Source organism: Xiphias gladius, chromosome 19 (genome assembly GCF_016859285.1).
Source record: "Xiphias gladius isolate SHS-SW01 ecotype Sanya breed wild chromosome 19, ASM1685928v1, whole genome shotgun sequence".
NCBI lineage: Eukaryota > Metazoa > Chordata > Actinopteri > Istiophoriformes > Xiphiidae > Xiphias > Xiphias gladius.
The window spans coordinates 17373770-17445858 of NC_053418.1; the positions used below are offsets into that span (position 1 = coordinate 17373770).

The 72089-nt window shown below is 40.5% G+C and overlaps 2 protein-coding genes and 1 long non-coding RNA gene across 3 annotated transcripts; 2 read left to right on the top strand and 1 right to left on the bottom strand.

Moving 5' to 3' along the window:
- The first annotated feature begins 17112 nt into the window (after window positions 1-17112).
- LOC120805764 lies at window positions 17113-20330 on the top strand. The gene is made up of 4 exons (XR_005709599.1): window positions 17113-17218; window positions 17590-17675; window positions 18399-18525; window positions 20075-20330. It is a non-coding gene; the product is annotated as an uncharacterized LOC120805764 (long non-coding RNA).
- Window positions 20331-26739: 6409 nt separating this feature from the next.
- Window positions 26740-53567, top strand: rasa1a (RAS p21 protein activator (GTPase activating protein) 1a). Its single transcript, XM_040154974.1, has 25 exons — window positions 26740-28027; window positions 40988-41140; window positions 43100-43235; window positions 44290-44360; window positions 45112-45229; window positions 45530-45561; window positions 46274-46326; window positions 46507-46657; window positions 46828-46906; window positions 47309-47432; window positions 47589-47745; window positions 47915-48002; window positions 48409-48489; window positions 49201-49358; window positions 49528-49604; window positions 49747-49919; window positions 50020-50179; window positions 50370-50512; window positions 51129-51244; window positions 51391-51477; window positions 51641-51708; window positions 51804-51892; window positions 52014-52091; window positions 52535-52669; window positions 52765-53567. The coding sequence occupies exons 1-25, from the start codon at window positions 27483-27485 to the stop codon at window positions 52846-52848; spliced, it is 3156 nt and encodes a 1051-aa protein (XP_040010908.1). The 5' UTR covers window positions 26740-27482; the 3' UTR covers window positions 52849-53567.
- A 342-nt stretch (window positions 53568-53909) lies between these two features.
- Window positions 53910-59767, bottom strand: ccnh (cyclin H). The gene is made up of 10 exons (XM_040154975.1): window positions 59637-59767; window positions 59391-59515; window positions 59175-59297; window positions 59022-59095; window positions 58184-58397; window positions 57879-58042; window positions 56774-56844; window positions 56548-56653; window positions 54237-54300; window positions 53910-54140 (listed from the first exon to the last, which is right to left on the bottom strand). The coding sequence occupies exons 2-10, from the start codon at window positions 59505-59507 to the stop codon at window positions 54114-54116; spliced, it is 960 nt and encodes a 319-aa protein (XP_040010909.1). The 5' UTR covers window positions 59508-59515; window positions 59637-59767; the 3' UTR covers window positions 53910-54113.
- Window positions 59768-72089: the final 12322 nt, after the last annotated feature.

Here is a 72089-nt window from a genome sequence, read left to right on the forward strand (position 1 = left end):
TTTGTGCCTCCACAGATCCTATCCGTGAGTGCTGCAGGCAGTTCCTTCCACCTCATGGCTTGGTTTTTGCTCTGAAATGCATTGTCAGCTGTGAGACCTTATATAGTCCCAAATTATTTCCAATCAATTGAATTTACCACAGGTGGACTCCAATCAAGGTGTAGAACAATCTCAGAGATGATCAAGAGAAATAGGAGGCAACTAAGCAAAATTTTAAGTGTCATAGCAAGGGGTCTGAATATTTGTGTCAATGGGATATTTCAGTTTTTCCTTTTTAATCAATTTGCAAAAAATTCTAAAATTCTGTTTTTGCTTTGTCATTACAGGGTATTGATTTATGGGGAAAAAAATTAACCTAATTATTTTAGCACAAGGCAGCAACATAGCAAAATGTGAAAAAAATGAAGGGGTATGAATACTTTCTGAATGCACTGTATTTAGTCAGCCTGTTGTTATAAAAATATTGTTAAAGTTAATGGTGAACCTATAACTTATCGAATAATAAAATAATAATAATAAATAAGTTTAAACCCTTTTGCCAGCACCTGAAGCCACAATGAATAAAGTGAAAATTGAAAATCGGTGTGAAAGGGCTTGTATTGAAGAATCCAGTCCTGCTCTTTCAACGCTTCTGAGAGGTATTGTTCACCCACTCTACCTCAGCTCTCCAGCTGAAATCTACTGAATAACCTTTTCAGTTCAATTAACCCTATGCTTCTGGCTATAATTATCCACAGACAAAGTATTAAAAAGGGAGGTGTGGCTGCACAGTTGGTGAAGAAGGGTAAGGTAGAAGTTAAGAGGTTTTCCATGCACCTCTATTCAAGTCTACCTTATGCCTGAAGACATTTTTAGAAGTGTGATAAGGTTAGTTTTTCATTTGCTTGTGCTATATAGCAAAGAGGTGCCTGGGTTGGCCCAGAGACATAAGGAGAGATGTGGGGACAAGCTGTAAACATGAGAAACAACCTGGCGGATACCCTTTGTAACCCCTCTCCCTGATTTTCGAACACACGCACACACACACACACACACACACAACAACTCTCAGCGACTTGTAAACCTGTCATGGTTTTGTGTCCTCTCGCCTTTGCAATGATGTCATACGGTCTGGGCCTCTGGGCTTCCTGGATGGAGGAGCATTCAGGTCGCGCAGCTCTTGCTGGGTGGTGATAAAGTTATCAGACATTTAATGGGGTCAACAACTGGAAGCCTATTTCATAGGTGTGTTGTTATTGTCAGCACTTAGAATAGGTTGACCTTTGTTAGCAGCTCAAGGGTAGAGAGAGAGGCTTTTCTGGTGAAAAACACTACTCAACACATATTTATGAAACCCCACATTATCACAGATTACTAAACTTTACAGGTCAGTTCTCTACATACATCGTGTGTTTTTAAATCTCCAAACACAATTAACACCTGCACAGACACAAACCTACATCACAGACTAATACAGAAGTCTCATCAGCACCTAACTTCTGTTCACATGCACCTCGAGGTGATAATGCAGGAGGTCAGGTGGAGCGTTTTTTTTAAAGAAAGTAATATGGGGAATGGGAAATCTTCCAACACTGCATAATGCATGTGATCGTCATCCTGCTCAGTGGTATCTCAATATTTTTTTCTGTTAACCAAGGAAAGTGCTCCGCCCACCTCAGCCTCAAACAATAATTCTTTCTCAGAATACTCCTTATCAGTACATAAACCATCACGATGAAATGTGCAGACCTGCATTAGCTGAAGCCCTCCAGCTCCTGACACCAGCCATACTTCATGTTGACTCTTTTTTGAGTGTATCTCAAAGATCACTCTGCTCCATTTGCAGAGGAAGAAAGCGCTCTCAAGTGCCATTAGACACAAATAAGCCTCACTGAAGTGATACTCCACCCAAAGTCTTTTGAGTATCAAACTCTTGCCCCCGGCTTTAAAGGTGGCTGTGAAAAGTTAACTTCATCATTCCTTGCATCCGGCTTGCCAATTAAAAGACTGCAGCATGTTATCTTTGTTATTTTCCTCCTTAGAAAGCAGATCATTCTGTCCAGTAGGTTACTTTGATTACGCTTTTTTATGGCAATAAACGTTTGAAAGCCCGGAACTCTGACCGTATGGCCCTGATTGAACAGAACTGCCAGCAGCTACTTTAGATTTTCACTTGGTTGCTACAATAAGCTCAAGCACTCAGAGTGCTAATTTAGGAATGTCCCCAGCATTTGCAGTCTTTTGTGAAGAAAAAAAAAGAGATTATAAAAAGACATGCATTTGCTCCCCCTGAGAGTACGAATTTAGACTGGCATTGACACTTTGAGAGATCAGGTCTCTGTCACATTATCTGGGCATCCAAGAGTAAAAAACATGCACTAAGCAGCGGGTACTTTTTTTTGGTCATAAATGTTTGATCTATTCTTTGCCATTATGCACTCTAACTGCGGGGCTTTTAAGAATCCTAGTTGATGCCAAGCTCCAGCAGTGAGGACCAATTAGACACAATGGTGTTATCTGGACAAGGACCAAGCTGCAGTGCAGGACTGGCGACTTATGAAAAGTACATAAGGGTGTGCTGGCGCAGGGCATGTTGCAGGAGGGTTGCTATGGTGCCCACAGTAGTCTACATCACACAGTTTAGGCGGGCTTGCCATATCTCCACTGCGTGGCACTTTGAGCAGTTGCAGGAACGAAGCAGAGGGGGAGACAGAAAAAGAATTCATTACAGGAGGATTACGCTCCCAGCATGCCAAGTCTCTTGCAGGAATGTGTCATGCTGCATTTAGTATGTAAGTGTGTGTGTGTGTGTGTGTGTGGGGGGGTGAAAGAGAGAGGGAGTGCTATTTTGCGTGTCCATGGTTTTTGTGTGCTTTGCCAGAGTTTACACCTTCATTATAGCCAATATCTGGTAAATTCATTGTTATAATTGTCTTCCCAAATGCTTTACATTCCCTGGCGTACAGGCACTAATTAAAACAAAGTGTAGTCATTAAAGATCAATTGCATACCAGCTTATCACCATTCAGTGATTGTTTAACTGCATGCAGATGCATGCTAATAAAATGAATAGCTTACCTACAATTACTGCATTGCACACAGCCACAAAGGTGAAAGCCTTTACTGTATAATAATATCACAGGTACAGTATTTTTATTTTCCCTTTCATCCAACAACTATAACAGTCTCATATGTTCTTGCAGATGGGTACATGACCTTATTTGCAGTATCTGTGGCCCTTCATTGCAGCCTCTGTAGGCTGTTCAATAATAGACTTTTCTGCATCTCACGTGTGGAATCTAATTATAGACTAATTTGCACTTCACAGGAGAAGATAGTGGGCTTAGCTTGGTGTAGAGCATGCACAGCCATCTAATAAAAAGACTTTGTGTTTTATTGAATCCCCTCAGTAAGAAGCACATTTCACATCCAGCCACAGGATTGTAGCCAAACAATTATGTCAGTAACATTTAGTTGGTGAGAGCAGACTCAATAGTGATTGATGGCTGTATAAACATTTGCTTATTTGAATAAGAGTGGGTTCCTGACAAATACGCTACAGACTAAATTACCCCCTGAGTTGGATGAGCTCTAATAAGCACTTGGTTGTAATCATCTCACAAAGCAGCGTTTCATTGTACCACAGAATCGATGTATTGCATCCAATACATGGAGAAGCTCTCGATGTGGCCTACCCATCATATCTGCATGATGACAGTAAGAGGTGAAAGCAGCTGTCTCCAGGCACTGAGCAGCACCCTGACACTGCACTGTCAGTCAATAAAGTTTCAAGGACACGCTAAACTCCCAAGTTTTCTGCTAAGCCCGTCCTCTTTCCCTACCTTCTCTGTTTACCACGCTTTACCTCAAAGATGCTGACTTGTGGAGAAGTGTGGAACTGTCAGTTCAGGAAGATGAAGTGTACGTGCACCTCCCACTATCTCAGAGTAGGGCTCTACTGCCTCCGCCAGGAACTCTACACAATTAGTCCAGAACCTCCAGGGGGTGGCTGTTCATGGGAGATGAATGCTTGCAGGATACCAACTCGACTCATGTGTGTGCATGTGTGCGTTTCTGTCTGTCGTGGGGGGCAAAAAGAAGTGCGAGAGAGACTTTAACACTTGACGGCACTGAACCAACAGTTTCCGATAACATTAAGAGAGAAAAAAATTCAACTGTGTCACCCATTCTAAGAAAACTGAGTATATAATAAGGCCACAGTGTCAGAAGCACACATTATTACAGGACATATTGCACTCTGCAGCTTTTATAATTCATTAATGTTGGAAGATCTTTGTTTAGAGAAAAATACATGCACTCAACCACCTTAAGGAGACTCGCCCCCTTTTTTCACCCGTGGCAGATCACAAAGAGGTTGTGAAGCCAGAGGAGAAAAAAACCGTCATGTGTCACTGATGGGTTTTTTTTGCACGTTCAGTTTTTTTCTGAAACTGGCATAAACTCAACATCCCCTTCGGCCCACTTTAGACCCCAGAACAGTCTTCAGTTCAATAATGTAACACTACTCACTGCCAGAGTTAATAGTAGCAAGTTTCAGGGTGAAGAAGTTTTCATTTTAAATAATTATGTCCACTTCGGTCCGCGCTCACCCACTTCAGGCCTTATGTTAATGCCTCTGAAAGATCGGACATGGTTGCATGTGCGTTTTTCTCTCTTTCTTCATACAATATACAGTACATTTTGAAATTAGCTCTGATCCCTCTCGGTGAAAAACGTATATTTTTATCTTCCTTTCTACCAGCTATCTGTTATAAAATACCTCTTCACATATAAAATATCCATCGAAATCAAGAGGTTTTGAGATCATTTGTCTCTGAGTGTATATTGTGTCCTTGTGACTGATTGTGACTGAACACCAAGTGATTTGGATTAGATTTTTGTGAAAGTCCCTTCATTTTCTGTTCATATGAAAGTTATTATATCCTGCATAGTTCACTTAATAGGAACTAAAACCGGCTACTATAAGGTCAACGATTTTAATTTACCATACAAAATTTTATTTTCTGTCTGGTAGTTCACAAAAACAAAGTCAGTGTTGTTTATGTTTGTATTTGCTGTTGCATTTGTTTTTATGACCAAAAAGCAGTACATAGCATCCACATAGATGCTACATACAAATGTAATGTGGGCTTATTCACTGTAAAGAAAACCCTCTCAGTTTCACTAGGATTGGGTTGATTGGGTTCCATGTGATCTACATAGAGAGAAAAACTAACAGTGAAAGATATCTTTTTCTCTAATGAAACACCTCCAGAGATGTTTTCAGCTACTAAAGCTCATTGCAGATCTTGTGTGGGAATAAGGTCTGACAATGTGAGACTACTAGAGATGGAAAGTGAGAGAGATGGCAGAAAAAAATGTGGGTGCAGGTGATCATTTGTTGTTGTTTTTTCTGTCATGGCTTTCTTTCCACCCACAGATAGAGAGAAACTATTTGAACCTTTTCTGGGCCAGAAACTGTGTCTGCTGCTCTCCAGTGGTCTCTCTCCCTTGTTACTTTCACTGGAGAGATTCAACCCACGGCATTTCCCACACTGAGACGCATCTGCCACAAACCTGTGAATTTACACACACATAAGCCCCAAGACAGATGCACAAACATTGTTCCCAGTACATCCACAGGAACAAAAAATATGTCATATTTCTGTTAGAACTACAGTCAAACTCAATTTCTTAAAGTGCATCTGACTTTTTTTAAAGTCGCATACACTGAGAGAGAAAACTAAGCAGACTAAATGCCACTGTTGTGAAATCAGCTGCTCTCCCTGAAATGGTGCCACATATGCAGGATAGAAATGTCTGCAAAGTCTTACATCTTCATTCTACACACACATATGTATGCACGATAGAAAGAGTGGGGGGGTTAATTGAATTTATCTTACATTTGTACTCACTCTACAGACAGCTGGGTTGGAAACAGACAACAGAGAGATACCAATGGATATACAGTACAGAATTGGGCCGAGAAGCTGCACAGGTATAGGAACCCTATCTCTACAGTTGATCTCCATTGGGAACAAACACTGCTCTGAAGTCTGAGAGTCAGCAGTTTCATAGTTTTTTGCAGCTCTGTTTACCATATTTGCAAGATTTCTTATGTAGATCGGCTTTAGTCTCCCAGGACAGAGACGCAAAGGTACCGAGGTAGTGAAGCTGTGCAGTGGTGCACTGTTCTGGTGCTGCTGGGTAGCCTTATAGCTCCCCCAGCTGGACAAAGACAAACAATCAGGCTGTAACATGTAATGAATTCTGGCAGACTTTAAATACTTGTCAGTGCCAAGGTTACACCTATTGCATTATGACAAAATTGCTCTGCTGGAATCAACGCTTTTATTTAAACAGCTTTCCAGTTGTTTCCCTCTGTCATACTCATGTCCTTTGACTGTCAAATAATCATATCAATGATAATTACTCAGGGCAGGTGAAACTTTGACAAACTCATTATATAAATCTCAGAGCAGCCTGGTAAGATTCCATAGAACACAATTTCAACTCACATAGGTTTTTAGTGTTTTGAGTGTTTGCTCGGGGTGCAGGATGCACCATTAATCGTTTCCTTTGAACCCGGGAACAGAGCAACAACAGAGATACAATACAAGTCACAAAGGCAGAACTGATTGTGCAGGGGAAATGTAAATGAAAGGCTTGTGTCTTGCAGAGGCAGGGAGGGAGAACTGGGGCAGAGGAAGGCACAGGGTGCTCAGAATGGTTTGTTTCTCTGCAGACCAGTCTCTTCCAGGATGTTCTTTTGACATCACAGATGTTTGGATGAAACGAGCAGGCACAATTCGGGTTGGCCTGAGTTCAGCTGGGTCTGTGAATGGTGCCTTTCAAAGCTCCGCTGAACCACATGACGCCCAGGACCTCAGTGACAAAGCATCACTAGACTAACTCAAAATTGCAAACATAAAAGGATCCTAAAACGCACAAATACCGTTTTTGTTGCTCATATGAGATGATATTTTAAATGCACCGCTGCATGACACGTAATCCCTCTGGTATTTTCAGAATGAAATAACACAGCGAATAGAAATCTTTTAGAACATCCTTCAGATCTGCTGTCAGTGATGAACCATTTAAAGCTATGTGTGGTGAAGAGCGAAATTTTATTTTTACAGCAATTTCTCAAAGTGATATTGATTTAATTACCTTTCACTATTTCATCTGGGTATAGACCACATCTGAGTTTTCTAATTTGTTCATCTCATTAGATCTTTCATCTTTTATCATTCAGGCTAAGTGAGAATTACTCAGTTACATAGTCCTCTTTGCATTTATGAAGACATGAGATACAGAATAAAAAGCCTCTTCGCTGATGAAATAGTTACCTGCGATTTGAGCAGGTGTGTGGAGGCCTGCACAAACAAAACTATCCCCCTGCTCCATAGCTTTTTCACTCTGACTGAAGAGGCCAAGATATCCAATTAATAATACAGGTTAAAGTTGACTTTCCACTGGCTGGTCCAATCACAGTAGGTGCGGCCGCTAATTTGGTGAACAGAGTCATGGCAGGAGGGGGTTGGCCACTTGGGGAAAAGCGAGGCAAAGGAGAAGGGATGAATCAGAGGAAGCATAAGGACTGAGGGAAAGATTGAAGCACCCCGACAGCTCAGCTTGCATGGCAAATGAGGAAGCTGACTGAACAAAAACATCTGCTGAATCTGTAATGGGAATGATCAGACCACTTCGGGAGAAAACCATGTACTACAGCAAAAAACAAAAAACAAACTTTTTTGACAACTGGAGTTAAATAAGTCTCTCTTTCCCTATTGATATCCCAAAAATGTCTCTTAAAGTTAAGGTGAATGGCCTGCCTTATAGAGCAAGAAAAGATGGCGCGTTGTTGAAATGAGTCTTTGTTCATAAAATCTGCACATACATGTCATTCCGCATTCCCATTTTTGACAAAAATCATAGTTCAGCCTTGTGTTTGCTACACAACAAACTACTCTCTACTCAGTCCAAGGCAGTAGGACATGAGGGGAATGGCTTTCTGACGGGACATGTGGCTCTTTCTATTTCAGAGCACCCACATGGATACTCAATCAAAAGCAGCACTCTTGACTTTATGCAGGAAGCCAGTGACTCTGCACTCTGCAAAGGAAATGTCTGAGCTTGCAAAAAAAGATATTGCCAAAATGTAGTGTATATATACACACCTCATGGGGACTGCAAAGTAGTCTCAAGTCTGACAAGCAGCCACGGACGATGCTCAAGCACATCCACTGTTCCTAAATTCATACACAGAAACTGACGGCAGTGTTGCCTCAGCAAGCTAAGAAATATTCCCGCCTGCTTTCTTTTTGTTCTCGATCACCCTACATCCCGCTATCTCCATCACATCTTTCACACTTTGGTTTATGAATCCAAACTGATGGCAGGCAGGCTTCTTTTCAAACTTTGAGAAAAGTGACTCTGAATAGTACATGTAGCCCTTTCGGCTCCTGGGGGCTTTAACACTCCAGAGCTTTCTTGAATGGCGCATTTCAAAAGTGGAGAAATGAAAAATATTCCAAACAAAGAAGGTGGGGAAGCAAAAAAAAAAAAAAGTATTTCCAAGAATTCAAGTAATGATAACCTTAGAAAGTACAGGTAATAAAGTGATTTACGAAAGTTGGAGATACTATTTGTTTTATAAAAAAATAACTTTAGCCACACATTACCAGAATTTCACTGTTGTTTCATCATTTCCAGTGGAGATCTAACCTATCGTTATAAGCTCTTAAAGAAGGCATTCTCAGCAGTATTATCTTGACGCAATGTCATCATATCATAGAGTGCCCTTATTCTGAATGAATGTTTTCATCTATTCTTGAAAAGCTTCCCCCATGGCTATATCATAATATTTCATTACTTTGCTGTAATTTTCACAGGAATAAATTGCTCAAAGTATGCTGGCTTAATTCGATGCAGCTATGGTGCTTTAGAGTTTGAAATTGAATTTCACCTACCTTCAAAGTCTGGTAACACAATTAAACTTTGTTCTTTGACTTTAAATGTGATTTTATTCTGAAGTGTCTTTGTTCTGAATGTCTTTTCTTAGAAGTTAATTGCATTTTCAGCTGGTATTGTTCAGCAGTATAAAATTGGCATTTATGACATCTAGCTTATATCTCTACTCACAGGCTGCCCTGTTGTCAAATACCTCACTGCAAGGTGAAATTAACACTTTTGTATTTTTAATTTAATGGAATCTGGGTTATAGCAGAAGTCTACACAATGAAAGTTTCTATTTTTTTATTTTTATTTTATTTCTTCTTTTCCTTTCTTTGTTTTGTTACTTAATGGGTCTTATGTTCTCACTGAATTTCACACGAAAGAACCCCTCTTTTAGTGGCAGAAAATTTCAATGGTTCATTAATTTGCTTTCCCTATTGATATCCCAAAAATGTCTCTGAAAGTTTAGTGAATGGCCTGCCTTATAGAGCAAGAAAAGATGGTCTCATTTAACGATGTCATTGCCGCTCTAGTTAACCTCTGGCTTCTTTTTTAATGGGTTACTCACATGGAACAGGTTTGATTTATATTCCACTTATTCGTGGACATAAATGTGAAAAATATGGGTCAGCCCACCACAAAAGCCTCAGTCTTAACCTGGGATTATCACCTTAAGGCAATTACAGTTTGCAGAATGGAGAGTTAAATATTTGTTAAACACTCCATAATTATAAGAACCACAGTCTAACACTTTTTCCTCTAAAGTCATGCTCACAACAAGTACATGGATAAAAGGTCCTGCACATCTTCAGAGAGTGAATGACTCTTAAGCCCAGGGTGAGAAAAGGGACAAACACAAGAGCAGAACAAGCAAAACAATAGACGGTCCGCTGGGTTTTTTAAATACATATTACAGCTGAGTATCCAGCCAATCAGTTCATACAAGTCCAGTTCCCCTGGAACCTCCACAGCAGCCATCTGTGAGCGAAGCAAAGAGAATAAGCAACAGGGAGTTCGGGTACTCTGGAAGTGCTGAATCAAATCTGCACCACCAGCTGCAAGAGGAGCACAGGAAGATGTGGTGGCCCGGGAGCAAAAGAAATATAAGAATAAGTAGAGGAGAAGATCTGCTTTCGATATAATTAGAAAATAATGCATACATGTTAGCTTGCCAAGGTTTCTCGGTGGAGGAGAGGATTTCATTGGCTTGGCATTAGTAAAATAAATAAAAAAGGTTCAAATACTTGCTTAAAATGTATTCTCCTTTCCATCACAATGCTAAGCTGTATTAGAAAACATGCATAAATTATCATGAGAGAAACGCAGCAACTGAAACTCTATGAAATTATACCACCCAATGCTTTTAGGGACAACTGTGCCCTCCTCTAAAAAAGGGGACCAAATATTTGATTGAGTGACTTGATAATGAGGGCTTGACTACAGAGAAGTACCTTTCCAGAATACTGCTGATGAAGATGAGATTGGAAGGGTAGAGGCAGCACTCCTGTGCAGTTCTGTACTTGTACATGCTCTCGGTGTTTGATCTTTCGGCCTTAGAGCTCGGCTAATTATGTGAGAATTCATTTATCTCACAGTTTAAAAATAACCAGAATGTCACAGTGCACTCCGAATCCCTAGATCTGTTTAGATTGGTTCCAGCTGGATCAAAATCTTCCTTCCAGTGCTTTTGGATGAATTTTTCCTCCCAGCTTGCAGTTCACTGGGGTCCTGAACACTGAGATTTCCATTTTATGGGCCTTCATTAAATTCTAACTAGTGCTATAACTCCCTTTGATTCAAAAGCTCTTCACTGCACTTTTGGCCGCACACGTACATGTGGGATATGTCCTGCAGTGATGTACAAGCAGCATTGCAGCATTATAGGCCCTTAACTTTTGAATCTTCGGCAGTAAAGAGGTTAGCACAGTGGACTAGTTACTGGTGGTGCCTGTCACTGTAGTGTGCACTGCACTCTGATCTACATCGTTCTGGGCTTTAAGTACTACTTCATGCCCTGAACAATTATGGGCTGCTTCAATACAGTCTGCCGGAGAGAAAACTGAAGATGTATTGGTGCGAACAGTACAGTTTCTACTAGTGAATTATTCATCTGTAACATTACTGGAGAAATGATTTAGATCTTTCTCTGGATTGCTTAATTCACTTTCATCTGTAATTTCTAACACCCAGCTCTGTCACGAGTGCTTCTATAGGAGCTTTTTCTTATGCTGCGTTTCCACCTTAGAGCACAACATTGAACAATTGTTGCATTATTATATGCAGGTAACTGCCAGTATTTTCTGATGACACTCCTGTCCTTCTTTCTCCCCCAGTCAAACACTAAACAATTTTTGCCTTTTCATCGTCATTCATTCTTTTCCCACTTTTCTTTTTCACTCGCCTCCCAACTTGGCTTAGAGATGCTTTGATGAATGGATGCAGTCTGCTTTAAAGAGTTCATCCACTTCTACCAAAACCTGCAGCCCCCTCATCTGTTTGCTCCTAATGCATCATCTCTAATCATCATCCCTGCCAAGCACATCCATTCAGTATGTCGGGAATCCCTATCAGCTACAAACTGAATGTAGATCTAATGGTCCACAGTTGACTGGGCAGGAGGCGGCCTGCTATTAAGGCACGTACAGGGGGATCATGTCTTAATGCATGTTCCACTGAATCCAGCAGGAGCAGGCACAGTTGATCCAGTGGCACCTTATCACATAAACACATTAATAACTGCCACAAAGACACAGATGACTTATGGGGTGGTGAAAAAGCATCATCCTCCGCAAACGGTGTGCTGTACAACATAATCAATTCCAGGACAGTACAAATACATGCCACTTTATTATTACAAATAATAAATTAACATTGGGCAGCTGGTAATGCAACCAATTTGTCTTTCTGAGGGTTGCTAATGGCACAAAACACTCTGCGTGAACTCACGAAACAGAACGTTGGATATTCTGGCACTTTCCATTAAAAATTGAAATGCAATCAGTGCTGTAATCTTCGGCTTGCAGCTCTGGCTGAAGTCAGTGGAGCTGAAACAACAGCCAACCAGTCAATCATATACATGGACGCTTTATATTCTACATTGTGACAAATCTGAACTGATGGAGGACTGACTAAATGTCCCCCAGAGCCTGCCTTTGCATTGTGTTTTTTACACACAGCTATGAACTCCATTTGACCTTCCATAAATATCTTAAGTATACAGAATTTTTCCATATTCTTTAAACTGGGGTTGTCCATTTGCTGCCTTTGCTCACTAAGTATCCTCTCATCAGGTCGCTGGGTCACAGACACTGGGTTGAGCGGCCTGAGTTGTCTGCGGTGTGGAATACCACTGAAGCCCCCCCCCCCCAACACCCATACACACACACACACACACACACACACACACACACAGACTCAGCCGTAATGAATTAAAAGATGAATTATGTGTCCTGAATTTCACAGAAAGTGACGTTAGCAAGAGCCACTATAAAGCTGTACCTCATATACACACTGAGAGGGGGAGGGAGAAGGAGAGGGCATTAGTCTTTGTGTTCTGCATACACTATGTGGTATAGTTAGTGTGTGTGTGTTTGTGTGTGTGTGTGTGTGTGTGTGTGTGTGTGTGTGTGTGTGTGTGTGTGTGTGTGCGCACGTGTGTCTGAAAAAGGGAAAGCACGTAAAAGTTGGTGCGTAGAGGGCGTGGGAGTGTAGGAAAACAGAGAAACTATACAAAACACACAAACACAAACACACATACAGCAGGCCTCCTTCCCACAATTCAGTGGCTCAGTAAAGCTCAGACGTCGTAAACAGGATTTATGTCATTTAATTACGCTTCTGTACAATTACCTTTATTTACAGCTGCATGAGGCAGACAATGGGGAACTCATGGCAGAGTGAACCAAACAGAGAGGTCGTGATTTCTGTCCTTTACTTCTCATTGTTTCCAAGATATGAGAACACTCCTCAGTATGTAAGCTCCATGTTTTGCTTTGGTGGAGCTGCATATTTACATTTATTGCAAATTGGTTCTTCTTGTGTTGGAATATTAATTGTAGTTGGTTTGTAAGTCACTTTTGGTTTATGTCATAACCTTAGGTTTGGAAAATGGATGGCCAGTGTGTTTTCTATTTAAAGATGTTCAATTCAAAATTTCAAAACACATGTAAATGTAGAGCTCAGCATCCCTAGCCTGCTAGAAATGTATCCTGAGATTGTGCATTTCCTTCTGTTATGATCTCCTCTTTATGCACATCTTTCATTCCCACCAATCTATTCCCTAATTTGAGAGGAAATGTGAGTCTGACCTCCCCCACAATGGTGATGTATTTTCCTGCCTCTTTCCTTAAACAATATTAGGACACCTCTCTCAGATTTGATGTTACAGTGCCATCTACTGGCCAGTCCAAACATGTTCCAGGTTTTTCCTGGTTGCTGGCAAAGAAAATAAATCAAAAAATGTGATTCTGTGTGCCATGCCTGTTTTCTTTGACAACAACAGAGGTCCTTTCTGACAACTGTTCCCATCTCTGTGTCAAACCATCACACAGACACATAGCAGTGTCTGTGTGTGCTGGCTCCCTGCCATGTGGCAGACTCACAGGGTTGCACTGTGACTGTTGGCATTGTTGTCACTTCAGGAAGACGTTGAGTTTCATCAGCATGGGCATTGTGGAGCAAGAGTCACACATTATATCGTTGTAGATTTACAATGAGGCATTTTAAAAAAGAATCACATTACATCTCCAGGAAGATATATGACAAAAGAAGGTTTTATGTGCATTATCTGTCGTTAGCTATTTATGAATATTTGCAGTTGGATTTTTGCAGATGAATGGTACATTGTGTCCTTTTTTTCTCAGTCTTATTCAGACAAAACATCTCTTGTTTTAGGGTTGCAAAATCTGGCCAGGAGAGGGGGCTTTACCCACACTTTTCCTCTGACTGTAGTTATTGGCATTATTTGAAGATATTGGGTCAGGCACGGCATGGAGACCAACGAGTCACAATACCTATCTGTCAGATTTCTTGAAATTGATACCTCAGATAAACTCATATGATACATATCTAACTGAAACCAATCAACATCGCCTTTTTTGGAAAGTGCTTCTATGTCAGGCATCTTGTAAAGACCTTTAAAGTTGTGGATCTACTTATTACTAACTACTTTTCCTTATAGCATCTACTTATAACTAATATTGTTCGTGAACAGCAGAATCTGAATCTGTTTCTCTTCACATCACAGGCTTTGCACTGGCCTCGTAAGAATAGCCTGTTTTTTTTGCATTTTTGTTTGTGCATCATGCCCTTTCGTCAACCCTTCTGAATGGGATGGGACATGAAACCAAGCTCAGAAATGCAACATGGCCCGAGGCACTGTGACTGAATGCAGAGCTTTACTTCTCATTATGGTACTCATAAAGAGGCTTTTGGATGCCGCTGGCCTGGGGAGGTCCGTGGAGAAAAGTTAAGAAAAAAAAAAAGAAAAGAAAGAAAGAAAGAAAGAAAAAGAGAGAGGCAGATAGAGGAAAGAGCAGAACAAGACTAGCAAGTCTGGATTTGCCAGTCACAAGACAAACATGGCACAAAGATAAAGGACTAGCTTTCACACATTGAAATTCAGAAATCTATCTATCTATCTATCTTTCTAATTTTCTATGTGATGCCATAATCGCAGCAAACGTCTGAAAGAAAAGTGCAACATTAGTTTACGCTCTGTACTGCCACATACAGTGTGTATGTATTCACCCAGCCCTTGATTATGAAATCATAATCCGCCATTGTTGTGGAAAGTGAGACAGGATGAACAGCAAAACCATCTCACTCACTGCACTGTTGCAGTCAGTGTCTTGAGGCATTTTTACAGTGTTTTTGAAGTCAGTGACGAAAAGGACAGATAGAAATAGTTCCTTTCTGACCAGTAATGATAAAACCATACCTGCTGATCTGGAAACTAACTACTGGGAAGACATCAAACTCTCCTAGCCTATTCAATAATGCACCAAAACACACCACTAAAGTCTACAGGCTTCTTCAAGACTTAAATCAAGAGTGCTGGGACAACTACTATATCCTGATTACAGTTGCTGAGGGGACACAGCAGCTCGGCAGCTGGAGGACAGAGGATGTGAGTGCGTGTTTATGTGTGGGTCTTTGTGAGGGGTGGTAGGAACATTAGCTAGTAAAAGCAGGGGATAAAATACTCTTTAATTAATTGCAGAGCAAGTTTTGCCCTCTAGCAAAAAAGTTTGCCTGCTGTTAACAAGAGACCCTGAGAAGACTGCTGCTGGTAAAAATGCAAGCTCCTTGCTGCAGGGCCTTTTCCACTCAAACTGAAATCTGTCCAAACATTGGCATCAAGATCATTACAGCGAGTGCCAGAGAGGCCACAGGTTCAGTCCATGGTTCAGTTACTGAAATGTACTATATATACTGTAGTACATTTATATATAGTGTATAAATAAGTAAATAATCTTCTATTATTTGGGGCAGCGAAGCTTACATTGGCAATCAGCAAGATGAACAGTATAGCAGTAGAAGCTGCTTTATATTAAATAAAGGCGACATTTTGTGCCTATTTCTGCTGGAACAAATGGGTTAAGCACATAGGATGAATATCTTTCCTCTTCTTATGGCTTCTCCTAGATTTTCCCCACCTGCAGTGCCCTTATTTTTCACAGTGGTGTCTAATCCAGCATCGCTCTTCCACTTAGCACAAAACAGAGCTTCCCACAGTGTTACCCTAGGAAGCCTATGGGAGCTGCTCTGCTGAGACCCAACTTCATCGCATTGTAAGTAAAACACTTTTTATGATACCCATTCCAGGGAGAGGATTATGCCAAATAGATAGCAGGCATTCACCTCTTGCCTCTAAGCACTGCTGATTTATAATGCAATCTATTTAAATTTGTTTTGCATTATTCATGTGTGAATATACTTTTTTTCACAAGGATAATTTGCTTGTTATCGAGCCACTGAATGATATAAAAAAGCTTTGTAAGAAAGTGGAGTAGTATATAGCCATTTAGATTTTTGATATAGGCCGCCACTGCTGAAGTGATCAAAGAAAATGTTGCTGCCACATTGGATAGTCGGTGTGTAAGTTATTAACAGCCGCCGTCATAATGTCACAACCAGCTGTATAAACTGCGTCTCTTGGCATGCAGAGGTCCTTTGATCTTACAGTGCCCTCCTCCTATTTCCTGCCACTGCTGCTTTGGTAAATGTGAGACAGCAATGCTAAGAATGAGCCATATTTCAGGGGGAAAATGTTTATTTTTATTTCCACGTCATACATTATCTTGTTGCCATCCTTATAAAGCCAAATAATTTAACCCTCGTGTTTTGTTGCCACGTTGACATTTACTTCATCATTATTTGGGGTACCACAGACCCCAATGCTGCATGTGTAAAAATCACAAAAAATATCGCAATTTTTTTTTTTTTTTTTTTGACCTTAGTAAAACCCAATATGCAGAAAAGTATTAAAGAGGTAACCATTACCTTTACCACAGACTGAGCTGGCACATTTAATGAAGGGCATAAAACATGGAAATGAATTAAAAGGATCAGGAAATGCTAATTTTAAATATGTTAAATGGGCCAATAAACTGTTAGCTGAAAAAAAGCAGAAATCCAGATAGACATATATGGGGTTTGGGAGCAGTACTGCTGTGTAAAAAGTACTGTCAGAATCAATCACAGATAAAGAGCACATGAACATCCTTTGTATTTACCCATATTTTACAGCTGGAGTCTCTAAGACCCCAAAAGTAATGAGTCAGTAGCAGACTTCTGAAACATGACATCAGTTTAAAATTATGTTTTAAGCTGTTCTTATTTAAAAAGTCATTAAGTATCAAGGTGAATGAACAATGTTAAGTATGCTGTTTGAGTTGTTAACATAAAGAGGGCCTTGGGGACACCAAACAGAACACTAGTTGTGATTTTGGTTTAGTCTCTTTGTTCCTTTATCATCCATCTATCTGTCAATTATCTACACACTTCTGAGTGAGAGCAGGGTACACCTTTGAAAGGTTACTATCACTGCCCATGTTTACCGAAATTACCAGTTCAAAGTTCTCAGTAAAGCTCCACATTTGTCTCAAAATGTAGTAGTCTGCATGTCATCATGATATTGTTAAAATAGCCCAAATCATGTTTGGGCTATTTTAACTAGTAGACTAGATCTTCTTTGTGTACCATGGGAAGCATCAAATATGAAGGAAGGAAATCAACTAGAGCATAAGCTGTGTCATTGTTGCTATGCTGAAGAATGAGTGTATGTTTACACACACACACACACACACACACACATTCCACTATGTACATACCAAATGGGCTGCACCAACAGCCACGGGGAGCCAGATCAAGCATAAGACATACACCTCAGTGTTGAACGGTGGGGGGGTTACACAGGTGATTGTAAAACACATTCAGCCAAAGTAGTAGATTTGCTGAACATAGCACAGATCAATAAGGACATGGTATGCAGCCGGGTTGTTACCCCCATGAGATTTCCTTTGCTGATCTGAACAAACTGCCTCGACATTTACATCTCTGTCTCACTCTCTACTTGACACATATGGAGACACATATACATACATGTGCATAAAAAATATGACACTAAATTCTGATATGTACTCATTTCAGCTCTGTGCGGATATATTACTGTGTGGAAGCTGTCATTGAATTTATTACCTCAGACTGTGTCAAACTCTGCTCTGCATGGATTTATGGTATAATATAACGGCCTCACTGGGTAAATATGACTAAAGCCCACTGTAAACCTGCATACACACACACACACACACACACACACACACACACACACACACACACACACACACACACACACACGTCTCTCCAAATCTGTTTTTAAGTATGAAACACTCCCCCCCTGCAGATATGAAAAGTGGTAGTAAAAAGTTTTTAGTTTGATCCATCACAGAGGGGGGAAAAAAAAAAGGCTGTGGTCAGCTTGGATTCAAGACAGATTCAGTCTATATTTATTCCACAGCTGACTCAGTTTCTATCTGTACATCAAAGTATTGAACCCCCTTTCTATTAATGGCTTGTTTGTCCTACTTATAGTAAGTCATAAACAGGCCTCATGCCTAGAAAATTGATAATGGAGAAATCCTGCAGGGCGAGTGAGATATTGCAAAGAAAAGACGGCAAATTTCAAGGGCACTATGTTTGGCATCTGGAGCTTTACTATCCTATGTAAGCTCAGTCAACTGCATTGATCCATTCTTTATTGATGTACACAGAACAATTATCCTAAAGGTAGATACAGTATTTGAGTTGGACAAAGAGATCTTTCTTGTGTTTGAGGAATTTTTCACTTATGTTTAACAAGCAGATCATTTTAATGACCTGCCTCTAAAGACTGCCCTGTGAGAATTAAGTGAGGGCCCCGCCTCCTTACCCCTGCCGTGATTTCTCATTTTGTCTCACAGCAATATTGATCTGTGCATCCTGCTACGGGGTTTAAAGAAGGATTCCACCGAGGATCGTTGACGGGATGTTGCTTCATAACACCTCTGCTCTGAATAATGCCAATAAAACGCCCAGAGGTGATCAATGGTAAAGATTCTAGCAGTGGGAGAAAATTATTTATACAAGGGAATATAGTATATAGCACACTGAAATAAAACAAGTTTAGTGTGAATAAACAAAAAGTAAATGTTATTTATTATTTTGCAATGTTGATACCTGTGTATAAACCTGTAGATGAATTACACTGATTTCTTTACCTTTTTTATTTGTTAGAATATTTATTTATGTATATTGTCCAAAGTACAACATGTCTGAGAATGGAATATGCCAGTCGCACTACTGTAACCAAACTTTCTGTTCACCATATGTGTAAAAATAATGTTATGAGTATGACATATGTGTTAGAGAGGCGCAGAAACACAGACTTTCCATGGGAGCACATAGTACGCTGCTGTCACAGTCAGCACTGAACATGTCTTTGGGGATGCTCCATTATTTACACTGTGCCTTCACATGGCCCCAATGAGACATGACAGGAGCCACAGGAAGCTCATGAATTAAACAGAGGGGCCTAAAAGCACAAGGGGAGGGTACAGGGGGATGGGGAGGCCCTAATGAGACAGCAGAGCACTAGGGCTGCAGATTGCATCGCACATGTCGCTGCGGCCTGAGGGAATTCAGAGAGGTGAGGCAGGGAGGAAGGGACATGCAGGAAAAGAGGGAGATGAGAAATCAGAGGAAAAAAAGATTTTGTTGAAGCAGTAAAACGAAGCGCAACAGAGAAAGAGATATAGACAAGAGTAGACAACAGCAAACGGGAGTGACAGAAATTCTCTCCGGAGGTTGTAATGAGACCGTCGGAGACTGGAGGAATAGCTTAAAGAGCAACAGCAGTCTTAATTTAGCCAGCGAGTCATCAATCCCTTACTGATACATATAAAAGACAGGAGTGAGGATGATGTCATGCATTCAGCGGACAGTTAGTGAGGTGTGTGATGTCTCAGCTGTTGCTCAAATAGGCTGGGCAGCGAGTAGCTTCTGGTGTCAGCATGTCTAAATGTCCGGATGGATGCGATAACCTCATTTAGGCTGTGACTCATCACCTGATGCAGCAAGCCAATGCACAGTGGCTGTGGGCAATAAAAGACTCAGGCAATACCCTTCCTGTTTTAGTGAAGTGATCAAACTTGACTAACGAGTATAGAGGTCACAGGCATGAATGTTGAATTTTGATGGATGGTGAATTTCCTACATATTTTTATATCAGTATAGGTCCTTGCACTGTATGCATGTGGCATGTTTATAATCATACTAAATGTTACCATTTGTCTCAGGATTAACCCAGGATGTGGATTAGAAGGAGCTTGTGTATGTAATGTCTCAAAAACAATTTGAGAGAATAGGCATTTGCAGAATAGGATCAGCTTTTATGTCTTTCTCTGTTGCGCACACACACACAGACACACACACACACACACACACACACACACACACACACACACACACACACACACACACACACACACACACACACACAAACTAACACACACATCTATGTGTTTTATGAGTCTGATATTTGTAAGTAACTTTTTACAGGAAGTGTATCTAATGATAACCCCTTTCACTGGCCCCCAAGGAGCTGCTGTCCATCTCTCATGGCAACCCCAGACGGGAAAAGGAACCGCCCAGCCCACTGGTGCCAGGGTGATATCATCTGATCATCAACCTCAAACGTGGGCTCTGAGCCACACAGTGCATTTTCACATAGTGGAAGGTCCTCATCCTTCACTTTCCCCCTTTTTTTTATGCAAATATTGATCCTGCAGAACAAGGGAAATTAGCTTGTCATATAAAATGGGAAGTTGTGGGCATTGTTAATATCTGAGTGGGAGGCAGGTAAAATTAGGCTTATTAACTTGAATCAGTAAAATCTTTTCTTTAACCTCAAGCTGGATGTATCTCGTCTTATTGATGCAGTCCATTAGTTGTGATAGTAGTCTGTCTGTGGAGTATCAGTTGTCATTCTACTTGTGCTTGAGTGCTCTTAATTCCCTCCAGAGCCCATCTGGACAAGCATCTTTTCAAACAGTATGACAAGGAACTACAATGCAAAATTTAGAGGCGGGTATCACACAAGGTGGACATTAATGCAATCATTTCAATTGTTCCTGAATCAACATCTATATCCCCAAACAAGTTGTGGCATATTTAGACTAAGTTGCTAGGCAATGACATGCCAATGCATTTACATAAAGAATTTCAATGACATAGATCAATGTAAAATAATTAAAGAATCAAGTCTAAATACATAAGTCCATAGCAGAGGACTTGCGATCTTTGCCAAAAAAGGAATCAATATGTCCCAGTTAACCCTTTTTTCTCTTCCAATACACAATCATTAAGAAACTAATCAAAGTATATGCTTGGGGTTGCAGGGGGACACATTGGATTATATAGTCTCCAAACCAGCTCTCTGAAAAAAAATCACATAACTCTTTTGAAAAACACATCAAAAAAGGTGTCTCTGAATGTCTGTTAATATTTGTGTATGTGTGAGTGTGAGAAAGACAGACAGACACACAGACAATGTTAAATTCTTTGTTGTTCTGTATGTGTACAGGAGTGCTAACATTTATGTCAGCAAGAGAAAAATTGTGACCACATTTCACCTAATATTTAACCCCAAACCCTGGTGCAACACAGCTCTCTAGAGACATGTTATGCTGTCTTTATTAAAAGGCTCAGAAACCATAAGGCCGACATTTAGTAGTCGCTGCTGATGCTGCTGTAAGTGTCAGTAAACATGAGATAAATAATGGGGGCAGTGCAAAAGCACCAGTGTTGATTTTTCCAGACACATTACTGCATCTAGAGTCCAGATCATGCTCACATAGTTCAAGCAGTCAAACGTGCTGTATATCACACTGTGAATTCTACTCCTACTTTGTCTTCTTTGTCAAAGTTGTCGTCATTTCATAAATTTAGAAGTTGTGCATGCAGAGAGCTTCTTCTCTCTAAAAGTGTGACTGAGGGGGCCATGTGCTCTCTGTCCCCCCTGCCCCCATCTCACCAGCACTCTGCCCATATGTGCATTCGAGTGGCAGCTGCAAACTCCCCCGCTTGCCCTCTGAAAAAAGAAAGTGGAAAACAGCCCTCTACACCACAGCAAAAGTAGAAGAGATTTTATGGTCAGACTGTGTCTGGCTGTCACTGTGAGTGTGAGTGAAGAAACAAAAGGAAAACAAAATGAAAAGGATAGAGAAAAGGCTTTTAGTCTTTATTGTTGCAGAGAACAGTAAACTACTCATTTTTAGGGAATCAGTTGTCAGTATTTATCTGTAAAGGTGCAAAGTCTCTTTTTTGTAATTTAACACTGTTTTGTAAATGCATTAATCCCTCACATGTGTGCAGAAACCACCACACACAAAACCTACAGTTATCCACTAATAAAATGCCACAGTGGCCTCCCAATCTGCCTTCTCCAACTCCCTTTGGGAAGTGAAGGAGATGTGGAGCAGCAGACTGTGCTTTAGCCTGCTCAACACATTAGTAACTCACTGACACACAGAGGCTGGGCACACAGAAATTGCACATATTGAGGCAACGCCAGCGGATGTCTCATTCTGCACTGATTAGAATATTACAAGGCAAGTAGGTAGGCAGAAAAAGAAACCCAAGAGCGTGTTGCACACACTGACACACTTATGCAGCAGGCCTCATACTTCTGTCAGTTTCAAAGTCTCTGTTTTACATACACCACAACACTCAATGAAATGTCACCTCATATGTACACACACACACACCAAATCTGTTCAGCAACAGAAGGACCTGCTGCCTCCCGCAGCATAATATCCATCTTGTGCGAAGGAGGAACTGAAGTCATGTGGATTGTTAATATACTAAACAGACAAGATGAAATTTAACATAAAAAAGTATCATAAATTCAAGGTCTATCTTAAATCTTTGTCAGAGCCTACATAACTGCAAGTAGCAACACAAAGTTAAAGCCAACAATATCATGGTGCACTGATAACATGAAACTTAAATGGTATGGATAAATTATACAAAACATAAACCCTGTAATCAGCACAATGTCTTTTCCGGGTTTGCTTGACACATTCCATGCAGTTTTAATCCACAAAATAGATTTTAATCTGAGCTCATGTATGTACACATTCTGGCAGGATCTGAGACATATTCTCAGAAACATGCTCATTGGAGTTATTTTTTCAGATGAATACTTAAAGTTTCATGTTACATCAGGAAGTTCCCACTGGTAATTCACATATGACATTAAATTTAAGCATCCAGGTTAACATTGGACATGGCATGGGAAGGTTTCACAAAGCCCATGAAAGTAATGTTGCAAAACCAGGATCCTACTCCCAAGGACCTTTGCTCACGCTATCCGTCCATGTGTCACTCACTGCCTTTTTTAAACTTTTATGCTAATCCAGTGAATTATTCACACAAGTCCTAATGTGTCCTACGAGCATCCCCTGATTGAGTTGAGGAAGAGAAGAATGCTCGTGAGCTGATCCAGGATCTTGGCACATATGTGTTAATGTGTGTGCTTCGCTTCAGACACTCACCACTTAAGCGCATAAGCAAGACACCAAGGGGTTAATTGGTTGACACACATGGTCAAGATATTGCTGAAGGTGTACGGTCTGTGTGATTGTGTGTTTGTGTGATCTCTGTGTGTGAGAAGGCTGACAGAGAGAGAGACTAAGAAAAGAAGTCTATGTGCTCCTATATCCTGTCACACTCACTGATGTGTTACAGTTTATATCTAATGTATGACCTTTACCTTTCATATCCTAACCACACAGAATGAAAGGTGATTGATGCACACTCAAACCATGGTTGCTGAAGCAATCTGCCCACTCCATTGTGTCATAAATGGCTACGAGGACAAAGAAAATATCTTTTTACTCAAACTAACACAGACAAAATCCAATGACCACTTGCAATAGATAATTTATTCACATTTAGCAATGTGGGTTGGTTGTTACCGTCACATTTCTAACAGCAAGGCAGCTAATTTTATAAATTAGATTAAAAGGTATGATGCTACTGCCTCACGTTTCACAAGCAAAATGTCAGTAAATGCAAAAAATAAATAAATAAATAAATAAATGTCATGGTCTTCAAAGGCGCGGGAGGGTGGAGATCTTTCCATGTGCTGTCTTTGAGGGCAATGGAGTTTTATGATAACATGACGATGAATATGGATGAGAGTCCTCAGTCGACACCCAGTCAGACTCCTGCGGTACTCAAATCAGTGTCCATCCTCATATCTGACAATGCAGTTATGGTGAAACAGAGCAGAACAGCCAGGCTCCCCTGCCGTTCTCCTTCACGTGCTCTTCTTCTGCTCGCCAGTTTGTCAGTCCCAGCAACCCCCCACCCACCCACCCACCTACCACCACCACACATGCACAAATACATAGATGAAGACAAAGAAAAAAAGGTGTGCAGACAAATAACTGAACACAAACCCACATATGCATTGACTTCTTGAGGTTAAATCTTGGACTCGATCATTTAACCTCTACAAGTATGAAAGCTCCTTTTTCATACTCTGTCACACACATGTACAGAGTCAGGGGTTGACGTCATGGTAGAGAGTGGTTACTCCACCTCTCAGCAGGTATGAAACTGGCCCTCTCATATACAGTCTACTGTCTGCCTGCAAAAGACGATTAGCCACATCCTGTCTGCAATCTTATTAAACTCAGTCTGAGAGGATCCACAGGACACAGTCACACTGCCACACAGAGACAGAGGATGATCCCAGTCCTGCAGATTGCACCACCATACAAGGCCAAATGAAGACTTGAGGCGACTGGACCTAGTAGGAATGAAGCCGACAGCAGGGCCATACAGTAAATGCAGGGGCAGTGATTCTTGATGAAAAAAAGACCACGCTGTTGTGTCACTTCAGGAGCCCACTTACACTGGAGTGTCCTATGTGCTTAATGAGCGTGCTTGGGTGTACGACTACAGCTAGTGGTATATGTTTCTTTGCATGTTTATAACTGAGTATTTGTGTGCTTCATGTGGAGTGGCTCTTATAGTTGTACATCAAGTCAGTGTCAGCAGTGAGATTTCACAGTTCACCGACCTTCTGTGTCACAGGACTTAAGGGAAGCCCGTGCTTTAATGGAGAACATTGGCATCAGCTCTCTTAGTGACCCACGGGAATGCAAGGTGTGCCTCCTCCTGAGTGTTGGCATAGTATTTTCACACCCTGGCCTGCCCACCTCTGTCATAGTGCGTGTCAGGAGCCATTTGTCACGAGAGAAGCACTCAGAAAACAGCGAGAGTGAAGGAGAGGGCACTGATGGGCTGGCACTCACATAAGATCAGAGGACACCGCAAATCGGCAAAGGATTGAATAAACAGAGGGGGATCGTCAACAGATGTCATCAAGTTGTGCTTTAAAATCTTCATCTATCTATCTATCTATCTATCTATCTATCTATCTATCTATCTACAAAAATAGACAGAACAGAGAGATGGAGATTCACAAAGTTACTTAACTTGAGACAGAAAGTAAAATTCCAGTGAGCAATGGGAAAATGGAACAGACATCCAGACATCCTTTTTTACAGTGCCAGTTGCTCTGAGACGGATCAGAATGAATGTGGAATGGTGATGGCAGCTGCCCTGAGGGCATGACTGGAGATGGTAGGTGGAGAACAACAATGGCCCACTGCTGTAGCTGCTCAATACCATGTAAGCTCTATTAGGTCAAGGTTAGCCTGTGGCTGACTTACTGGAGCTCACAAATCAACTCCGAGTCTGAGACCGACAGATGAATGTTTATAGATTTGAAGCCGACCCATCAAAATTTACATAAAAGGGCAACTACAGTGTGCTCTGTCTAGATGCCAGTGGTTGATTTATGTGTGCTGAGTTTGCTGATGTATCCCTTGGTCAACATGCCCTTTCACTTTTCACTTTTGAACCCCTTCCATTTTCTTCTAAGAAGGACAGGTGTTCAAGCTTAAATTTCTTTTTAGATGCTGTTATCAAATTGTGCACTAAATTTATTACGTATGTTAAATGTGGCAATATGAACAAAAGAAGCACTTTAAATAAAATGTGAAAAACCTGTAAGAGATGCCGCTTGTCTAGCTGCTAAAACCTCATGATTAATATTGCTTCTAATTGCCCCCCATTGTATGTTAATGTGCACCAGCTAATTTGCGGGTCATTTGCATTTTCTCTCATCTTTTTATTGCATTTTTGTTCTACACTTACTTTTGTGGTCCCCAAAACCGAGCCTACTAACAACAGACATTTGCAATCCTCCCTGGTGATGCTCTGCCAGGCCTGCACTGCAGCTATCTTTACTTCTTGCGTGTTTCAGGGGGTATTTTTGTCTTCAGTCTGGTCATTAGTTGTACTGTGGCCATATGTCTGACTTGTTCAGTCAAGCCTTTGACTGGTTGGCTATAAAATAAAAACCCTCCTGGGTTGCCTTATCTGCATGTTTAGGAGCACTATCCAAAAATTAGTCAACTATGTATACAAATAAATACAGTGCCACAGCATTCCCCCAAAATGAGGATAAACACCCTTAACACCCCAAACAAGCACAAACCTATCCTAACCTAACCTAAACCTAATCTGTCCTAACATTTTTTGACTGCATTGTAAGTAGCCACTCAGTATGTGTGCCAGTGTATCTAACAGGATGCATTGTCCAAGTGAGTTAAATTAAAATGAAATACTCAGTGTAGCTACAATAAATAGACAGACTCTCTGTCACCAAGCCAGAGCTATATTCAGACTGTCCTTAGCAGTGTGTCAATTAAAGACTCCCACTAGACCATATGCATATTTCATTCAGTCATAAGCAGGCAGAAACAAATAATGAACATTACGTAAACTGCCCATGGCTGGGAAGAGGGAATGATGTCAGTCCAGTAGACTGACAAATTTGATGTCCATCAGACATAAGGGAGAATCCTTGGATTGTAGCAGCATAAGGAGCACAACAAATAAAATTATGATTTACGGCACTTGTGGATTTAAAAAAGTAGGCTATCTGGAACAAACATCTGTGCTGCTTCTCTGAAAAACCAATCTGCTGCAGGTCTGTTTTCTACGGTTGTACCTACTCTCTGACCCTCTGAAAAAATAACAAGGACAATGTATTTTAAGCAATGGGAACACTATCATATTTGATCTATTTTAAAGTCAATTAGGATACACATCCCATTTCTCAGAGTACTGATTGAAGATGTCATGGATTGAACCGGTGCTGTGCCGCTCTGTGTTCACTTGGCTGTGTCTGCTCGGTGACTGGAGAGGAGTGGGAGAGGGAGGGGAGAAAGAGCAGCGCAGCAGCGGGCAAGCCACCAGCTCTGAAACCCAGAAAAAAAGGCGAACTTAGCTTGTATACGCAAGAAAAATTTACTTTGGTTTACGACATGGTAGTTAGCACAGAAGAATTTACCTCTCCGGGGATTTCGGCAATAAGGCTGGGTCGTGTGTAGATTGTACTTGAGACGGCTGGAAACTCAGAAGGAAAGAAAAACAACAACACTGGAAAAAAGGACGGGGATTACACACAACAGTGACAATAAAACAACACTCCCCGACAAGTGGTCTGTCTGGTGCCGAGGGTGAAGCCCGAACGAAAAACAGGAAATATTGGTGAATTGATAATCTATTTGAAACGTTTTAAATGTTCGTTTCCAGATAGCGTTTCTGCGTGAACTTTAAACTCAGGAAACAATGAAGACATAGCAAGCAAGAACTCATCAAGTGTCTCAAAGCTGCTAGCCATCCCGCTAGCGTTAGCGTGGCTATCTTGCAGCGAGCGAATGCGAGGTAAAGCTAACGCCCGTTAGTGCAGCTAAGTAAGCTAACTTAGCTTGTCGGCTAACGTTAGCTGGCTAGCTAAACGCGAATTTGATAAACTTTCGGTGTTGTTTCCCTGGAGCCCAAACACTGAAGGAGTATTGTAAGAAAGGAGGGGAAGGGCAGGTTCCCTTCTGGACTTTTTCCCCTCTACGTATTTTCCTACTATGATGGCTGCGGAGGTCAGCAGTGAGGATACGGGCTCGGTCACGACAGGGACAGGGGTGGCAGGCGGAGGAGGCCCGGAGACGGCCCCTTTCCCCTACTATCCCAAGTCGAGCAGAGTGCGAGTCACTGATTTGGGACAAGGACCCACACCAACCCTCCGCCAACATTCAAACACATCGCCGGACTCACTTCCCGACATGAGCATGATCTATCCCATGTCTAGTGGGGATATGACCGGACCAGTGCTGTCCACAATAGGGAGTGGCGGAGCAGGAGGTGGACATTCAGTTTTCCAAGGAACAAGCTCAGGGACCGTGGGCGGCATGTGCTGCTCTCCCACTTTGGAGGGTCCAGCTAGTCGGATTTCACCCACATCAACCGGCCCGGATGGGCCCACTGTCTTCCCCCCACTGCCACCACCACCACCTCCTCCTCCAGGCTTTGGGGGGCTCGGCGGCACTATGGATGAAAGCGATATGCAGGATGGACCGGAATACGAGGAAGAAGAGGTGGTGTTCCCCCTCTCTGCACCTCCCACGAACCAGTGAGTATACCACCAGTAAATATTACGTTTGTTAATTGACTCCTAGAAATAGACACTCTCAAGAAACCTGTACTTTCTTTTGAGTTCACTTCCTTCCTGCTGTCATACATGTTGACTAGTGCAGGTTCAATTGGAGCTACCATCAGTTATGATCTACAGCCCACAGTCACTGCTCCGTGTACTGTGGATTTTTATAACCTAATAATCGGAAAGGTTGTTGCCAAGATATAATCTAATTTTAACAATCTGTATCTAGTATGTATCTTTTTGACATTTGCAAACTGGTAAACCACAGTTACTCAGATTAAGTTGAACTGGTAGCAGATTTTGCATTTTTATAATACACTGAGTCTTTGTTTAAACAGTTGAAATAAAGTCCAATTGATGCTGGATCAAACTGCTAAACTCATGTTCAAAATGGAGCTAGCAGCAGGACAGTATAAATGTTTGTTTCATATTTTTACAATTAATATTGTGAACCTTAAAATGAAAAGTGATGCGTTTATAGAGTATGGATGCCATTTCTTTTAATTGACTGTTTATCACATTATTGAACTGATCAAATATAAAAAGTGTAGTGAATGTACTCAGGTACATCTTAATCTACTAGGAAAGCTGTATTTAAACAATTGACACTAAGTACTTGTTTTGTGCTACTTTCATAGCACAAACCAAGTAATTAGTAAGTATGTAAATAATAAAAACAAGTACTTTATTTGAACAACAATGACTACGCAAAATCACGCCATAAAACAAAATAAGCCTAAAAAGACTCAATATAATAATTACACATAACTTGTAAGATTTTTTTTTTGGATTACATAAATTAGAGGGGAATAAACAAGATACAACCCTCATTCAGTTTTGTATCTCCAAAAAGCTGCAGCATAAAAATACCTATATCATGTACAAAAAATTGAATGGGCTCTCGCATGCTCATCAAGTTTTATTGGTTTTTCTTCAAGAATATGAGTATATTCACCTAGTAGGGGGTAATTTTGCAGTTTTTTCACCATAAGGAAATCGGCTGATCAGTTTCATATGGGAAAAATTCAGCTGGTCAGTTTTGCCATGAAGGAATAGTAAGAGGAAGTAAGTAAAGTGATCTGGTTCAATGAAGAGTTGCGGATGACAAATGGTTACTTTAGTCTGGGTGAGGTCAGTGCATGTCTTCTAGGTTAGCAACATCTTATCTGTGCCTTTCCTGTGGTAACAGAAACCATTTGTGTCATGCCTGCAACATGGGCTTTTGGCAGAATTGCTCACAACTGTATGGAGTTCAGCTTGAGTCAAGGCGCTGGGAAACACCTTTATGGATAGGCCTGATATTTATGGGATGCACAAATACTGCCCTGCTGACTTTGTTAATACTGTATATTCGTAATTAACCAAATGATTAATTTCGATTCATTGATCAGCCGTTAACCCTTTACGTCTGTAATCTATATTAAGGTTAATCAGTTCTTTTATAGCTGACATGTGATTTGTTCACTCTGCAGCCCCATAAAACACCTGTTCCTACGTCACTGCAATAGTAGCCTAATTATTTTCAGTGAAGGATTGTGCTCTATCATGCAAGATGGGGAATAGAAACGGGTTCGAGGAAAAATCTAATGGGTCTGCTTTGCTGTACAATTTCATACTTAAAGGCAATTTACAGCCCTTTTACTTAATGGACATTTTGTGATAGAAATATAATATTTGTGATAAAAGTTTTGTGATAAAAGTGAAACAAGCCTGAAAGAGGGTATTTGTATATCTTTTTTGATTGAAGCAAGGAAAATGCACCCTTAGCATTGTATTTTAGAATTGCATCTATAAATATAGGCTTTTTAACTAATTTATCAGGCATGCACACAAGCACATGTCCAAACCCATGCGTGTGCTGGTGTTGTAATAACTTAAATACAGCCCTCCCATTTGTTACAGTCTCAATAGCGAACTGCTGAGCTTTGTCATTTCTAGCTCTCATACTGTGAGATATGGAAGTGACTGGGCCTGGAGTGTGGATTCAGCTCTTATTTTAGGAGCCACCCTATATCTCCCTGTCAGATTACAGGGGAAGGGGAAGGCCAGCATTTCACCAGTCTTGCATATACTGGTAATGAACAACCTTAAATGGAATTAACTGCATCGGAATCTAAGCTCTTACATGTAGTACTACTGTGGAAGTAGATGTTTTGCCAAGGGAACATGGACTTCATGGGTTTGCACTTGCGTTCCTGTTCATCAGCTTGTGGGGTTGCCAGTGAGGCAGTGGAACAGTTGTCACTTGTGCATGAATGGCATTGATTTTCTTTGGTCTTGCTTGTTTCACAACAAATAACTTGTAGTCAAATGTGTATCTACCACATTCACTAACACACATACTTTCACACACTGGTGAGAATCAAATGAATCAACTCGCTCCTTCTCTCGGGCCTACTCTGTGATGCTTTATTCGACCAAGCTGTGCAAGGCACATACACAACACAAGCTACAATCCCCTGAATTTGGTTTGTGGTTTTGGTGAATTGCTTGCAGTGGTAATGAATGCACCGGAAAGCTGGACCGCATTTCTTTTAAGTGTTTGGTTATTACTATCCTGCAATTTCCCAATAGTGTTGCGAAGTGTATGACAATGTTTACCAAAATGAGACCTACCCTTATGGCATTTATGGATATTGAACTTGAAGACTACACCGAATACACAATGTAGATATGTAGGAGGATACTGAATTTTTTTTTTAATTGAATAGTTTACAATTATCAGATAAATGTACCCAGTTAACATCTGGGTTGAGGTCAAATGCTGAATGTATGTACTGTATATTTGTGTGCTCACTGTGACAACACCTGTCATTGGCAATATAAGCAAAGCAAGACACAGGCTCTGCTAGGAGTTAGGTACACAGCCTTCATTCATCTTCTTGTCTGGCAGTGGATGACTCTCAAGAACAGACAAGTTATAAGGTGCTGCCGTTGCCTTTTAATGATGACCCATTTAAAGCAAGGGTATGTCACTCCTTCAGAATGTGTCACTGATCCACTGTGATACAGTGCTGCTGTGGGCCCTCTGCGAGGTTGCTGTCGCATCCATTGGTGCTGTCCTGTAGATGATGTCTAATCTAATACAGGGATTGAGGCAAAATGGATCACAGTCATCGACATAGGTGAAGTCTTGGCCTGCTGGCGATATAGTGAACCTAACTGCCATATTTTATTGTATAAAATCAACTCATCTTGTGTCACGCTATTTATGTGAACATCCAGTGTATGTCTAATACAGGACATGCATACATTTGTTTTTTGACTGTTTTTTCACTTTGCTTGTAATAGCATTTTCCCAGTGGCAAAGCAACCATTGGCAGCAATGAGTGTTACATTCACAGCTGGCAACCCACAGTGCCCTGAGTGATTCTGAATCTCACCCTGCCCCCTCAGCTGTGTAGCTAGCTGTGTATGCCTTCTGTAACCGGGCTCCAAGACTGATCCTTTATTCCTTTGAGTTATGTTAGCAGCCTGCAAAGTGCATATTGGAAGAGTGATGGCGGAAAACTTCCGCACTATTGAAAGTGGTCCCAGAGTGTGTTGCACAGTGATTGTGAAAGCTAAACTAGGCACATTTGCAGAGTGCAGTAGAGTGAAAATGTCTGCGAGAGTGAGACAATCGGCAGTCACATTCATTCACACCTCTGTACACCGGTGTGCCATTCATAAACAATGGCTATAGCACTGCGATGTGAATTTCACGCTGATGATAACTTAACGAAGAGGCAAGAGCAAAGATATCAGGTGGCCCTCACAGTGCGCGTTCCTGCCGCCTTTAAATGTCTCTGGCCCAATGCCTGAGTTTAAACAAACAGTGTTGGGAAATTAGTAGTTGATTTTGAGTTTCCACGAAGATTAGAGAGGATTTTAAGTCATAAAGGGTTTCCTTGAGGAGGTGGTGGTAAGAGGAAGGATAAAAAGGGGAAAGGAAAGTTGGATTTTAAGATCAGTGGCTGTGTGAATGAGTTTACCACATTTAGCAGTTGGCTGTGGAAACATCCTTGTAACTGCAGTGTTAATTTTGCACCCACACTACCTAATTGCCCTTTGTGTAGAGTGGCAGAGACAATGGAATTCTGAAATGGCACAGGGATCGTGTCACATCGCTTAACTAGGTTATTCCCTGATGGAGGCTGTTCCCACTAGCCATAATGTTACAGCACTTTTATAACAAAGCAGGCTTTTATTAATGGGACTGGATCAGTCATTACACAGTTTTGATGACTTGTGAGCCCAACAATGAGTATTAAGCCTCTAAGTTCCTGTTGTCCCCTTTTTTGAAATTACTGCAATATTCCTTGCTGGAAAGCTATATAGACCATTGTAGCTTATGTTAGACTGTGTTTGCACCTTTTCGCAAAGGATGCACATGCTTAGTGTTGGTTTACTAGACCCATTGATTGAAATACTAGTCCCACTTTTGTTAGTGTAAGATATGTGTTGTGCATTGATAAGCGAAAGCCTATGGTTTCCATGCATTTTCAATGTGTTATGCAATGTCCTGTCATGCCCTTCCAATACCCACACTACCCTGCCTTTTCTCTCATACATCCTGTTTTCAAGACTTCTGAGCCACTCATTGTGGCATTAACAGGATCCTCAGAAAGATTTCAGTTGTGTTTGACAATTCCCAGGATTTTTGATTAGCCTGACTTCTCACATTAGTTAGGTGTGCTGAATGATAGGTTGGGGACTTTGTATAGACAGTGTTACAGTGCCTGGTTGGGCTTAAGTACCATAGAACTACAGACATGTCATCTTACGCAACGAGTATAATATAGGGCTGTATTCAATCAAAGAAAATCTTGGTTGACTGAAATTGTGCCTACTCTTCAACCAATCTATTGTTTGCGGGGGAAAAAAAATCTGCACGTTATCTCTAGATGAAATAAAACGGCCAAGTGCAGTGAGTGCACTCTACATGGTAGCCTTATTAGCCTAAATGAATGATAAATAAACAAAAAAAAACTAGTATTTGCAGCATAAAACACTGAAATATGTAAATTCTGATATGTTCACATTCAGAGGCTCAAGCGTTAAACACAAAAGTTGATGGAGCATCCTAACGCAGACAAGTTAGCCTGTTGTTTTTAGATGACATACCATGTTGGTTGTGATATGCAAACTGCTGTTAGCAAAGTTTATACTCAACTTTTTGGTCAACTGTTTTAACAAAATGCAGCCATGCCGATGACTTGTTTGACCTGGTGACAAATAGGTTGGATTGGAGCTGACCAGGAAGTAATCGTTCAGTGTTAAATATTCATGTTAAATATGTACGGCTTTGGTCTCTGCGTGCCTGGCTGGGCATTAAAATGATGGTGGTTGGTTAGCATTCAGACTGAGCAAGGCTGAGCAAGGCAGAAGATCTCTCCATTTATATGGATGGTTTAGGTCTGCCCCAGTGTGCTGTCACTCTCCTACCCTGACTGAAGGTAACAAGCTGTGGCAGTCCACCATGTGTAAAGCAAAACAAAACCAATTCACAGCTGCTGTCAGTCTTCCACAGTTCTCCACCTACTTTCTCTCCACTGTGGAAATTTGAGCATGCAAATGTAAGTGAATGGTTAAGGGATCACAATTTGCATAATACTTGTTTGGCCAGGTGGTTATTGCATAAACCCATACAGTTTACATTAAAAGCTGAGGTGTTTGTTCATTTACTAAAAGAATGCTTGGTGTGGTGTTGAAACCAGTCTAACTTTTTGAGAGTGGACAGTCTTCACGTCATTATGTGTTTTAATCTTGAGGCATAGTTGAAGCCAGGATAATATATACTCTCTAAGGCCAGTGCAGGTCACAAGGTTGTGTGGTTTGCTTCCACTAATGCATGTCTGTGTATCTGAGCTTTCATGGGTAGCACATAAATGTTCATGTGTGTGCAGAAAAGGCCACTCCCTACCTTTGCTGTCCCAGGACTTCAAAAACCAATAGGCAGCATGCTCATGATGCATGGCTTTATGAGAGAGAGAGCACAGAGTAAGAGAAGGAGAAAGTCAGAGGAGGATGAAGTGGGAGTAAAGACTACGGGGATACAGTCTGCGTCAGTCTCTGAAAGATCAACTTGTGTAATTCTTCAGAACAGGATAACAGAGCCAGATATGATCATCTAATTTTCTTCAAATGAGTTAAAGCAACTACATGCATGTGGGCTAACCGTTTGCATCTCCGTTTCCCCCTGTTCATCTTACTTCAGTGGATGTTGCTAGTTGACCCTATTGATGAGAGATGACTGTACCAGGGCAGCAGCAAGGTCACATCATCATGAATTGTACGGATTTAGAGCTGCCTTTGCTCTGCTTTCCACATCGGTGTACACAGTTTTTGTCTGGCCAGCAGCAGTATCAGTGGATTGGGTGCACCTTGTGACACCACGGGAGACCGGAGGGAGATGCAGCAGAGGGCAAACTCGGCGTAAGTGGGGCATTGATCACCCTGCAACTCATACCTCGCCTCCCCAACAATGGGCTGGTGTAAACCACGGACAACTCCAGCTAATCAGCTATTTTTTGTTTTAGGAATCCAAATTTAGTTTTTTTTTTAAAAAGGTAAATCACATATGTCTGTATTTCTGCAGTTTATTTATTTTCTATTATGCAGGGGACTTTCTTCTGTGTGAGATCTTTTAGTCAATTGTGATAATCTGACATTTCAGTTAGAATATGTAAGGAAATTCGTTATAAACTTTTTATATCCTTGCTGTTTTGCTTGGAAAAGTATTTACTGGATAGTCAAAAAAATAATGATATAATGTGCCAATTTTGTCCGGCGAAATAGGTCAGAGACGTTAAATGTAGAAATAGGGAAATGTCATATTACATGTGTAACTACATGGTAATATGTGATGTCAAGACACCTAATGGAGGACATTGCTTCTATTTAAGTATGTTAGTGGGCTGTAAACTGGGCATTAAATTTGTGTGTAGAAAACAATGTTGTACTCAGTACTCCCTATAGAAAGTTGGCAGCCCCACTTAGGTGCATTGCTAATGCACAGTAATGCAATGTTTCATTACTTTGTGATACTGATGAGGACTGACAGTATGTCTGTGGAGATGTTTGAGCAGAGCCACATCCATCAAGACACAAAAAGATGAAGAAGAGAGATATAAGCTGGAGAGAGAGAGCTGACAAAAGAGCTTAATGAGAGACAGACTGACTGACAGAGACACAAGGTCCAACTCACTCAAGTCACAGCAAGCGGTTTGTCAGGTTTCTATAGGATCTGGTAACATTAAAGCACAAAGTACAATTTGTAGAATCTTTGCCTGCCTGAAATTGTAATTAAAACCTAATTTTAACATCAGCAAATTACAGTATTTTAAAAAATGGATAATGTGCAACTGTCTCAGCAATCCGTAACTGAGGCTTATTAGATGGTTAAGACCTACCAGACATAGTTTGGGTTTCATTACTTTTTAAAAATAGTTATGCTTGAATGATTTAGGTCAGTAGAGTATGCGGTGTCCTCATTTTGAGCACAAAATTTTTCTGAAGACTCGGTGTCCTTTTCAAATAGTAGCTTGTCACAGTTTCAACATATGTGCTATTTTAGCAATAATTCCACCTTGGGATGACACACATCACCCCAGAGAATTAAAGTATCCTTTATTTTCCCTACAGGATATAGACGAGGTTTTTTGTTTTTGTTTGTTTGTTTTTTTTAAACTCAAAGCAGTCTATTGATGTTATTATCAGTCATTTTCTTTATCCATTTATAGGTAATTGCCAAATTCCTCCTGCCGGAAGTATACTACATGCTTGTGCTGGTATGGCTGTTTTCAACTGCTGTGTTAAATACCCTAATCATAAGTTGAGTGCACATTATTGACCCAAACAGTGCGAGCAGCGTATGCTTTTTAGCCTTGAGTTTATTTATATTGCCATATAAAAACATCTGATTGCAACAGCAGTTGCCCATTTAATTAAATGACAAGTTTAATTTAATGAATGCACAATTTATCTTTATGCTGTGTTCCATTTAATTTCTAAAATAAAACAACCTCACCAAAGAATTGCAGGTTTAAAAAAAAAAAAAAAAAAAAAAGCTATAAATATATAGATATTCATGTCTCCGTGTCAGGATGTGGACATTTGGGTGGTGAAGGATGACACTTTGGTGACTCCTCCTGCTCATGCACCTTAGCAGTTTGAAAAATATAATGGTGTGGTGCCAGTAACAGGTGGTTGTGACTCAGTTAGTGTAGAGAGCATAGTCATTTGCTATGCATGTGAGTTGCCACAACACAATGCACTATAATCAATGGACCGTCAATTTATAATGGTTTGTATTAGTTTGCCTGTTTTAGTTGACCGTGAGGGAACTGTATGCAGAGAGGTTAATGTCTCATCCTGAGTTGAACGTCAGTAGAGGAGAGAACCAAGACGTCACTGTGCTTCTCGTTGTTCATGTACTGACATGACGGGGCATTCCTCAAGCTGATAATAGAACTGTATCCCATCACCACTATCATGGCTTATTCTCATAATCTGTTTATTATAGCACCCTATTGCTCTGGTTTACCCAATCACATCCTGTGTCATTATCTGCAGTGTAATATAATAAGAATATAATAGCTCATACACAAAGCTACAAGAAACTTGATCTAAATAGTTATTTTTTCTAAATCTATAGAAACTTTTGGTGTACATTGCAAAGCATTTAAACTTTCGCAAAATATCATATACTTGTTAAAAGACCAGTTAATTCTGACTTTTCTCCTGAGGCTCCAGACATCCAGATGGTAGGGCAGTTTCTTTTAGATGTACAGTAAATCAAATCAGCGAGGCTACGAAAATAGCGCAAATGACCTCAAGGCACTGTACAACAACAAATCCACATGGCCATGGTTGCTATGGCAACACATAAATCATAGTTCACATCCATGTAGTAAGTCAGGAATACCACAGCCATAAACTGTTTGTTTTAGTGCGATTAACAGCAACCTTAACCGAAAATACAGCAAAGCAGCCTAGCCCAACATGTAACCCATAGAAAATTTGAGTTGAATGGGGATAATCAATCCTGGATTAAAATGCACCTTAGAAACAAGACTGGTTTATGCACTTTATGCACCTGCTTGACTCAGCAACCCAATGAATAACATAACATAGTGTATGCATTTCACTCTTTGTATATTTGAGGCATAAACCAGGAGTGGGATTTGGTAATTAAGTGATGCCAACGAGCCTAAAATCCAAAGCACTGTTTTGTATTGAATCTTGGCTTAAATGCATAATGCAAACACATGTCCTTTTTCATCCCCACTTAGGAAAAGTTGGTGGAAATATCAATCCAAATGGAGAGTGTTCAGTCTCCATTCTACCAAGTGTACCTAGTTGATTAATTACCTGTCAGTCATACATTAACGGCAACATTCGGAGAATATGATAAGTCATGTCTATGATGAAACAATTTTGAACTGAGAATTTCAACCAGGAAATAAAGATGATAAAATTAAAAAACCTCTAGGAGCTGATGCTAAAAACACCAATAAAATTAACAGCGGTTTGATTGGATTTTCCTCTAGTTTTATTTGAAGTCATTGGTATAATTATGGGTTGGTAATGAGGTCTATTTAATGACCTTCTCTTAGGAACCTTTTACATATTTAGCTTATGTGTGATGAAGTATAATAATAAAGGTTTTGTTCTAGTTTACTTGTTCATGTTTTCTAATCTTAGCCAAAGGCTATGAATAATTCTTTTTAATGTCACCACCACCTTCAACCCTTGTTTTATTACTTCTTGTTTAAAGCAAGAACTTACTTTTTGGTTATGAAAAAAATAATTGTTTGGAGGTGATCCATGGGTTTAGGCTTGCTTAGTATATTGAGACTGATTACTAGTGCTCTGCTTGGCTTTGTAGAATAATGGTAGTGGTGGTTTTTTAATTTCTTAACGTTTATTACCGCTCTTTTTTATAACTGTTCTTAGACATATGGGTTAGGTGGGTGGGAAGAGAAGAAATAACAGCTTACAGTGTACGAATCCAAAAATAGAAATGCCAAGGGTGATACAGTGACAAAGGGGATACAAAAACAGTAGTCTTAGAAATTTTACACCTCTGTTTTATAATTTTCCTTCCAGTCTTGCACTTCAAACCTTAATCTACTAAAGTCAACACACAGATGTTAGACTTGGTGTGTCTTGGTTAGATTGTGTGGTGGGTAGCTCTTTGTTTTATGGTAAAAGGCATATGTCACTATTGTACAACACTTTCTTTTACTTCTGCAGAATTGAAAAGAAAAATCTCCACAAAATAGGAATATGAAATTAAAAAAAAAATTGCGATTAATATTTTCAGCTTTGTTTATTATGACATTCCCACACAGCCATAACAACATGTAGTTAGTAGGTGCTGCTGGTTGTTGATGGGCCACATGACTGTTTTCATATAGAAATAACTTTGACACTGTTTGCTCTGTAAGTTTGGAGCATGCCAACACAGGCTCCCAGAGTTCAGTATGAAGCACCACAATGCTGCCTGCCTGACTGCATCTCACTTCCTATTGAAGTCAACACTGTTAGCTCAAGTTCATGTACAGCTAGGAACATAAACTCCGATAAATGCCTGTGTAGTGTACACTGGGCTATGATGAATCTGAAAGTGAAAATCATTGATTTACTTATTTATTCACCTCTATTTGATTGATTTGTAATGAATGTGAGCCAACTCCAGTTGACACCTTTTTGGAGTATGTGTACAGGTGTGTATGGATAGCTGCTTAGATGAATGTCTGGAAAAGTGTTGGTATTTGTTTTCATGAGTTTTTTCCCTATGAATATCTAATGGTGATCTAAGGACTTGGATGCGTCTGTCCAGTATACCACACGGTCTTCTAAAAATTGGTTCTAGTACATCTGAAGTGGGCTTTCTAGTTTGTAAAGAGAGCAGACAGAGAATGACAGAGGGGAGAGGCTGGTGTTACAAACGGCATCTTCCCGTCAATCGTAATCCATGCCCTGTCGTGCCTTGCTTGTTTCTCTGTTGCAGGCCTGACAATGGCTGCTCCGACTGTTTAGCTGTTAAGAATAGCTTAAAGCCATGGAAACAGTACCGGGCCCTTGCAGTGCTCTTCGTGTTGTGTTTTGGCTAGTTTGACCAAATTTTGCTTTTGTAGATGTTGTGGTTTAGGTAATTTAGTTCTAAGACCCAGGGTCTTTCCCGGCCTGGTTCAGGATTAGTTGCAGTAGGCGTTCGTATCCTGAATGTCTTCTATGTGGCATTTAATGTCATTATATACAGGGTATAATGGGTGGTGTGTGTATGTGTTGGTGGGGGCATTAACTACTTAAATCCTATTATGCTGTAATAACCGGAACCTAGCTAGTTTGGCTCGTAGGATGGTGTGCCCAGCTCTGCTCTCTGCTGCTCTTCTTTTAACAGTCATTTATCATTCCCTCTGTGCTATTCCCCTTCAGTAATACTTCCCTCAGCTTTACCAGCCCCTTAAGGGCTGCTTGGCCTAACTCTCAAACTGCTCTCCATCACCCTCTTCAATTCTGTAATCACCCAAATCCCCCCAAAAGCCCCCTCACGGACACTTAACTCTCCCTCTCCTCTTCAACAAGCCTTCTCCACCTTTCTCTGTGATAGCAGACTTGATCCTGTTTTCTTTACAAGTAGAATCCTCTACTCGCCTGAACCAGATGGGAGCCCTTTAGGTCTCCTGTGAAAAGGGCTCTACTGCAGGACTCCATTCATCTTCTCAATGCTGGATGTTTTTCCAGTCACTGCCCTCCATTCTGAGAGGCACCATTGGCCTAAATTTGGAAAAGCGTGTTAATTTTTTACCCCAGCTGGCAGTGCCCTGTCAAGTTCTGCCTCACTTGCTGAAATTTTAACCAATTTTGTTCTCAAGGCTTCTGTTTAATTCAGGAGGCAAGACTTTAATGGTGTGCTGGAAACTCAAAAATAAAAGATTCTGGATTTAAGCTTTTAGGTGCCTTCCCCTCTCCATTTGTACACAACCTGCTCATTCTGTCTAGGTTTTTCTCTCAAGAAAGTAGGTAGTAACATTTAATAAAGCTTCATGTCTGATATTGATTTTGTTATCATCATTTTTTCAGTAATTAACAGACATTACATTACATAGATTTACTTGTTTACTTACTCCCTTTAACAAGTTCAGAACTGATCTGAAACTGAAAAGAAGCTCCCAAGGTAAAAGTGGAAATTTAAGTTCATGACACCGGTAAACTGATAACGGTGCTTGTTTGACGTATATTAAGTCTCCATCATGATTCAAGTTTTGTGATTTTGGAATATTATGATTTGTGATTGCAATCGTATACAATTTTTATTTCTGATTGTTTTTTAAAACTGGACCGTGACAAACTCAAAAGAATTCAGTGTTCTGTATCCTTACAAGGATGTTTGAGTGTCTTCTAAGGGTTAAGTTATTCTCGTCAAAGTATTATGCGTTAGGCTCAATTTTTCTGATTCATTAACACACCATACTTGCATGTTTCCAGAGTTTGTAAGCCTTTCAAAGCAATAAATCACATCTTTCTTGAATTATGTTTACCTCTGGAGGTTGTTGGTTGTATTGCCACAATTCTTGTATTAGTTGTAAGTGGTCTCTTATTTTTATTTTGAGAAATTAAACTTTTAAGAGACATAACATACAGAGTATTGTAATAATATTTTTATTATTTTAACATTTTCAGACCAGCAGTACATTAATTCAATCAATCAAACAGTTGAATTTATGTTGCATTTACTACTCAACAGAAATGTGAACTTCCCTGCTTAATAGGCTTATAACTTTTCTAACACAGTTCCTTTCAATTATATCTTAATATAGTTTGACTTGACACAAAAAAAATTCACCATATCATGGCTATACAATAATATGTCATTTGTGTACATATATAGTGGCCTAACACCCCCCCCCCAATTACTTCCTCTTTTTCTGTCTCACTCAGGTGGTACCATGGCAAGCTAGACCGAACCATTGCTGAGGAGCGGCTGCGCCAGGCCCGGACCCCTGGCAGCTACCTCATCAGGGAGAGTGACCGCCGGCCCGGTTCCTTTGTCCTATCTTTCCTCAGCATGACCAGCGTGGTCAACCACTTCAGGTATGACAGACTACATGCAACAAGCAGAAATAACTTAATCTCAGTGATAGGTCCATTCTGACACTGCATCAAGAGCTTGCTTAAATGCCTCAGGGAGAAGTATGTTTTTGCATCAACATGTTCAGGTGGTCCCATCACATGTGTTATCATATTTGAATTCGCTATTTTCAGAGGTGTATCCTGAAAAGACCTGACTTGGCCTACACATTGCTGAATAATTTTTTCTCCAATTAATTATTTTAATCCATTGATGCCATAATTTACTGGGAAACTAAAATGGGAGGGTCCTTGAGGTCTGATCTGTGTTCACCATACCAATTATGGAAGCTATACAGACTTGGCTAACCTGTCTAGCATGGTATTACTAGTAGCCTACAACTTAGAGAGCTTTGTGGATGGAATAATCAGAATGGTTTGGTGTGTCACAAACTGTTTCACGTCTGTTCTCTGATAGAACATAACATGTCATTTTACAATAAGCAGGCAGCATGCCACCCTCAATTAGAAGATACGGATAGGGGAACTAAAGAAGTTATTCATTACATGGTAACCAAAAGGACAGACAAACCACAAACATGAAAGGGTTATTTCAGAGATGAGCTGATACAGAAGTCAGAATGTTTAGGTTGGAAAAGTGGTTTCCAGTGGCCTGTCTTACTATTGTAAAATGCTTCAGCCTATTTGTGTCGCAGTAATTCAAACAGACAGTATGTTTGAGAACAATGTTTTTTAAATAGCACATCAACTTGCAGGCTTAGATGTCTTCTGAAACCCATGACTTATGTGGGTCTATTTGCGTGTGTGACGTAGAAGACTTATCTTTCATGCAATGTGAGTGGGTGGACGTGAAGTAAAAGAAAAAGGACGGCACATTTGTCTAGTAGCAATACCATGGGGTATTTTATGTTACAGTGAATAAAACAAGACAGATTAGGCATTACAATCTGTCCTCCCTCTCAATATACTTCTACTACAACTAACTGTAAGTGCTTAAACACATTAGATGAGCGTGTGATGAAAGTCAGTGCATATCTATCCAGATCATTTTGCTGATTTTGGTCGTACTCTGCCACCTCCTTTTTCTCAAGTACGCTGCCCCTCATTGCACAAACGCATATTTCCCTCAGATGTTTAGGTTCTATTTCTAAAGCTTGTTTTCTTTTTGAAGCAGCTTTTAAGTAAACTGTAATCTGTGCATTTTATAGTATTTCCTCCTACTACTCTACTGCTCATGTTTGACTTCCTAGTCCAAATTTTATACTTCAGAAAACAAATCATTTGTGCTCTGGGAGATTGCAGACATCTTCTCCAGAAATGAATTTTTCTTATTGAGTAACAATGACACCATCTCTTTGACTCAGGCTGGTTTAGCGTGGACCCATGATGTCATTGATGCTTGAAGGAAGAAGCCTTTTGCAAGGGTATTATGAACATAAGGTTAAATGCGTGACACTTACACTTCAAAAGACTGATGTCCTTAGTTTGTGCACTCAGCAAATGAGTAATAGCATTGTGTGTTTCTTATCAACCCTCTGCTCAGCTGTTGAGCAGAGAATTAGGATTAGTAGCTTTGCAATGGGATATGGTTCAGAGCAGTGCTTGCCCATACCATTGTAATCATTCAATGTGGTGATTTTCAGTTTTTATTTTATCTGAATCACAAATTTAAATAACATGGTCATGATAGAGGCTTCCCTGTTGAATCCAACTATCTGTCTCTCATTGTCTGAAATCCTCTCTAGAGAGATATTTACTGTTCTGAAGGATTGTGGTACAAATATTTATAGTCTAATTTTGTCATAGCTTATATGAGCTATATTTCATCTGCTATATTTCGTCTGTAGTGTAGGCGCACTGATAAAAACAATGTTGACACAGTCCAGATAAATTTCACTGTCGAAGGAATAAAAGTTGAACATTTTCTGTTGCCTTCACTGCACAGTGTTTTTCTTTCAACAGGATAATTGCCATGTGCGGGGACTATTACATTGGTGGCCGGCGGTTCTCTTCTCTGTCAGACCTGATTGGTTACTACAGCTATGTGTCATGCTTGCTAAAAGGAGAGAAACTGCTATCGCCAGTGGCGCCCCCAGAGGTGAGACTGGCTCCATGGCTGGGAGCATGTAGTCATATTCTGAACTCTTTCCGTTGCCTGCGTGACATGACCTTACTTGATGTTTTCTTTTTTCCCTCGTCTTTGTTGTTTCTGAAAATAAATCAGAATCAGAAAAAATTAAATGGCATCTCATGTTGAACGTGATGATAGAAGGGAGACACACTCCTTTCCATGAGTCTCTGATCAGTTGGTCCCCGGTATAAAGAGTACGACCATGGACTTGCTGCACAATGTTAGCATTGCTGAATGATAGCATTCAAACAAAGTAGCTGAAGAAGTAATTTCATGGTAAAAACCAGACCAGATCTCTCTCTGCCAGCATGTTTAGAAAGGGTACATCTTAAATAAGTTACTAGTAAATATTTAAAAAGGTATGACAAAAGAAGAAAGCTAAAAAGTTAAAAAATAAGAAAAGGAACAGGAGCAACTGCGACAGCAAATGCGCCGATGTGCATTTCTTCTTTTGGTTTTTCGTTGGTTTGACTGGGTTATGGCGTGTCAGTACTGCGGTTTTGCTTTTCTAAAAATAGAAATCCTTATAGCTTGATAGTAGCATCTTAATGCAACTTGTCTTAATGTGATGGGAAAGAACTGTCCCCAGATACCTATCGAAACAGATTTCAAACATTTTTAAATATGCCAAAAGCATGCCATAGGTGTGACAATCAACAGTAAAGTACATAAAATTAAACCTAATCTCCTGAAATGTTGTCCAGTTAAATACTTAAACCTGACAAAATGTTTGAGGGTTGAAAGATAAGCTAAGTTGAACTGAGCCTTGATTCCTTTATTCAGCCACTTGCTCAGTGTACAAGGGAGTATTTTTCACGTTTTCCCTTTTCCTTCAGGCAGTATTCAGAACTGTTTAAGGCAAAGCTCAAGCTAATGCTCATTACCTTTTTGAGCCGTGTGTGATATCTCCCTGAGGGAGTTGTAGTAGAATACTTGATTTTGTGAAATAAAGGGGGGATTTAACATCAACGTGGTTTTGGAAGGTTAAGGCTAAGAAGGATATTTTTGCATGTTTCCACAGCCTGTGGAAGACAGGAGGAGAGTCAGGGCCATACTTCCATACACCAAAGTGCCAGATACTGATGAGATCAGGTGAGTATGTGTGTGTATCTGTGCCAAAGACACTTTTCTTGTCTTATACATGTAGTAGAACATTTTCATATCCAACCAGTCACGGTCCTTCTCATAAACATGTTTCATAATCTTTGAGACACAGACAAGCACTGATGATTTCCCAGGCTTAAAAATGTAGTATTTAACTGTATGGCTCTGAAATAGCTGCCTAGTTTCCCCGTGATTTTTATTTATTTATTTTTTTGGCATGTCATAGGCCTGCTCTTCCCTTCACAGCCCGGAAAGCACATCATCTGACTTGTTAATGAAAAACAGTCTTGTCCCTGTTAATATGCTGCAGTAGGCACACTTACTGATGATCCGAGCTATCTCTGATTTCCTGATTCTGATAAACATCTGTTTGAAGTCAACCTCAACCCTGAGTCTACTAGCGAGCCATAGGTTTAGCTGAGTAGACATACAGTATTTACCTCATGTTATGATTCAGAGGGGACACCTGCTGGTAATGTTTTGGTATTACAATCGACATTAAATAAATTGACAGACACTTGACAATTTCTTCAGTTGGAAAATTTATAGAATGATATAGATCTACTGATCCCAAATTTCCTTCAAATCATCAAGATAACAGTGCAACATAGAGAGAGGTGGTACCTAAGTTTAGCAGAGTTTACAGAGCGTTTTACACATTTCCTTATTTTTGCCTTTTTCAAACAATTTGCACAATGTTTCCTCTTTTAATGTCCATTTTGACTCAATGTATCTTCAGCTTCCTAAAAGGGGACATGTTTATTGTTCACAATGAACTGGATGATGGCTGGATGTGGGTGACCAACGTTCGCACAGAGGAGCAGGGCCTAATTGTGGAGGATCTGGTGGAGGAGGTGGTAAGTACAGCACAAGATCGGAAGCATACATCAATTTGTGTTTATCAAGACGTGAAAGAAAACTATATGGGATTAAGACAAAATTGATAGTGGCATCTGTAAACTCGCTGTATTGTGGATAAAAAGAACCCATTGTGAGGTAACTACAATATATCCTATTATATCAGTAAGTGTTGCGATATAATACATGAATACTCAGCATAACAGTCCATAGGTAACTGAAAAACTAATTCTTTCATTCTGTCATTCATTCATTAGAGTTGGTTTCTTGACAGATTTCTGTTTTTTATATTTCTTAAGGGACGGGAGGAGGATCCACATGAGGGAAAAGTGTAAGTTATCACTTAACTCACTTTTTTTAGTGTCCAGTGTCTGAACAGTGAGAAAATTTCAAAGCGGGATGTAGTTCACATTCGTAAAAATGCATCTGAATCATTTACAATTCTCTATGATACAGCAACTTATTACTTGATTACTTCATTTAAACTTGTATAAAACATATCATTCTTTTAGTCAGCCTCATCAACGTAGTTGGCTTTGTCCTCAAGATATAAATTATGTTTTTATATTTACTTTAACAAGCAGAATAGTATGACAGCACAGTGTATATCATGAGTCATTATTGTCTCCCTAACTTATCATGTCCTTCACCGTTGGCATATCTTCAAGTTTGACTTAATGACTCTACCTTTTAAAAAAAACAAAAACAAACATGAGCATGCCCAATTCCCAGGGCCTTCTGTAAGAAGAAGTTATAAATTAAATTATGGTAATCTTTTTTCTTTTAGCGCCTTTGAACTTTACATCGAACATGAAAGGGCACATATGGTATATTTGCATACAGTAGTGATTAATTTTGCCAACACTGGATAGTCATTTTACTCTGATGAATTTCCCTAACAGAGATGTCATTTATTAAAGATTTCAGCATTGAGAAGATGGCGTTGTTGTAGTGGGCACTACTGAACATCTGCATTTTGTTGATTGAGCTAATTTAATGGTCTGTCACTCTTCCTCCTGTTGCTCTTGTTGGATATTCTACAGCTGGTATCACGGAAAAATCACCAAGCAAGAGGCCTACAACCTGCTGATGACAGGTACCATTCCTCTTTGCCTTTCATTAGGCCAGAGTTAGTAATCACTTGTGAAATTATTGTGGATCATACTTTGCCAGAAATAAGTTCTGAACATCAAAATCCAGATAGTTCCTATCACAATATGCATGCATTAAAACTTTTCTCTCCCTCTCGATTATTTTGCTCCCTCTCATTTGATAGTTGGCCAGGTGTGCAGTTTTCTCGTCCGGCCATCAGACAACACACCTGGGGACTACTCCCTCTTTTTTCGCACCAATGAAAACATCCAAAGGTTTAAGATCTCCCCCACCCCCAACAATCAGTACATGATGGGAGGGAGGTACTACAACAGGTATGTGTGGCAATGTGCCTGCCTTCAGCAGTTGATACAACAGAATAACATAAGGGGAAAAAATGATATGCTAATTTGTAGCATTTTTGAAGTTGTAGCCAGCATGTGTTGTGTATTTAGACTTGCAGTTACTGACATGCTGCATCTCGTTTGCTCTCTCTCTGTGGCAGTGTTGATGACATCATCGACCATTACAAGAAGGAACAGATTGTTGAGGGCTACAACCTGAAAGAACCAGTTTCAGTGCAGGTAAATACAGTTGTATAGGAGCATTATTGAGCCTGTCTGATTCTATAGTTTTGACTTAATGGAATAACATGTGACAATTAAAGAGGTTTGAAAAGACTTAATTGCTCACATTGCTCATATCCTTACTGTCATGCAAAGTATCCAAATACTGTTGTCAGCATTTACCAGTTTAGACAAAAAAGAAAAGCTGGAGCAAATGCTACTGAACTGTAAATGTATATTTTGAAGAAAATGTATAGCATCCGACATTTTTGTGTTTTTTTCCTTCAAAATCAAGACTTTCTAGAATCTCTCTGGGGCAACAGATATAGAACTTATTTTAAAAAAGAAATGATAGTGAATGGAATGGATTTTGCCTTTGTGGGTATGTGATGGCTCGATTTGCTTCTGTATTTACTGTAGCACCAGGAACAAGTACTTACTGACACAGTGGATGGGAGAGAAATTTATAACACTATAAGACGGAAAACAAAAGACGCTTTCTACAAGAACATTGTCAAGAAAGGCTACCTCCTGTTCAACAAAGGTATATGTAACGTCTGTCTTGAAACAAATTTTTAATAAAAACTTCCAGCAGCCCCTTGTTATATCGTGAATAATATCATCTCAGCCTTGTCTTGTGGTCAGGTCAGTCAGGATCTACCATTACAATAAACTTTTCCCTGGTCCATCTCACCTTCAGGTAAAGGCAAACGGTGGAAGAACCTTTACTTTATCCTGGAAGGTAACGACGCCCAGCTCATCTACTTTGAGAGTGAGAAGAGAGCCACCAAACCAAAAGGGCTGATCGACCTAAGTGTGTGCTCTGTGTATGGTGTGCATGACAGTCTGTTTGGCAGGTGAGATGTCAAAATATTGTTATTTTAATTACGTAGTGTCAGAAGGATGTGTTTCCAATCAGCTCTGAATGTTCAGTTGCGTGGACACCACAGGGAGGAAAATTATTTTAATGAAGTATCATATGGTACAATCTAATTTAAAATCTCCTCTTCTGTTATACTTTTTCAGGCCAAACTGTTTCCAGATTGTTGTCCAGCACTTTAGTGAGGAACAGTACATATTCTACTTTGCGGGAGAGACTCCAGAGCAGGCACAGGTAATAGGAGAGTCAGCTCTTCCCTATCACTGTTAACTGTCTCATCAAACAGGGTAGAAGCACCTGCATATGTATTTTGTCAAGATGCTGTGTCCTAAAAACTAAAACTGCATGTTCTGTCTCTGAAAAGACCCCAAAAGCTGTGAACTGCTCCTCTTATTTATATGAGGAAAACATGTTTTCAGCTCTAACTGGTTCTTTGTCAGATACAGAGGAGCGCTGGGTAGCTAGGTACAGAAGTAATCAGGACCTCTGTATGTGATGAAGAGCCAGTCATTTTATTTCTATCATGAAAGGAATGAGTACAAACAGTGAGAACAGTTTACAGTGTTGAAAATTCTTACAGAGACAGAGCCCGTGTCAACTGTATCTTACAAATGCTCTGACCATTTTTCTGTGTTTACAGGACTGGATGAAATGCCTTCAAACTTTCTGCAGTAACCTGAGGAAAACCACTCAGCCCACCTCCAACAAGAGGCTTAGACAGGTACATATACCATCTACCATCTACCAGTGGATGTTCATGTAGACAAAGTAAAACAGTAGATGGTCAAATCCAACAAGCCAGTAAAAAGGTACTTAGCGCTCAGATGTAAGACCACCCTTCTTGACTAATTGTAAAATCAAAATTTGAGGTTCAGAACTGATTAAAATTGAGCATAACCGTGACAGATGGTCACATGATTAGATAGACTTCATCAAGTTCAGTATCTGAAACAGCTAAGTACATTTATCAAAAAGTATTTTTTTATTTTTTTTTTGCACTAAGAGACCTTTTATCCCAGCTGGCTTGACACACATTTAGCACTGCAATAGTAAGACAAGTCAATCTTCTTACAGCATAAGTACACCATTCCAACACTTGGCTTGCCTCAAATTTTTGTTTTGAAGCCTGGCCATCTGACTTCATTAATTTTAGATGTGGCGTGTAGTTTCAAGGCTTATTCTTAGTTGACATCTTACATAGGGGGCATATTAAACAAATGAGTAACTTAACATTTTTAAGGTAAAACGAAATTTTTAAGGGCTATGTGTATCTTACTTTTGAAAATTCTGAGAAGAGCTAGGTTTGAACATCTTTAGATGAATTCACAAAGGGACGCATCAGTTATTGTTTAAGTTAAGTACATTCTTGAATTTGCATTTAAAACCCATCCCTGCACATGTTTTGTGTGCTATATCCTTAATTTTCTGTCAGGTGAGCAGCCTAATGCTGTATGTGGAGGAGGCCCACAAGCTGCCAGTGAAGTATTTCACCAACCCTTACTGTAACATCTACCTGAACAGTGTCCAGGTGGCTAAGACGCACCCTAGAGAGGGACAGAACCCTGTCTTCACTGAGGAGTTCATCTTTGAGTGAGTCTCTCACATATCTGCTTGCTTATTTTCCTCCCTGGATTCTTCCACAGTTCTTCCTCCCTCTCTATTTTATCCTTCTCAAATTCCCAGCTACCTATCTTGCTTAGAATTAACATTTTCTCTGCTTGTTTACAGAATTAAATAATGTATTTATTTGTTGTTTCAGTGACTTGTCAAGTGAAATTAACAGATTTGAAATCAGCCTGAGCAACAAAACAAAAAAGAGCAAAGAAAGTGACATCTGTAAGTACTTCTGTAAATTTTAAAACAAATATAATCTCTAAGTCTCTGCATTCACCTTATCTTTTTGTTTTATTTCAAAACTCACATCTCTCCCACCTTTTCTTTCTGTCTCCCTCCGCACCTCAATCTCTCTCCCTCTAAGTGTTCATGCGTTGCCAGCTGAACCGTCTGCAAAAGGGCCAGATGATTGATGAGTGGTTCCCTCTCAGCTCCCACGTGCCTCTGAAGGGCATCGAGCCAGGCTCCTTACGTGTACGTGCCCGTTATTCCATGGAGAAGATCATGCCCGAGGAGGAGTACAGCGAGTTTAAAGAGGTCTGATCCACCGAAAAATGGTTTTGATTGCAATGTCTGTCAGCTGTCTGCTCTGTTGTTCACTTAAAATGACAATGATGTCATGTTGTGTCCACTGCAGATGATCTTGCAGAAAGAGTTCCATGTCATCTATGCTCTGGCCCATGTGTGTGGTCAGGACCGCACATTACTGGCAAGCCTCCTCCTGCGGATCTTCAGACACGAGAAGGCTGAAGCCCCCCTACTCAGGACACTTAATGACAGAGAGATTAACATGGAAGGTAAAAAACACATAAGAAAGCACTTAAGTAATATGAAGGGGTATAACTGACAATCCTACTGCATAGCAACACCTCAGTCTGCCGTGTTTTGCAGGGTTCAGTTAATTGTTTGATTTGTTCAGCTCAGAAATATGTACAGCCATGTGCCCGTACATTTGTATAACCTCCTCTGCTTGTGCACTGTTACCAGATGAGGCCACAACATTGTTCAGAGCGACCACACTGGCCAGCACTCTGATGGAGCAATACATGAAGGCCACAGCCACACCCTTTGTCCACCACGCTCTCAAAGACACCATCCTCAAGATCATGGAGAGCAAACAGTCCTGTGAGGTAAAGACCTACTTAGGCTTTCCCCCTCCCACACCAACGGCATTATAAGTCCTTAAGCTAGGTCCCCCTGCACTTATCTGTGGTACAAGGTTAAGAACATGGCATTTATGTCATATGAGTGCATTCGCTCACAAGGTTGCTTTGTAAATGCAAAGAAAAACATAAAACTGTGACACAGCATCAACATGGCTGAGGTCTCCAGGCTGCTCTTTGAGCCTTATTGCAACAATGAATAATCTAAAATGTGGTTCTTATAGTGTTCATCCACCCGCTGAGATGAATGTCTCATAGTGTATAAGTTATTGTGTTTCAGTTTTTCTGTTTTTCTTCGCTTCTCTTCTGTTGCTTTAAGTTGAATATGACAAATATCATAAATGCATTTACCAATGGCTAATCCATATTTACGCAATACACAATATTTATTGTGTACGTTATCAACATTACATGTAACATGTGAACCTGATCTTTGCTTCAGTTGCTGTCGCTGTAGAATAATGAATGACCGAAAGGAAATGTTTCTTATCATGGATCACAACCATTCGCTGTAAATTGGAATGAATCCATCTTCATCTGTTTGTCTGCCCTCCCGTCTCTCTCCATCCATCCTTGTTTTAAGTTGAACCCTTCCAAACTGGAAAAGAATGAGGATGTCAACCTGAACCTGGCTCATCTCCTCAACATCCTGTCTGAGCTGGTGGAGAAGATCTTCATGGCTGCTGAGATCCTACCACCGTAAGCATATATATACACCCACACACAGCTTTGTTGTCCAATTTTGTCATTAAATCATTTGAGTTAATATTTGCATTTCTGTTTTAAGTACTAAGTCCAAGCGAGTCAAATAATCCATTATTGTCTTTCTATGATGACCCGTGCAGGACACTGAGGTTCATCTATGGCTGTCTGCAGAAATCTGTGCAGCAGAAATGGCCCACCAACACCACCATGCGGACGAGAGTCGTAAGGTAAACTAACACCCGTGAACAATGTGGGACTCAATACTTTTCTTTCGAGAGTTTAAAAGCAGTCCGCATATCTTTGTCCTGCATTTACCATCTTTTTAATTTTAGCATGTGATATATTGTTTTTTCTTATGCTGTCTATTTCAACCTTATCCATTTTTCACAGTGGCTTTGTCTTTCTAAGACTGATCTGTCCTGCCATTCTCAACCCCAGAATGTTCAACATCATTGCTGGTGAGCATCCATTGAAAAAGCACACACACACAACCTTCCTGTTTGCCACATGGCATGTTACAATGTGTGCTTTGCACTGCAATCTCTTCTCGCAGACCCTCCATCTTCAACAGCAGGCAGGACCCTCACACTGGTGGCCAAGTCTGTCCAAAACCTGGCCAACTTGGTTGAATTTGGTGCCAAGGTATGAATTCCCGTATGGAAACAGTAGTATTCAGTAGAAGTATTTGATTTTTAGTGGACATGTCTGCGAAGCACTTTGAGTATTTTTGATATTTCACAGCTGTCCTTCTATTCTCAAACAGGAACCATACATGGAGGGTGTGAACCCTTTCATCAAAAACAACAAACATAGGATGATCATGTTTCTGGATGAGTTAGGGGTGAGTCACATTTGTTGATTTTTGATCAGTTTGTTTAGAGCTGAAAAGATTATTAAATGCCTGACAGGAAATGAATTCTTACTATTTTGATAATTGATTGTTTCAGTATTTTTTCAAGAAAAAATTCCAAACATTCTGTGGTTTCATCTTCTTAAAAGTGGGAATTTGATGCTTTTCTTTGTCATTAGAGAGTAGGTTCAATATCTTTGGTTTTAGACTGTTGGTCACATGAAGCAAGTGATTTAAATATGTTGTGCTGGCCTCTGGGAAATTATGGGGGACATTATTTTTGACTATTTTATCATATTTTGTAAACAAAATGATTAATCAAGAACATAATCAGCTGATTGATACAGTACATAATGATAATAATTGCTAGTTGCAGATCCCGACTGCTGACTCTGTTTAACAAGCTTAGAAAAATCATGTGTCTGTGTTTCTAGAATGTCCCTGACCTCCCTGAAGCCACCGAGCACTTTAGGACGGACCTGTCCCGCGACCTGGCTGCGCTGCATGAGGTCTGTGCCACACACTCAGACGAGCTCCGGACGCTGAGCAACGAGAGGGGAGCACAGCAGGTCAGGGACCGATGATGTCACAGCTAAGCATACACACAACGATTTATACCATCCTGTTTCAGAAGATTGATCTGATTCCTCCTTCCCCTTTGCAGCATGTGTTGAAAAAGCTGCTGGCCATCACAGAGCTCCTCCAGCAGAAGCAGGCTCAGTATGCCATGTCGAACAGCAACAGGTAGTACTGCACTCCTCCTCTCCTCCCATATTCCCATCTTTCCGTCAAGTCTCCTCCACCGGAGTGCAGCACAGAGGAGACCTAGCATGCGCTATCCTCATCACCATGGCAACCCCTCCACCTCCACCTTCCATCATGTCCTTCTCTGATAGTCCCGCCCATCCCCACCCACCTGCCATCTTGTCCGGTTCACCACAAGAGAGCTATGCAACAACAGCGGCTGAGTACAACAACTGATGCAGTACTTAAAAACAAAAACAAAAAAAACTCGCACCAGTGACTGACAGATGTATGCACAGGAAAAATATTTTTCTTCATAAACTGTGTTGATGATTCTGACATGGGTACATTTCATTCCCTTCATCATGAGGGCCAAATATAAAGATTTCAAGAGAGGTTTCTTTGTACCCACTATGTGTTTTGATAGCACAGGTTGCCAAAGTATACCCCCCCCCCCCTTCTGGCTCAGTATGAGGAAACTGACATGAAGAAGCTAGTTCTCTCGGTCCCCTTTTCTGGTAACTGGATTATGAGCGTGATGCTTTTTATACTGTAATTAGTGACTGATTTATTTTAAGATTGTGACAATATCTGCAAAGTGCTGAAACTAGCATTTGTTTTTGTTTTGTTTTCTCCTTTCTTTGGTTTCTAGATTGGAACAAAGTCTTTCAGAAAAGTATGGTTATTTTATATTAAGAATAAATTCTCTTGCTGGAATCATGAGTATATAAGAGATGAGCTGAATTTTTTTTTTTCCTTCGATTGTATCAGCTATTTTTTGATCATTTGGTTAAGTCTTTTTTGAAACTTCTGAATGCCAGACAAGACACATAATCAGAGAAACCAAGTAAAATAAAAGTGTTTACAGCAGTAAATTTTTGGAATAGTACAGACTGTATCAGACATGCATGCACTTATTAAACAGTTTTTGTAAAGTAGATTATGGAGTCTTTCATTGTCGCCTGACAAAGGAAAAAAAATGTATGCATATAGTATCGTGGCTTTTACTTTTAAGAAATATTTCACCATTCTGTCTTTAGTCCACAGACACATGAAGACATACTATGTAGAAAAATAGCTTTATTCTTACTGCAGAACAAAGGCAAACCCATTATTGACTGCAGTCACGTAGAAAAGTAAATATGACATGCACACTTGCAAACTGTGACGCACTGTTGTGTTTTCTATAAAGGCTTGGTCATTGTCGGTTCAATACTGGAATTAAGTAGTATAATAACTTAAAACTCTGTTTGATTCCACAACCACAGATCATATCAGGTCTTCATCTGTCCATTCCTGGAATGAAACGGAAGTTTATCTGAATTAGAAAGAATTCTACAAAAAAAAAAAAAAAAAAGTTTGAATGTCAGTCTGTAGCTGCCACTCTCTCACCTCTTCTGCCAAACGTGGTTCTTTAGCTACGTGGCCATCCTCCTCATAGCCTCTCTTTCGTTTGCTGCAATACAAAGATATTTTTACTATGAGAAGTTGAGTGTACAATTAGTTTTGTACAGAAATCTGTGAATCACAAGTTGTCTTTGCAAGCCGTATTTGTTGGTGAACTCTGCTCCATATCTTCAGTGTTTATGCAACCAACCCTTTGAAGTCCATTCTCAAGACTCACTCAGTTAAAGAGTGTGAAATCTAGTGTCCACTACACCTTCATGATCACCATTTGTAGTTGTAGTTTCATGTCTCATCATTTTTAATTGCTGTGACTTCATTTAGACTAGTTTACACCCCGTGGAAATCGTCAGACAGAATGATAGCCCTGCTGTCAGAAGCATTCTAATATACACCAAAAATGGAGTTGCTTCGTAAGCATGTGTCTTTCACAAACCATTCCACTTTATCTTACAGGGCAGAGTGCACCATCATGTCACTGGCAGCTGCCATCCAGGTAATGTGAGTTTTATGGATTTCCACCTGAGTATCAAAGTGTGGTAGTCAGACCACACAGCCAGCCAGCCAAAGTGAAGCCTCATCCCATGAGGTGCACGACCGAAGACTAAAGTCAGTTTGTATTTATAAGCATGTGGCCTAGATTCCTGGCAGTTCAAACGCAAAATGGCTGTTCTCCATGGGAAACCACTTGCTGCATATCTGAATAACGTCCTTCCAAAGCCCTTCCCAGAATGCTTCAGACACTGACAATGTGTTGAACTGATTAAACTTTGACAGGAAGCCTTGTCACATAAGACCTTGAAGAGATGATTTCTATGAAGATGGACCTGAGATACACTCAACTGCAGAGATATCGGAACTTCTATTGTCCTGGTATGCCTGCCACTTCATCAGAGGCTTGACCATTAATGGTTGGTGACTAACATGGAGCCAGACAAATGAGGGCACTCTGATCAGCCACTGCTTTCCTTGGACAAACCTTGCGAGGACATTAGAGAGGGGGCAATCCAAAGCATTGAAGTAGCGTCTTCTGCCGTCATCAGGGAATTTAAACATAGCACCTCTCTCCAAGACGACACAAGCCTTAACTCCCTCTCCTCACACCATCCTCTCGCCCACATCACCTGAGTTTATGATAAGCTCTTCCTTCAAACCATTTCCACCAGCTTTGTGTATGAACTACCACGCAGCACTGGAACACCTTGTTACATTTTTATATGCTGCTTTGTTTGTTGATATATACTTAGAATTGTATAGAAGTAAAAGGTGTTTGTGTATGATATAGCTGAACAGAACTGAGGAATAGTCTAAGAGTTTGTAGGAGACATCTATAACCTTTCCTGTGCATGTGTTAACCTCGAACGGATCCTGCTATACTGTGTGGGCCTACATATATGCTGCTGAACTCCCTGAACTCCCTCTATGCCTTGGGATGTGAACGAAAGCTTTCATGCATTTGCAGTCTCTCTTGCTGTCCCGCCATCACAGGTGGTGTTTCAGTACACCTCTGCGCCGACTGTTCTCATACAGATTCATCCTCAGAAGTCATGCCGTGCACAGATTGATCAACTTCCAGGTCGTAAGGGTTGGCCTCACGTGCCTCCTGGTGATTCAAGCAGCTGCAAAGTCTGAATCTGTGCCTGTCATGGCTCAAGAGTTTACCAGACTGTTTACTGTAGCTGCACTTAAGATACCACGGACCTCACCAACCTCACCAAGTGTTAACAGACAAATGACGACAGATGCTTGACAAGGAACAAGCCTAAACGTCTCTTCATCAGCGATACCAGTATCAGCTGTGCTTCATGGTATGGATGAAGTAGGTAGGAATGTGATGTGCTGTTGTACTTCCTTTCTGTATTTCATACAGCTGATGATGATGTGTTCCTTTTATTTTTCTACCTGATACTGAACCTTGAACCTTTTGCATCTTAGATACGACAACCTGGCTAAAATAAAACTTACTACATATGACAGCGGAAACCTGGAGTTGATCACTTGGGTGTGGGGTGTAGAAATTCAATCTGTGATTACAAGAGCTACACAACAAAATTGGTATTATCACACTGAAACTTATATGTACCAAAAATTAAACTACTAATTGCATTTTAATATGAGGGGTAGATAACGACTGATAATGATCATCTGTTCTTAAGATTTCTGACCTCTGCAATAGTCACATTCGGACTTTTAATGTGACAATGTATAGTGTGACAATATGTTGTTATGCGCTCTGATGATCACAAATCCCTTAAGTGTCCCGCAAAACAAACACAAACAGGTCACGTCATCATCTTACTTGCTAGAACTGGAAAATTCAGCATGAATCCTCTCCAACCTCTGTTTGTAAACATTCACCTCCTCCGGTTTGGGAAGTTCATACTTCTTCAGGAGGGTTTTCATCCCTGGGTGGACAGAGAACATCTCGATCATTGCTTTTGCTGTGTACCATGAGACAGTGAAAGGCAAAACAAGGCTCACTATTGCCATCCTGAGGCGTCAGATTGAAGGTGCAGTTTACTCACGTCTCATTGAGTCATACATGTTTGAGAGAGTCTCTTTGTTCCCTTTCAGTCCCAAGCATTCAGTCAGGTAGCTAGGAATTTGAAACAACAAAGGGGACTGTTTTCCATAAACATGTTTCTTTTTGCTTTAACTGTTGTACACATGAAAGAATTAAGCAGCCAGTCGATTAGGACTCTGCCTTTTCAAATAGGAAATTTTAATTTCAAAACATCACTGACACGTTGGTGTAATATGCATACCACATATATCATATATTTAAAAAAAAAAAAAAAATCCAAGTAACATTTAATTGTGTTCAGCGTCCAGTTTCTCCATTAGCAACTTACTGTATCCGTGCCTGTCTATAGTTATCGATACTAAAAATAATTTTTAAAGAATCTAAATATCGCTGCTGTTTGACCAAAGTGAATAAAGCTATAAATTCTCATTTGATTCTTTGATAGTAATAGATATAACAGTATTAATTGATGCAAACAACTCTCTTTTCAGCAAATGTGCTTTTTTTCATGTCAGTTTGGGCGACGTGTGAATCGTCCGGATCCAATGAGTTTTTGAAATTGGGTGGGGTGGTGCGGGTCTGCCAGGACAGAGTCACAGGGAATGAAATGAGAACTAAGCCTTCTGAGTTGCCCCCCGAAAAAAATAAAATAAAATAAATAAAAATAAAAATATTGGCATGTGCAACGCACCTGAGAGGAGCAAAGGCTGAGGAGCTTTTGACTGCCCGCATGGTAAGAAACTCTTACAGTAGCGTTATGATAACCTCAATGGACTTATATGATGATATGTCAAGCTTGGAACTGTTCATAAGCCTGATAAGGTGGAGTTGTTTTGATTTAGCGAATGCTAGCCATCACAGCTTGGAACATTAGGTTTTAATGTTATTTCCATGGAGTCTAACGTTAGCTAGCATACTTATAATTCCAAATTTCACTTGTATAATGTGAGTTTTTCTTTTAGTTGTGGTGGTTGTGAAATCAACTTTGCATCTTTGTCGCCTTTTCGCCCCTGATGAGTCTGCATTCCTGAGTATTTCAAAATCCATCTCTTTAAAATTCAAACTGGCCCTTGGCACATGTTCTCACTTGAGCACAAATGACCCACCTCTCCATGCTGAGACTGGCTCTGGAAGCACTGTTCAGAATAGCTGTCAGAGCGATCTGAGACGGGGGAAACAGCAGCCCTGCGTCTGTCATGGCTGCCTGTGCCAGAAAGTCATCAGCGCTCTTCCTCAGCGACTCTGGGTTCTCCAGAGTGGGGTATCTGGTCTGATGGATGAAATTTATGAAAGGGCAATCATTCATTGTGACAAGAGAAATATTCTGAATTTCCAAGCGAGTTAGATTTGCACCGCAACAGTGTTCGGGTTCAAGAGTGACATTTAAAAAGGTCTCCAGGAGTCCGCCCACCTTGAGGTCGATGAGCAGGCCTTCCATGGGTCTGTAGGGGTTGTGGACCACCAGGTGGAAATTGAGTTGTTGGATTAGCAGCAGCTCATATTCCAGGATTTGCTCCAGAACCCTTTCCTGTCCTGCCGGGGTCTCCTGCAGGAGGTTGCCCACAAACTGGGTGCTGGACACGTTGAACTCATCCACTTTACACGACAGGTATGCACAAGTGAGCCTAAAATGATAAGGTGACTTTGAAATGGGTTGTACAGACTGGCAAGAACAATATATTTTTTCAGCAACTTTGGTGATGCATGCATACCTTCTGCAATTCTCAGGTTGTAAAGGATATAAGACAAACGTAATCTTTTCTAAACACCACTCTTAACAATCCCTAAAGAGGGTCATCTTCTTTTAGCAAAGGAAAGGAACATTTTTAATACTTTATTCAACAAAGAGATGAGCCTGGATTGATGGGTACGAACATTCTGAATAAAACAGCATCATGTTCAAGTGTTAAACCGCCCTGCTTCTCCATCTAACGTCCCTCTATTTGCATCTACAGTAAAGGATTTTTTTTTTCCCTCCAAACAGAGTTGCTTCAGTTGGGCTAAAAGCTACATACAGTATAGGTGGCAAAATTACAACACCACTTATTTTAAATACCATAACACATTAGCGCTTTTTTTCCAATATTGAATATCTGATAAAATATTGGGAGCCGGCACATCACACGTACACACCATTTTGAACTCTTCTCAGACATATCCCTCAGTGCAGTGCAGTGTTTTTTCCAGATATAGTCCCATTACATAAGGTCTATCACTGTCCATTTCTTACCACGGTCTGCACTACTCACATGATAATCCGAGGGTGGTACTCCATAATGGAGTTGTTCAGGTAGAATCTTCTTAAATACATGATGGCTGTACCCTGCACAGGTGAGACGCACATGGTTCACACGTTTATCGGGCACTGAGGTCGTATTGTTCTGATGAAGTGCTGTACATACCACCACAGACTTGGGCATCACAGGCTTAAAGGCGTTGCAGAAATCCAGCAGCCTCTTCTCATAGTGTCTGAATAAAACGTCCTCCTCGTGACGCTCCAGGAACATGGACTCACTCAGCCCAGGCTGAGTTACGCGCAGAGAGACGGGAGGAGACGTAGGTGAAGTTAACTGTCACACAGTGGCCTGCCGTCCTTCATTTTTATGTGTGCCACTTACCTTCCCACTTTCCAGTATCTTGTTGCGGAATTTCTGATTGGCCTTGCATCTCATATGCTCAACTTCGTCTTCACTTTTAAAAATCCAGTACTTTCTCTGCGAGCTGTTGTGGAACATGACTGCTTCTGCAAGACAGGGGCAGAAAACTGTCCAATACGAGGCGAACAAACAAGAACAACGACAGACAAAGAGACCTGGTTTACTGCTCACGGCCACACACATTCGCGAGAGCATCAATTAACTTACTTTCTGTGTCTAAATATACGTTAGTCCATCCAAGACACTGAATTGAGGGATTTCTAAAATAACAAGACCAGCAATAACAAAGCTGGTGCGCGTCGCCACTCTTTTACGTCAACGTCGCACCCTTCTGATGATTACCGTAATTTAGGATACACCGCGCAAAAGAAATGTACTACTTATCGGTAGGGCTCCCTCTCTCTCTCTGTAAGTCTCTCTCTCTCTCTCACACACACACACACACACATACATACATACGCTCACACAAACAATGCCCGAAAAAGCTCAAACAATCACGTTTTCGTTTCCGTTCTTTTTAGGCTTAAATATCTCATAAATATTAAATAAATGTTATTTCACATTTGCCTGTGAGCTAACAACGGTATGCATTTTTGGATTCATTTTTGCTAGGGTAGCTGGCCCCAGCACTATTATCATAGGTTTCCAACATAGTTAGTTGATATATAGGTGCTTAATACTTCGTGGATTTATTTTTATTTATTAAAACATGTCCCTTTGCATAAGTGACCCCAAGGAGGTCGCACAGGTCGAGAGACTTCCTACGCCATCAAGCCCGTGCTCTTCAATAGATGGATAGATAAATAAATAAACCAAAACCCAAGGATTATCCGCAAATATAGGCCTACATTGCTTGGTGTGTTTCACTAACTGTCCATAATCGACTAGTTTTCAGGATTTTCCTTATATCTGATTCTGGACCCCCCCTTTCTTTCTTTCTTTTTTTTTTTTCTTTTCTTTTTAAATGTCCCACCCCCCAGCCTGACTACCTGGACGAAACTTCAGAATAACTGGGCTGCTTCATGACCACGGTTGTCAAATGCTTGGATTTGGATCGTTTTAGAAGGAAGAGCAGAGCAGAAATTGAATCACACCTATGTTTAAGGGAGCCACTCAACCCCCACCAGTGTTGCCGTACACCGTCATTTGCATAAACATGAGTAATTTATGAATAATAAATGCCCTTGCATTCAGCGGGAGCCGTTAATTTGCATATCACCGCAGCCACAGTTTTATTTCCTTAGTGCCGTGTTATCATGAAGCCCTTCAAGCCTGCATAAACCAGAATCAAAGAAATAATGCTTTAACAGGTATGTGCTGGGGACTGTTTTATTATCTTAATCTCTTTCTCTGCAGGCGGAAAAGATTTCAACTTTTATGTCTGAGCTCTGTCTGTGATAGGCTTGTGTAAGGTTCCGTGTGCACCAGGCTTAGTACTTCTACAGTACCCGTCGCTCGGTCTTGCCCTGTAAATTGCATAAACATGAAGCGCCGATGCATTATTGATGAGACCATTGCAACGTTTAATGTATGTGCGCGCGCTGATAGGGCGTGTAATGCTCGCGTGTGCGTGTGCGAGTGACCGCATGTACGTCTGCGCTGTCAGCCTAACCAAACACCTTTCGTCCTGCTACTCTTTCGCATAATTCTGCAACAATAATGCTATTTTTTTTTTTTCCCCCCCACATTTGTGTGAATTTTCTGTTTATGTTTGTGGCTGTTCGGGCCCGCGGTGAAGGAGAAACGCTTGGATTCTATTGACACTGAGGCAGCGAGCAACGTCGCTCCCTCTTTTGTCTGTATGTGAAAGTCTTGTGAGGGGGGTTTGTGGAGAGAGGCACAAAATGTTAGGTCGGGCACTGTGAGTAGATGACTGTGCCAGGCAGCGTTTTATGGGACATCAGGACTTGGGGTGATTCTGTGGCGTCACCACGTCAGCTGAATGATCTTTGACTCTGCCCGATCAAGTTGGTCTCGTCCTCCTTGAGTAAGCTTGCCCTCCTGTCTGTGATATCTCAGCCGCATATGACAACCTGTCCAGGCACGGTGACATGACTGCAATTCGAAGGGCACAAAGTCAGCCAAAATTCAACCGTTGTCTGACATACCCATGCTGTGGGAAACATCACCTTGGCTGTGCACAGCTTTGTAAACTATTCGTGATGATAATAATGCCGAGGAGGAGCAGAAGGAGAAGCCGGAGGATCCTCACCCTCTGGCCCACCTCCCCACTACCTCTACTATGAAGTTACTTTCTTGTATGGAAGGAAAGAATTTGGAAATAACCTTGACAACGATGCAAATGATTTCTCTGACCAATGAGCCGGATTAATCTCTTTTTCCCCTTCTCTGATATTCCTCGTTTTTTGCTGCAGCGTTCAATCCATTTCGGCTTCACACACCAACAAATGCAATTAAATCCTCATTCAAACTCCCCGTATGTGCATATTAATTATTCTGCCCTTCATCCCGCACAAATGCCCCAACCCCCAAATTGTGCTGCGGTTGCTGTGGCAACCAGGGGTAGCAGTGCTGATGTAAAAGAATCCTCCAAGGACACTCAGGCAGGCGCTGGGTCAGGTGATATGTACTGCTGCTGGGCATTGACTAACACCCAAGAACAAAATGGCCACCATCCCCCTGATATTTTTTTGCCGCATGGGAGAGCGTGAGCTTTAAACAAAGGAGGAAGTGCACCTGTGCTAGCAGGATGCCTTTTTTGTTTTGACGACATGTGTGATATGGATGATGTGAGATATTCTCGTTGTGATTGGTGCGACCAAAACACATCGCAGAGCTGAGCTGTCTGAGCCCCTCGGAGATCAGCTGCACTGTCTGAGGAATTTAGAAATCTGTCTGGCTATTTAAGTACATTCACATCTGTGTGTGTGCCTTTGTGTTTGAATGTGTCCGTACATTGGTTTCCTCAGGTTGGCATTAAGCAGCCCAGGGATTTCGTTCCCCTCCCCCTCCCCTCCAGACACTCAATGCTCCCCCACCGTCTCTCTCTCTCTCTCTCTCTCTCTGTCTCTAATTGAGCTTTGTGTCTACCTCCATCTCCATTCAAATCCAGACTCATTTGCATACTGTCGCCACGCGCCGGACAGCTCCCCAGCTGTACAGTAGAGAACTAAATGAGGAACACAGACCCACATTACGTGACGTGAATAGTAAGCAGCGAGGAGAATCATTTTTCTGTTTCCTGAAAACACAGCTACCTGAGAAATGAAGGAGTGAGAGGAAGGAGGACAGTTGCATCAAATCAGTGTATTCAGAGCGAGGGAAGCATTGCCCACCTGAGAGGAGATGCTGATTTAGAGGCAGAGTTTATTATGTTTAATAAAACATAACGTTGCAGAGAGTATCACATACTATAATTTGACATAAAAGTAGCCAGATATACTGTGATATACAAATGAATTTGTGGATGAAAGCCAGTTTTACAGGCATGTCAGTATTCAGCCCTCAGTTATTTGGTGCTTCCAGTTTGAATGTGATTTCAGATTTTCTGGAAAATTCTGCTTTAAGTTCATATCGAAGACATTCTGCAGGAAAATACAGGAATTACCCAGTTTTTTTGGTCCCAGTCTGGCATGATAATTGGTTGCGTTTTGCTCAAATATTGCCAGGTTTAATTCGGACCCAGCTGCCCCTTGGCTGTTCTGTCCTTTCAGTTCTGTCGAGGCCTGATCCTGTGCTCCCTTGCGCTCCAGCGGCGAGCCTAGCTCAGCATCGAGGAATTTTAGGGACATTTTGCTTGAGTGCACAGAGACACGTAATTATGTTGTATTCTTGATGCACTCCAACCCCACTTAAAAGAATGTGTTTAAGCACACTCTTAATGGGAACCTTAAAACCCCAAGGCCAATTTTCATTTCTAGCACATTGGTAGGGATTTGTGACATTTCAACTCATTTCAGGATTCAATCAAAGCCATAGCTCTAGGGGGAGCAAAAATGGCATGCTCTTTATGGCAAATCCAACTGTCCTTGGTTTGTTATATGCATACAACTTCTTCCTCCACAGCCAGACCAGTGAGAATTGGATGAAATTTGATGACCCATTTTAACTTTACCTTGAAGACAAATGCAAAAATGTTTCTGATTTTTCCCTCTGTGAATTTAGATGGAAAGGTTTTATTTAGAGAAGAAAGTAATATGTTCTCATTTGTAAATGGTTACCAGGATTTAAATGACTGCGGACTGAAAACTACACATCGTGCCCCATCATTATGAGCACCTTAGCTTTGAGTGAAATGTAGAGAAGGCCAGAAAGAATGGTGCTAAAGTGCAGACATTCTGGTGAAAATCCCATCCTTCATGGTCCAAAGCTCCAACAAGTCCTCCAAATGACCCTTTACATCATTGTGCAATGCCCTCACCTTTCTAAATGGCCAGGCCATTTCGGTGAAATGGGTGCGTGTAGTGTGCTGGCAGAGTAATGTATGGCCCGTCTCTTGGCACTGTTCTCTTTTTCTTACCAAAGAGCTGGAATGTGTTTGTGTATTTGAACGTGAATGTGTCCTACTATTTGGGTTGTATGTTGTGTTGTATAATTGTGTGGCAGATTTATTTTCCATTTCAAAATTTGAAATTTATTTCTATCACTTTTATATAATTTTTATCAGAATTGCAAAGGTGAGGTTCTGTTTGCAACTGAAATGCTGATACTAAAATGATCTTTAAAGTCACAACGGACTGTAAAAAACAATATGGTTTAAATGTTACATTTAAAATGATGCATTTTTTTTTTTTACAAATGTATTAATTAGTTTAGAAATGAGATCTCCCTCAAAAATTATCTGCATTTTTGAACGGGTGTGTACATCGCTAAAGCAAAGCTATACAGTATATCCTGTGTGTGTGTGTGTGTGTGTGTGTGTGTGTGTGTGTGTGTGTGTGTGTGTGTGAGAGAGAGGGGGAGAGATATTTGTACATCAATCTGAATTTGCTTGCAGTGGGGGGTTATGCATCTTAATCTAATTAAGAACTACACACATGAATTTAGACAAAGAATTATGAGTTTCTTCTAAATGGGGGAGGGTATCGTCTTTGATCAGGTCAGGCTGACCAGCAACCAAAACTATTTATTTCCAAAAAAAAAAAAAACATTTAATAATCAGGTTATCTGCATTAAAATGCAAAGGAGGCTGTCGGCCTGCACCTGAAGTACAACAAAAATTAGGCAGGGCAATTTCTCGCCTTCCAGTTGAATTGCTGACCTGCGGTAAGTTCAAAATCAACACCCAACGTAGCTGGTAAAAATGAAAGAGAACAAAATTAAATTCGCATGTGCGTACAGTGTATTTTTTCTCGTTTTGAATTTTGTTAATTGAGCATGCTTAAGTGAGTCTAAACGCAGTCATTACGAATTTAGCACAATGTGCATTTTCAATTTTCTACTCCGACAGGCTCACCGTTTACATGCCTCATTTATTCCAGGAAATAAAACCAAATATAATGACAGACATACATAATAACAGACAAAGGAAAAAAATGTCAAAATAATTTCTTCCCCCCATGTTTTATCATATAAACATCAAATCCAGCTTGGTACAATAATCATACACAAATACAAATTTTAAATGAATAATGTTTTTATTCATATTTTCTCTAACTATAATCACAGACCTCTTACTGAAACATATTCCTCAAATATTAACCACTAGAAAGGATATTTTCTGACCATCTACATGGCTCCTTTAATTGACAGTGTGAAAGCTGGGTGTTGGCTGTTGAAGTGCTCCATCTATAATCACTGGCACCCCCCCCCCCTTTTGTTTTCCTAATTGCTGCCATCCCTTTTGTTAGAGAGCATTCTTATAAGTGCATCAATCCCTGCTGGAGAGCACTGACGGCTTCCTCTGGACTTCCTGTGGACTTCAACAAAAAGCCCTGTCAGGTGGATCAGCCATTAGTCACCAGTCTACATTGTCTATGACAAACCTGACGTTTAAAGTACACGCATAATTCCAAAGCACTCTCTGTGCTTCGCAAATTGCACACGTTTTGTCTTGGAAATGTCATAAATGTTCAGTTGAACTTAACAATGATTATTATCAAATGGTGCTGGCTTGGCTTTGTAAGATTTTTTTTTTTTTTTTTTTTTACATAATTTTGACTTTGTAATTGTAATTTTAAATTCACATTTACCACATTTTATGAAATAGCATTTATTGTTATCCTGAAATGTGATCGACAACAACAACAACAGATTATCAGTTTTTGTCTGTTCTAGTCTTTATCTGAGCAGGTTAAAGCCTTATATAATTTTTCAACTTCATTGTAATGTGTAACAGATTTTGCCACAATGCCCTGATTAAATAATGCCCTCTTGTGGTCTTTGTGTGAGGAATATTAGGGAAGCAATGTATATAATTAATATAATCAGAAGTTAAAATCTTTTTTTTAAGTGTTTGTTCCTTTTACTTTACAAACTCAAAATTTATTCCTATACTTGCATTACATTTTCAGTTATGTTAATACTTTCATTTCCTCTTTTAATTTTGTTTTTTGAAAGGTTCTTTTAAGAGAACACACACACACACACACACACACACACACACACACACACACACACACACACACACACAAGGACAAACACACACACACACACACACACACACACACACACACACACACACACACACACACACACACAGACAGACTCAGTCACTTGTGTGTATGATGTGAATTACTCTTTCTTTTCACTAGATGGGGTAAGAACATCATTTACTAGGTCTTGAAACTGAACAGATGTTGCCCCTCTGCGCCTTTGCAAATAACAATTTTTTAATAAAACTGTACTTTATTTGTTTTTAGATTTTCTAGAAATTCAGGGTCTTGGTGAGGTGTGAATTTATGCCACCTTAGTAAGTTGTGCATATGTTAAATCTCTGAAGGAGGTCTCTGAAGTGTTTCTTCCCTCAAATTTGTTTATGTGCATGGCTGCTGTGTTGTAAGCAATACTAACTTAAGTGCCTAAATACAAAGAAAAAAATCAAAATAACAAAAAAGAAAAACAGAAGATATATATATGTATATATATATAAATATGTGTGTGTGTGTGTGTGTGTGTGTGTGTGTGTGTGTGTGTGTGTGTGTGTTGGATTGCATTAGTGTTTTTGTAGGCTCAATGTGGAACCTCTACTGCACTTTGAACAGACATATTGTGGGTGTTTGTAAGTAACTAGTGTTTGTATTAAACAAAATAACTTTTCCCGCAGTACAATACTTCTGTATCTGTTTTAGATTTCGTTTCATTCTTTTTCCTCATATATTCAAACTTGCAAAAATGAGTTTCTCTGTGATTCATAAAGTTTCTCCTCTCTGTCTCTCTCCTTTCCCAGCACCTCCCCCTCCCGCCTGATACATTCATTTCAAAGTAGCATATCATTAGCTCATGGTTGTGTTTATGGCCCAGTGTTCTTCGTCCCGGCCGAGCTCCTCAGTGTGTCTGAATTGGCATGGGAAAGAGAAGGGGAGAGCTTAACCACCAGAGCTGTTGGGCTCTGTGGAGATGAGAAGTAGCTCCTTGATTAACCCATAGGCTGGTTGAGCGGACCCACACTTTGCCTGTGTTCTTTATTCATTTCCCTTGTCCTTTTCTTTCAGAAAGAGACCCAATAGGGCCCAGCAGGTGAATGTAAAGAAACGCGAGAGGACTCCCCTCCGATCAGCCTTTCAGACCCAGACAAAGGGCCGGCCCACCTCTTGTACAGCTGCATTAAAACCCTGATTAAAGCTCTTCCTGTTAGCGATTGATTGAGGATGCAAAGCTAAAACCAACAAAAACCCACACTGCTGAGGCCTGATAATGACTGGGCCCCACCTACAAAGCACAGGCTTCAAATGATTAGTGGGGTTTTGTTTTCTTAGTAGGTGTGTGAGTATGTGTTTGTGATTGAGTGACTGTATGTGTGTGTGTGTGTGTGAGTGTGTGTGTCTGTGTGTTAGAAGTGAGGGAGGTTGTCTAACCATAGCTGGAGGTCTTCAGACAGATAGCTCTAATTAATCAACAGAAAAAACTAAACAAAATCTTTCTTTCTTTTTGTCTTTCTTTTTTTTTGTGTTTCCAGTTGCACTGACAGTGTGTATGTCTGTTTACTATGTGTGCAAGTGCATGTGTGTTATGTGTCAAAAGCTTGATTAGCAAGCATAATAAAACTGTACTTTGGCCTAACATTTAATAAATACATATGTGTAATTTTGTATACATTTAGTAGCATATATCAAGTCATCTGTTAAATTAAAAATATTGGTTAAATTAATTTTATTTTCCTTGGTTTTTTTTTCACAATGTGTCAGGATTTATATATACTCTGATAATTATGAAGAAAAAAAAATCAAGGTTCTGCAAAAAAAAAAAAAAAAAAGTGCTTTAAAAAACAGGATTGGCGAAGATGTTCTGCTCATAAATGAATGTGATCAGTGTGTTGTACTATACCCGCAGTCCGTCAGTCGTCAGTACCATTACGAGTAATAAAAGAATAAAAATCCTCTCCCATGCGCTTGAGGTCTGTAAAACTTTCACATGCTTATCATAATCATGTTTTGAAGTGTGGCTTTTTAAACACTCTTGTCATTGTTATGTAAACAGCCTTTTTTGCATGTTAATCCTTTTACGAGAGAACGTTAGGGAGACGCATGACGACATGGGAAATGATTTGTGGAGAAGGCGCTGAGAAGACTTTAACAATATGCATACGTGTGTGTGTGTGTGTGTGTCTAGAGAGAGAGAGAGAGGTTCTTCAAGAATCCATAAATATTGCATTTCTTTGTTTGACGGATGTTTGACACATTTTCATGTTTCCTCAACAAATTCCACTGTCATATTTTTCCTTTTGTCAGTCATCTTCCAAACAGCAGATCCTGACAATTATCCCAGAGAAACTCCTGATCAAAACCACCTTATTCTGTCTGCTGCTCAGCTCCATCACACACTGATCCTGCATCACTCTTTTCTTCCCTCTCGCGCAATCTTTATTTGATTCCAGCTCTGTATATTACACCACTCATCAGTTCAAATGCAAAAATTACATTTACAAAGTGTTTGTGTCATCTATATTTCACACATTTTGTAATGTCTATTTGTTGATGCACAGCACGGTTATTACGGTGCTGCTGCAGCGTGATTGTTGTAAGGCTCCCCTCTGTATTGTGCTGTAACGAAGCAGCTAATTCACAGTTTCAACAGAGGAGGGCATTATGCATTTGGCTTAATGTGAGCCACCTTTAAATGATGGACTAGTCAGCAAAAAGAATGGTAATTATGCCTTTGAAAATTCTTACTAAAAATAATTTTTGGCTAATTATTGATAAGGTTTACCTTTTCAAGAATAGTTGGTTAGGTGTGAATTTGATTTGCAGAATTATATTTTTTGCCTGTAGTTAATTGAGCCAAATAGGAGCAACAATATATCAAATCACAAACTTTCATTTATTGATTAATAGTTCTAGTCATGGTCAATTTTCAGAATAATTTGGTTACATTTTTTTTAAATAAGTTAAGCTGTGCAATTTCCTGCAAAGAAATGACAAATTTGCTCACTCAAAACTACAAGAGAAACATTTTTGTTCAGACAATCCAGGAGTGTTTGAATAGTGGGAGAGTGAAAAATAGAGACAGGCAGGTAGAGGAAGGCACTGAGGATGCCCTCAGGCTACAGTGAGGGTCCTGGACAGATTGGCTCCGGGGCTCCGCCACTATCCTCACGTCCCACACATTTATCAGAATAGGGTTAGCATACCACACCGTGCCCACACTTACACTGTGCCCTCATGAAAACACGCGCACACGCGCACACACACACACACACACACACACACACACACACACACACACACACACACACACACACACACACACACCCACATTTAGACCCAGACATCCGCCTACACCCACTGTAAGCCTTATAGCCTTTATAACATCTCATCTGTGCACTTCTTCCTCCCACTCTACTGTTAGCCTCAGACAATCAGACTACCTGACTCCACCTCCTGGCATGTATATGAGTCAGAACGACCTGCAAGTCTCAGTTATTTTCCAGAGCATAATTGCTCCATGTGTATGGCGTGCAACAAATTGTCACAGAATCAGAGAGATGGTGCAAGAGAAAGACATTTGTAAGATATTAGTAAAATGTCTAAGACAGTGAGGTAATTAGAGATTCTTTAGGATCATGCAATAACAAATATCTCAATTTTGGTAGAAAAAAACAAAAAACACAGTGCCATGTGTTTTTAAATACATAGGAGTTTTCCTTTTATCCTTGCAACTTAAAGCCTTTGCAGCTCAGCCTAAGCCCTGTGATTTTTTATTTCATATACGGTCAGGGAGTCTTATTTAGTCTTACATGAGGCAAGTGTGGCCTCAGGCACATGAAAAGAGAAAATGTAACCTCTAACTGAGAGTCTATCTCTCTTTCATTTGCACCTTGTACATCTCTTTGCTCTTTGGAACCTTTTTGCACATAGAAATGGACAGACGGCAAGTGGGATAAGAGCAGGGGGTCTGTTGATAAATCCAGCCTGGTTTGTAGATGTACTCTAACAATGTCGACACCAAAGCCTGGGAGTGAAAAGCTATGAAATACTGTTTTTTGAGTACTGTTGCTGTTCTGCATTCACCCTGCCGAATTATTATAGATAATGCATTGTGTTACTCTCTGCCTACAAGTCTGCTTTTCACATGAATTTGTAGTGGGTCAGAAATGAATGACCACAAGAATCACAAAGTGCACATGATGAGTGACATATGAGTAAGAACTGTCAATTTTGACAAGGCTCGTTTGTATTGTCCAAAAAGATGTTCCCTTCTATATTTGGCATTTTTACCTTTTTTGTGAAAAATGTAATCTGTAGTTTCACACGCATGTTTATTTAAAAATATGAAGATATCTGCTTAAATTATTACATTGTTCTGATTTTTCTGCTTTCTGGGATAAATCTGAAAATTAATGTGGAGCCTTGATTGTGGGGAAAACACTTTGGTGGGTGTATTTCCATGCCCTGCAATGACCACAGAGACTGGCAGTCTCGACACAACCTCGGCCCTAAGCTCCAACCCCCACTCTTGTCCTTGCCCGCACCAACCCACCCACACCCGGGCCTCCGCAGCACAAACGGCAGCAAGTTGTCACACACTAGACCCGCGGTGACAGCACTTGGTCACGGAGGCTGATGACGGGCTGTGTCTACCATCAAACGCACATGTCAGTGTGAAGGACTGCCAGATTGTCAGTAACTCTTCTCATACAACCCTAAAATATCTCATAGTCCAACTCCCCTTCTCACACACACGCACACACACACACTCTCTCTCGAACAGACTGGCTCAGTATCCTGATCTGTCTGACCCCGGTGGATGTGGATCAGTGCAGAGCCACTGACAACTCAAGCTCTGTCATGCCAACACGTCTGGTGTCGATGAAGTGATGCTTTGAATTAAAAGTACATTTGACGCTAAAGAGGAGCTAACCTGATTTGACTGACTAACATGATTTGAGTGGGCTCAGACTGAGATAGAGTGCTACAGTTTGTGGAGAGAAATGGATCTCTGCCAGCCAGACCTGCTTATTCAGTCAATAATGGAACCAAATGCAACCAAATGAACCCTGAGGTTCAGCATGGAGCTAATCTGAAATGTTAACAGTTGCCCTTGCATGGATGCTATTCTAGGTTTTATCACTATGGTTATCTAATAGCCTCTGCTAAATGCTTTTGAGCATTACAGGCATTTCGTTTGGTTATCGCTGATAAGCTTAGTCTGCCATGTTCTCTGATTTTTATTATCATTGAGTAAAGGAAAGAGTATCACATGTAATCCAAATGAAATCATGTGTGTTCTGTTTAACGGTTTGTATTTTAAGCCCCATCTTTGTTCATCTTTGTTGACCTATTTGTTTAGCACTGCATATATTCACTTTTTTCCTGCTCGCCCATGCTGTGGCTAATTGTGTTGTGAGAAAAGCTTTTGATGATGGAGGCCAGGCTTGTGGGGTGTTTTCAGAGGTGAGAGAGTGTCATAAATGGTGAGATACAGAGTGCCGAAGTGTTGATTGGGCCAAGGTGGGTTTCTCTGGAGATCTGGGAGAAAAAGATTTGACTGTTTGAATTCCCATTTATATCTATGCCTATGAAGTACCAGCTGCCTGTGTGTTTCTCTTACCAGCACTTTCTCTTTGGTGTCATTGTTTGTGTAGGAAAAAGCAAGGTCTTTTGCTTTGTATGTAAAGACAGTGAGGTGCAGTGCACATACCCCCCACTCCACCCACCCACCCTTCACCCTCAAAGAGCATTAATCATTGGTTCTCAAAGACACAGTCTCTCTGAGGAGCAGTCACTCATCCCAGAGTGACGAGACACACATGAAAGAAAGCAAGAGGGGGAAGGGGGAGAGGATTTCCCCTCTCATTAAAGATCAACTGTTCGGCTCTCGCCTAACGAGAACTCCCTCTTGAAAGCAAACAAACAAACAAACACTCACTTGGATAGAACCATAAAACGGAGAAGAGGTTTTCCACATAGGCTCCAATAAACTCACAGTAGTTTCGCTTGTCAGTATAAGTTGTGGATGGGCACCATCTCTGTGAGGTAATAGGTCACAGGTGGGCCGAAACTGGGCCATCTTCTGCTCTTCTTAGAAATACCTTCATGATTT

Excerpts from the sequence above, each read along its gene's own strand:
- rasa1a (XM_040154974.1), top strand. The coding sequence starts at position 27,483 with ATGATGGCTGCGGAGGTCAGCAGTGAGGATACGGGCTCGGTCACGACA. Across the intron at positions 47,433-47,588 it reads CTACCTCCTGTTCAACAAAG|GTAAAGGCAAACGGTGGAAG; the intron begins GTATATGTAACG and ends TCTCACCTTCAG. Across the intron at positions 48,490-49,200 it reads CCAACAAGAGGCTTAGACAG|GTGAGCAGCCTAATGCTGTA; the intron begins GTACATATACCA and ends ATTTTCTGTCAG.
- ccnh (XM_040154975.1), bottom strand. The coding sequence starts at position 59,507 with ATGTTCCACAACAGCTCGCAGAGAAAGTACTGGATTTTTAAAAGTGAA. Across the intron at positions 58,043-58,183 it reads GCCTGCTCATCGACCTCAAG|ACCAGATACCCCACTCTGGA; the intron begins GTGGGCGGACTC and ends TTCATCCATCAG. Across the intron at positions 54,301-56,547 it reads GAATTTTCCAGTTCTAGCAA|CAAACGAAAGAGAGGCTATG; the intron begins GTAAGATGATGA and ends TTTGTATTGCAG.